Consider the following 60,948-nt stretch of genomic DNA (forward strand, 5'->3'; position numbering starts at 1 on the left):
GGGTCTTTTAGGGCTGTGAAGACTCTGGTTGTGGAAATGCTTCAAGATGCCAAGTCGAGTGTTTATCCAAATCTCTTACAATGCTAGAAACTTATCTCTAGAGCATGAAGAACATGTCTTCTACAAGACGTGGTACGTACAATCCTGAGTCCTGGTTGAATCCAGAATCAAAGCGTTCCTGCCGCTGAGTCACTAAGAAGTAGCTGTTACATTGTATCATCCTGTTCATCCCTAGCGGGTGTACCATTCTTCTGAGATGTTCTTGAATTGTCTGTGTAGGGTTCGTCAGCAAATTGCAACTGCAGAAACATTGGTAGTTGACGTTATCTGCAAGCTTAGCAATCAGATGGTTGTTGATTTGCTCCTCTTGTGCCTGGCTTCCATGTTTTTCCTGTTGATTCCACAATCAAAGCATTCTAGGGTATGAGCGATTCTGAATACTGCGAGCTGCATCTTAGTGGGAATCATCCCTTTCTAATTTTCTTTTTGATTTGGGAAGGCATACAGATAGAGCTGCAGAAATCCTCGTCGCTCGGGGAAAAAAATGGCAACCAAAACAATCCGCTGGGTCTGACCAAAACAGTCTGTTGTGAAAATAATGATTAATGCAAAGATCATGTGAAAGTTTGTAAGAGAAAAGGTGAGAATGCTGATGTGTGTTTCTTCACTTGTTTCCTCTCGTGGGATAATTTGTATGACCATTAAAATTGAGATATTTCACAGAAATGATCATGAGAAACTAATGGAGTTGAAAAGAAAAAATTAATACTAGGAGATGCTACAAACTAGCATTGCGCACAGGTGTGATGCCAGGCCAAATGTGGTATCTTTAAATGCAGTCTCATATTTTTTTTTACCGTGTTTAATTTTTAAAATGTGTTTTATTTAGAAATATATTAAAATAATATTTTTTAAAATTAATTCAAAGTAAAAAAAATAAAATAAAAATTAATTTTTTTTATAATGCTTTTAAAACACAAAAATAAATACGCTCTGATTACTTTATATCTTTGTGGTTTTTTCTATGTTTGGAGTCTATTTGGTATTGTGGTAGCGGTTGTTTTTCAAAGTGCTTTTTGCTTGGAAATGCATTGAAATATTTAAAAAAAAAACTTTATTTTTAATATCAGCATATTAAAACGATTTAAAAATACACAATAAAAAATTAATACGAAGCATGGATTTTTTTTCTTTCAAAAACACTTTCCAAACATAAAAATAAACAAATTGTTAATTGAATGAATTAGATTTGGAATGGAACAAGTTTGTCTACTAATCACATAGATGCACCAAAATTTACCCCTTTTCAAGTAAAATATTAAAAGAAAAACTAAAAGTTTACTGTTTATTACTAAATAAAATTACTCTTTTACTCTTGAGTTAAAAAAACTTAAGCCTTAAAGCTGGGGGTTTGTTGGTCTTTTCCACTGGCCCATTAGTCATTAAAAGATTGTTTGGAGGTGTATGCATCTTTATATATATATATATATATATATATATATATATATATATATTAAAAATACTATTTTACTCTAAAATCAATAAAATTTATAACTGTTGATCAAGGGCTTTCTTGACTTTTTACAAACTTCTTAACAGTAAAAATACTTATTTGCTTCCATGATCAAAAAATTATTGAGTTGCTAGGTAGGGGTGTTTACAGTTTTTCTATGATCCATGTATAGTGAAAACAAATTTTTAACCTTAGAAAAGATAAAAAAATAAGCTTTTTCTTTGGGGGTATTTTGGTATTTTCACATGACTATTTGTGTAAGTAATAGGTTCATGTGGGCGCTTTGGTATTTTCACATTTTCTTTTCAATTTTTATTCAGAAATTTATTGACACGTGTTCCAAATGAGTCATCGAGTGGGTGACGTCTGTGCTATTCAGGTGGCGTGTATGATGCCATTCGATGGTCAAAATCTAGTAATTCACCGTCTCACTGGATGTGCAACCATCTCTTCTTCCACATGGTGTGGCGCGTGTAGGCTTGTGGTGGTCAGATTGTCGCTAATAGTCATTTTTTTCTTTTCTTTTTGGCTCTCTTCTAACAGCTAAAGTACATCATTGTCCTCTTTGTTATTTGATTTCAATTTCAATCACCATTCAATTTAAATTCTTATTTCGTTCTTATTTCTTTTATAGAAGTTTTTTTTTAATTTAGTCCTTCAATTACAATTTCTCATATGTTTTGTTTTTCATTTTAGTCCCTTTTTTAATTTCTTATTTCATTCTTATTCTTTTTTAGTTTTGAGTTCTCATTCTTTTAATTTCTTATTTCATTCTTATTCTTTTTTAGTTTCAGTCCTCATTCTTTTAATTACTTATTTCATTCTTATTCGTTTTATAGATGTCTTTTTTTTCGATTTAGTCCTACTTTTTATTTCTTATTTTTTTTCTCGACTCTTTTGTCAAGGTTTTTATAGTTTTTAATTTTATCATTCAAATCAAATTTATGAGTTTTTTTTCAATAGTAATAATATTTATTTTAATTTAGTTTCTTTTCTTTTGATTCTTTATTTGTTTCATTTGCCCTTTTGTAAGAGTTTTTATAATTTTTAATTTTATCCTTCAAATCAAGTTTATGATTTTTTTTATTTCAATAATAATAATAATAATAATAATAATAATAATAGTTTTAGTTTCATTTTTAGTTTTAGTTTTAGTTTTAGTTTTTAATTTTATCATTCAAATCAACTTTATGATTTTTTTTAATAGTAATAATATTTATTTCAATTGGGTCCTTTTTCTTTATATATTTTTTTATTTGTTTCCTTTGCCTTTTTGTCAGAGTTTATATAGTTTTTAATTTTATCCTTCAAAACAAGTTTATGATTTTTATTTATTTATTTCAATAATAATAATAATAATAATAATAATAGTGATGGTAATAATACTAATAATGGTAATTGTAGTAATAATAATAGTAATAGTAATAATGATAATGATACTAAGAATATTATTAATAATGATATTACTAATAATGATGATAATGCTAGTAATAGTGGTAATAATAATAATTTATAATGATAGTAATAATTGTGATACTGGTAATAATTATGATAATAATAATAATAACATTGCTAATAGTTTATTATGATGGTTGTAGTGGTTATGATATCAATAATTATAGTAATATTAATAATAATGATATTAGTGGTAGTAATAATAATAATAATAATAATAGTAATAGTAATAGTTGTTATGGCGGTGGTGATAATAATTATAACAATAATATTAACAATAATAATAAGATGATGATAATAATGATAGTAATCATGATAATAATACTAATATTAATGATGATATTACTTATGGGTAATAGTAGCAACAATAATAACTATAATAATAATAACAATAGTGGTAACAATAATAATAACCATGAGAATAATAATAGTGATAATAATAATAGTGATAATTTATTATTTAATATTAAATTTATTTAAAATTGAGTTTTATTTTTTTATTTATTGTATTTTTGATTTAATATTCCGAGTTACTGATTTAAAAAGTTAAAATGGCTTGATAAACAATCATTGAAAACTCATGCTAAGTAAAAATCTAAAATAAAAAATTTAATTCTCTTATATAATCTATTGAAAATTCATGCTAACTAAAAATTCAAAATAAAAAGTTTAAGATTTATTTAAGATTTTTTTTTTTTTATCGGAGCTAATATTTTATTAAAAAAAATCCACGTTTCGACAGCTTTCTGATGCTGCTCACAACATGATTACTACAGCCATTGGCCCATTGCACAAGACTTAAAGTACTACTTTGGTGTTTGGGAAATTTACATGAAAAGGCATCTTATACAGTTGAAACAAAGAACAAAACGAAAACGCACTCTCAAACGAAACCGAAGCTTCATCCACACTAGACACCGCCAGGCCACGCCAAGCCACCTTATTTGACAAGTTTCGACCATATCCAATGCTTCTCCTGTTTGCATATGGTTTCAGGCATGGGAATTAGAGAAGAGAAGGAATCTCTTTGCACTGCTTTTTTCCAGGAAAACAGAAATTTGGAACCAGACATCATTCTTGAAATACGAGAATTGGGAGAGACAATTTCAACAAAAGGCATGGGTGGAACCAGACATTCATGATCGTACTTTGGTTAGAATGGTGGTGGTAATAAACGAAGAGAAAGATTGCTTTTCTCATTTTTCCTTTTATACATTACAGCATCAAGAACAACAAACAAGCCCAGCAGAGACTACTACATTTTTCTATCTTCTCCTAACAAACTCTAGCCACCACCTCCTCCTTGTCATGATCTCCCCCCCCCCCCAAAAAAAAAAAAAAAAAAAAACAAAAACAAGATCCCGAAAATTTGAATAGAAAAAAAAAAATGCCACTGCTGCTAAAACGAATGCCACACATGCTATTCTGAATCGCTTTCCATGCTCCCCATGGCCTTCAAACCTCTTGGTCTCTGCTTTATACGAAAAAGAAGAAGAAAAAGATGAGCAATTCTGCAAGAGAGTTCAAACAAGGAGAGATGGGGATCATTCAGATCTAGAAAAAAGAAGAGCAATTCAATACCTTCTTGGAACTCTTCTTCTCTCTAACTTCATACCTCTCTTGGCACATATCAGTCAACCATGCCCCAGGGCTTACCAGCTGCCACCACCCACCAAAATCCAAAAACAAATAAGAAATCAAAAACCCACCACCATTCAGCAGCAAGAAATAGAAAAGATGAACACCTCAAACAAACCAAAATCAAGATAACCAAACCCAGAAGCCCTTATTTGAAGAAATAAACCCTAGAGATTAAGAGAGCAAAAATTATCATCAGAAGACTTACAAGTAAACTTCTTTGTATAATCTTGGCTCTCTTTTTTGGCCTTTGAGGTAGCTTACACCCCTTCATAGCCATAAAATCTTCCTCTTTTTCTTTGCTTGACAAAGTAGTATATAGTTTAGGCCAAACGTGGGCTTTATCATCTCCATTGTTACCATCCATTGAGACCTTGCCATTCTCATCCAGACCCACTGACCCCCTTGTAGTGTAATAACGATCCTCCTTCTCCGGCGATGATGATTTCCTGTTCTCAGCCACACTGGACCTAAGTACTGCTGCTTCAGAATTCCTGCATCCAACCATATCAACAAAATCAAGAAGGTCAGACCTTCATCATTCACTTTTCAAGCCATAGGTTACTGTTTATTTGGGAATTGGGATCTAAGCAAACAAATACATAAATTTCATCATCCATTTTTTTTTAAAAAAAAATATTTTTGGTTTCTTGTATTTGCTCATCAACCAAAATGGAGATAAGAAGAAACAATCCAACATTTTTTCTTTTACAATTCAGAATTTTCCTTTTGGTAAATTAGAAAAAGGAAAATTAGGATACAAAGACGACATGAGTCATACTGAATGAAATCCAAATTTTATCTTTAACTTTCTCAGCCACCAAACACAAAACAAGAAGCAATCTTCCAACCTCATTTTCTCGGTTGGGACTTTTTAATTCTCTGTTTGGTTGCTGAGAGAATACAAGAAAAACAAAAGTCAGAAAAACTCCTCTAAAAAAGGAAAAAAAGAAAGAGCTAAAAATACCGGGCCAGAAACTTGAAGAACTGGCCTGTTAAGAACACGGAGAAAATCTAACCTTGTGATACGATTAGATTGAAGAAGAGATGTGTCTTTCTCTGTAGTAGCAGAAGAGACCACAAATCTATCAATCCGAGAAGTGATTTTTCTGCGAAAAACACCATCAGATCTCCGTGAAATGATTTGAGGGTCTCTAACTCTAACACATCTAAGCCTCTTTTTATTTCCCCACTGCAAGAAAAACTCGGGCTCTAAACTTTTACAAGAAGCTCTCTGGTTTCTTTCTTCCTTCTCCATATCTGTTACAGAAAACAAGAAACAAAGACCATCCCAGAAGTTAGAACCATATAAAGCCCGAAACTTTGAGTACAACAAAAATAACCCAGATATGAAAATCGGCTGAATTTCAAAACTTTGATGTATAAAATGAGAGAATCAAGTTTACCCAGAAGAGGAAACTTATAGAAATGGCAGAATTGGCTTATTAGAAGCTAAGAGAAAACTGAATTTTGAGAGTGCTCATCAGGGATTTGCTTAATAAAGCATATATGAAGTTGTGTGGTCCAGCTTCAAGATCTAAGAGTGTATAAACAGAAATCAAAAGGAAATCTTTCATAAAACCATTCAAAAAAGACTGACTTGTTAAAAACACCAGATTGAGAGAAGGATAGAAGATGGAGGAGAAAGGACAAGAAGAAGATAATCATCTTACCAATAGATAATTGCATGAGAACTGAAACTCCTTTAAAGCAAATACTATACAATAGTGTTTGCTCTCTTTATAAAGAAAGAAAGAAGCAAGGTTTCTCAAAAACAAAACAAGAGAAATCCAAAATCTCTCTCTATCTCTATGAGAGAACCACAAGCAGGCAAATTACCTTTGCTCCTTTGTGTTTGTGTTCTCTCTCTCTCTCTCTCTCTCTCTCTCTCTCTCTCTGTTTTGCTCTCTCTCTCAAACTAAGCGACTCTTCTTTGAGGGGGGGTGTCTCCTTTCTCCCCGAGTGTGTGTATTTATCTCCCTCTGCCTGTGATTGAAATAACTGAAGATTGATTCTCGAGCGTTGATTGAAAATGTACGGTTTGATGATGGTATTGGCAGACTCTGGGTTCAATCTCAAGGCCCAATGAAATACTAACTTCCTTTGAAATCTAGTTTTTGTTGGGCTTGATGGGGGTTAAGACTTTATGAACCTGGTTTACGAAATTTAGGGTTCTCATGCCATCCCTAAGTCCGCCAATTTTGTAAATTTTAATTTTGTACTTGAAGAGGGAAGTTTGATGAGCCTTGCAAGCACAACTTTAATGGAAACATGATGAAATGAAAACTATGGCACTCAATCCTATCTAGAAGCATGTGATACAAAATGAAATGTGAATCCATTTATCCAAAATAAATGAAATAAAGAGATGCACCAATTATATATATATATATATATATATATATATATATATATATATATATATATATATATTGGTTTTAATTGAACTTAAATCTTCTTTTTTTAATACTTCAGATTAATTTTATAAATCAAATTTAAACTACTTCTGTGTAGATTTTTTTATATAGATTAATGTACCCACAAGTGTACTTAATTGGACAACTTTACACTCAAATCAAGTGTTAGAAAATAACTAATCATTTATATCCTTTTTCTTATAGGAGAATTTAAATTTTCATCTATTTTTTTTTATTGGAGAACTTACATCTAAGTTGGAGAAAAAATCAAACTTATATCTTCTTCTTCAAAATTAAAAAAATATTTATCGTCGGTAATTTTGTTGGTATTTCAACAATTCATGGTAATATATATTGTGTTGTTTTTTTGTTTCTTTTATTGTATTGTTAATGAAGTTGATAAAAAATTAGACTTAGATTGGGCTTTCTAAAAATGATGCACTAGACTTTAGAGAGAGAAAATTTTGAGCTAGGCTTGTCGCTCTTGAATGCTTGCAAAACAAGTTCTTTATCAGATATAAGATCCTTCAATGCTTAAGTTAGTAAAACTAAAGTAGAAAATCTATGTGTAACAAAGAGAACAAAGATTATGTATTGTGATTGTTGTGTGTGGTTTTGTATCATGGCATCCATGTTATTACCTAGTGATCTTTGATATTTAAAACTTTTGAATAATATATGATAGGGTTGCAAACCTATAGTGAGAATAGGGTGGCAAACCAATTATCGAAGTAGGGTTAGGGTTGCAAACCTATTACAAGGAACAAAGTTGTATATTCTCCATGAAATTATAATGTCAAGTTGTTTACTTTATTATTAATCACTCTATGCAAATATTCTGAAAAATAAACAGTGAAAATAGGTGCCTATAATATTTATTGCAATGGAAAGTGTTGCAACGAGAAATAAAGTGGTTCCTGCACCAAAGAGTAGGATGACACACATCAAGGAGTAGGGTGGCTCTATAACTACAAGAAAAGTGGTTTCTGCTCTGTCATAAATTTCTTGTGTGCCCATGGAGAATATGGTAATTTCTTATTTCCTCTCCTTTTCTTTCTTGTTTCCCCTCAAGCTCGATTGGCCTAAAAGGGTTGGATTCATTCAGGCTCACGTTTTCTCCCCTTCTCCCTTCTTCCTTTCGAGCTCGATTGGGTCAAGGGAATTGAGCTAAGTTAGGCCTCACTTTCTCTCCTCTCCTCTCATCTTCCCTTTGAATCAATTGGGATGAAGGGTTTGGTTGGGCTACTATAAGCTTTGATCGGGCTTAGTTCAAAACTGAGGTTGAGAGTTATTGAAGAATCAATGACTAAATTAAAAATAAAGGAGAAAAAGTGTTTGGCACGTGTAGTGTTTAAAGGAGGATGCCATCTTCTAATGATGCATGAAGCGTGGTTCGAGCTCCAATGAAGGTCTTTCTTAATGTTGTTTAAATCACCTTGGCAAGATCTTCTTATTGGTGTGGCATTGTAATATCCTCCATAATTATATACGAGCATTTCATATATTCTCATGAGTATTACATTTGTTTGGGATGAATAAAAAAAAAATCTTAAATTTTAGGATTCTATTGAAATTTCAGCAGTCTTCCTTATATCAGGAGATTCCAAGTTATTGATTAAAAGCTTTTATACTTCAATATTCAGACAACTTACATTTCATTCAATGTCTAATCATCCTAAACTCATCACAACTCAACATATCTCATTTTCACATTACAAAATGGTTCAACATACACATAAAATTATGTATAAAATTATATTCAGATCTTAGAATTTCTTTTAAGGTAATACAACCATACACCAATGATCTAATGCACAAAAAAAACTAATATGGAATTGTAAGATTTACATAAAAGAAGGAATTAAACAACAAAAATTTCAAAGCATAATCATTTACTACATAAGCCAATACATTACAAAGAGGCATCTATTACATGGTGATTTACAATTATCAAAAAGTTATCATAATTATCTATCATTTGACTCATGGTTGTGAGGTATCTGTAAATAATTTATAAATAAAAAAGAATATTACATCATGTAAATAATTAAACAAACAAATCAATGAAATAATGCATTTAAGTTGTAACTCAACATTATCTGCACTTTCTATTTAATACTCAATAGAATCCATTCATTCTTATGCCCTTTGCTAGACATTATTTCCACATCCAAAAATTTAATTTCATTGCCTATTTTCAGTATTAACCTTATTTTTTAGAAACAAATTCTTTTGCCTATTACCAGACATTAATCTCATTACTAAGAATCTTAATTTCATCGCTCATTACTGGTCATTAGTTTCATTAACAAGAAACTAATCTCATCACCCTTTACCGGGTATTATTCCCATTTTCGGGAATCTTAATTTCATCACACATTACTGGGCATTAATTCTGATATCGAGAAACTAATCTCATCACCCTTTACTAGGTATTATTCTTATTACCAGGAATCTTAATTTCATTGCCCCATTACCAGGCATTAGTTTCGTTATTGAGAACTAATTCCTTCACCTTTTACTGAGTATTATTTTCATTATTAGGAATCTTAATTCTTTGAATCAAGCCACAGTTCAAAACACAATATATCATTGCATTTCCAAAACTATTACAAGAATTTAAATAAAGGGAGAAGATAAGGTGCATAACACCTACTTGTTTTTTTAGATAATCCAACTCTTTTTGGCTAAGATCCTGCTCCGTTAACCCCCTCCGATCACTAATACCTCTAAGCACTAAAAGTTTTCACTTTAATTTCAACAATTTCTTTACTTTCTCAAACCATTTCATCATTCATTACACCAATTAACAATCAATTTTCATTTCCCTCAAATTTTATCCAAGAACCCTAAATTCCAATTCGTAAGAATTCAATCAAATTAAAGTATTAATCTATAAGAAATTTATGAAAATGTGTTAGAACACCTTACCAAGCAATAATTTTAAGCTTCAACACTCCCCGGATCAAAATCTCTAACCCTTCCTCTATTTTTTTTTTCTTCTTCTTCTTCTAGCCTCTTATTTTCTCTTTTGATCTCTTTTTAAATAGGGGTTTAATGTGTTTCTTTCTCTCAAAGCACTCTCTTTTTACTCCTAACTACACTCTCTAGCCTTTAGAGGTGTAAGAATAAAAGAAAAATGAAAGATGGTCTCTTTCTCCTAATACAACCCCCGTTAGTTTTATAAAGATCGTAGTAAAAATAGTTTGATCATTTTAAGAAACGATCTGACCAGTTCATCAAATCAGTCTAGCCATTTCTCAAAATGGTTGGACCGTTTTTGCTATTGAAAAATTTACACCTCCATCCCTCTTTCTTCCCGTGTCTAGCCCTCAGTTGGCCATTTACAAGCACCCTCGATTGAGATTTATGATGTTTAGTTGGACCCTATTTAACGGCCTTAGTTGGGCTTTTTTTGGGGTCAGCAAGGCCTTAGTTGGGCGTTTTATTTTTCTTTTCTTTTCCCTTTTATCCTTTCTCTTTCCCTTTTTTTCCACTTTAGGGTTCGATCGGTTAGGCCTAACCCTCTTTCTTCTTTTTTTCTTATCCATTTTTTTTTAGGTTAGGCCGAGCTTGAATCTTCACCATTGCTTCTTCTCTTTCTTCCTTCTTCTTAGAGTCTAGTTGAGCCAACCTTGGAATCAATTGGGTCTAGCCCTTGTCCCATACTTCTTCTTCATCTCCTTTTTTTTTCCATAGTTAGGTTGGGTTTGACCCTTCTCCTTTTCTCCTAAGATTCAGTTGGTCCTGACTCTTATCCCTTTTCCCCTAGGGTTCAATTAGTCCTGACCCTTCTCCCTTTCTTCTAGGGATCAATTGGGCTTACACCATCAATTGCTAATTTGGCAACTACATAAATGTTATAGCAAAATTGTGATTTAAATAGCGTTTAACTCATAAAAATCATAGTTATTAACAAGTACCAACAACCCTTAAGTTTTCTTGCCATTCACCGTACAATACAGGACAAGATAAACTCGTTGACAATTCTTGCTTTCTCCATTATATATTAAAAGCACCCCAACACCATATTCTCATCTCATTAGCCACCATTGCAAAACTCTCTCCTCCTCCTTTCTTTTCTCAATTTTTCTCCTCTTTCATCTTTTAATTCTTATCATCCTTCTTTCCACTTCTCATTCATTTGATGTTTGCTTGATAACAAGCATCTTGGGACTAAATGGGCTCTTATCTCATCATCTCCACCGATGAATGGAAACTCACAAATTAAACTTTTCTTTTTTAAATGTCTGTTGACATAAAAGTTAAAACAATCTCTTTCTTCTCCGATGGTGCATTTTGTCAATGAAATTGAATGTGCAAAGCTATGGGATTCTTGATTTGAAGTTTTTCATTTACATAATGTTGTTTCCTTTTTTAAATATGAAATAGAAAATTGGTGGCAAACCCTCTCTTTTAAAAGGATTTTATGATATTTTTTTATGGTAATTCATGTAAATTATTATTAGAAATCAAACAATTAAATTTACTACAACTCAGTTTTTAAACAATTAATCAAACCTTAAAAAGTTGTTATGAATTTTTACAATAATCGAATAGAATTGAAAGTACATACAAGTTGTAATTTTGTACTTTAACCATGTTCTTGTCTTTTCTAGATTTCGTACATGATCCTCCATTATCAGTTCTAATTAGCATATTAAAATTACTATTTCTTTTTCCTGGAAAAATTACTGGCATTTTTATACTCTAGTTTTATGCCATGCCCAGGTGCCCATACTAGCAGTAGCTGAGGGAAATTGAAAAGAATCTGCAACAATATCCAACATTATTCTTTTGTTGTTGCTGTTGTAATTGTAACTGAGGGCAAGCAAAGAAGCAACTGTTGTAGACTCTCTCTAATCAATCTGTTTTTATCACCTTAACCCGGAGATCTCTAAGCTTGCTTCCCAGCACTCGAGCAAGCTCTCTCCATGGAAAGATGGCTCGTATTTCATATATCTGAACTCGACATCTCCTGAGGGACACCAAGAACAGTTGAACATAGAATAAGAAATAGTTAATTTTAATGGTTCATCCTGTAAAAGACGACACAGTGTTCCCTTTTTTTCATTGAATTTTCTGCTTGGATGTGTCCATGCATGTCGTGTTCATTACTGTCATGTATAGAAATTTCAAGTTCCAAAAATGATTCTTTAAACTCTTTTCTTTTTCGCAAACGAAATTATTGCTCAGGATTTGCATGCTTTTGCCCTGAACATGTTTCACGTTTTCTTGCCATTGACAGTCAATCCTGAGTTAGTAGTTACCAGCTAGCTACAAGACGGTAGTATATTCTATTTGTGGTTAACCTGTCTCCATATCTAAAGTACATGTACTGTGGCTTTGTGGGTACAAAAATCGAATCTAACTACTTTAAAAATCACTACCTAATTTCTTTACTTTTATATATATATAATTCATTCAAGGTTTCAGGGAATTTTGCAGATTCAAGGATATGCTTAGCTAGTCGTCCTCAAGCAAAGCACTTTTGAATTTTTGCACAAAAATAATGATTGCTGGTTGAAAAAATTGACTTTCAATCATTAGAAATTAGGTATTTTTAAGAAAAAATTAGCGTAATAAATTAAAAATATTAGTGGAATATTGCATTTGATAAAAAAAAAAAAATTACAATTTGCACATGTCACAATTAAAAAACATGATATTTATACCTTGTTATTTAGAATAGCAACATCCAATAAAAATATTAAATAGAAGGAGAGAGGAAAGAGAAAAATAAAGAAAGAAAATGATAAATCTCGGTGAGACACTAAATCTTTGATTATAACATTACCGGTACCATTAGAAAGATTTTTTACGAGATGAATCCAACAATACTAAGAAATGTTATCAATGGTGATCCAAGTAAGTCACACTTGTCGACCAAAAATAATTGGTGACTCATTTGTCTTTGATGACAAGTGTGATCCACTCGAGTCACTGTTAGTGACCACTTGTGGTGTCGTTGGATTCATTCCGTAAAATCTTTTTGATAGTACCAGTAGTATCATAATCAGAGATTTAGTGTACTTTTGGGGTTTTTTTCTTTATTTTTTCCTTATTTTCTCTCTCTCATCTCTTCGACCTATTTAATAATTTTTATTGAAGGTAAATATCTTATTTTTCAATCACGACATGTACAAATTGTACTATTTCACAACTTCTTTTTTCTTGTGTTGACATGCTTTTATGTGCTTGATTTATTTGTATTTGCTTGCTTTGCATATTCAATGTATCATGGAATATTCAAACATTAAATTTCAGCTTGATTTTATTAAATATATTTTAAGTTATTGTTACACAACAAAATTAAAAAAAAAAATCAGAGCTATTTTTTTCAAAGGTACAAAAAAATCAACTTCATCCCTCAAATTGCAACTCATACATATTTGGTCCATGTTGAAGTTTTTTATGTTTTGATTTGAAACTTTATTTTTTTCATGTTTTGATTGTTGAATTTGACATATGAGAGAGAAAGTGTTCGAACAACTACATTTTTTTTTAAAAAAAGGTTAACCTTTGTGTTAATGGGTTTGCTTAGAGAAAGGAGTTCAATTGAGATGGATTCGGTTTGATTTTGGGCATTTGAGTTGAATAAAGGATATTTCATGGTTGCAAATATGTTTATTGAGATTTTAACATTTTATTTGTGTTGGATTCTTTTAAGTTAAAATTATCTTTAGTCTTAACTCTTAACTAGTTAGAACTGTTTTAAATTTTAAAATTATATTTGTCCATGATTGATGCATTATGAAATGTTTTATTTCATAATTAAATTGTCTTATTTAATAAAAAAATATTTGCATTCAAAATGTTATCTACTAAAATTGATAATGTGCTCAAGTTTAAAAATATGTACAAATTTTATTTATATGGTCTGTGATCTTAGAAGACATGGGCATTGACTCAAATGGTTCAGTTTGGGAAAAAAAAATCCAACCAAACTATTTCTTTTCCAAAATTTTAAATTGAACCAAATTGAATGAAAGAAATCAATTGATCAATTTGGTTGGGTTTGGTTTTATATTTGTTAAAATTAAATACGTCCAATTTGATCAATGAGCCTTTAGTTGAGTTATTTTAGATAGACTTTGAATCAATGGGTAATTGCTTCAATTCGACTTTACTTAGTTTTTATACTTGTTTTTCATTGATTTTTATTATGTATACTCAATTTTGTTTTTAGTTTGATTTGGTTCGACTTGGGCTGGTTTTCATTTCTAAAACCTAGAACTGAAATTTAACTTGATCAATTTTTTTAAAACTTTTCCAACCAAAATTATCCAATACATTTTAAAACCATTAATTTTAAACTGGTTTATATGGATATTCTAGATAACTCAATTAATTTGGTCATCCTAGATATTAGATGATTAGCTATGCTAGTCTAGGAATTAACTATATCCATCTTTTTTGGTGGCTTTAATTATATGAAATGTAAAATTTTCTCTAAGTTTTTAATCTTAACATGTGATATACTTTGTGGTACTCTACTTTTAAATAATTAAATCTTATAAGTTACAACTTAGTTCCACAAAAATTCTTTCTCTCCCTCTTTTAATAATTTATTTCTCTCAATCCCTTTCAAAAAAAAAATTGAGAAGAAAAGGAAAAATAACACAAACTTTCTTTACGTTGATGGACTTTGAATCTCACCAACACAACTTATCAGACAATTTAATTGTGCTTAAGTAAAATATTAGAAAACCTAAAAAAATAATACAGATTAAAAATTTCAAGAATAACTCTCTATTTAACTTTGCATATCCAACTCTTAATTCATTCATTTTATTAATCAATAAGAAAATCCATCAACAATTTACAAATTTAATTTCAAATCTTGGTTTTCATAATATATACCAAAATAAAATGCTAAGCTAATCAAAATCAATTGTTTAAAAAGTTTTATACCTAATTTTAATTCATTGTTGGTTATTCATTCTTGCTATGATATATAAATCAAATCAATACACTAATACCATTTTTGCATCAATACAGAGACTTTGTTGAAACTAAAAAGGGTGGAAAGCCTCATTATAAAACTTTGGTTTGACAGGTTGATCATGGACTCGGTCAACCTAAAACATAGATCGGTCCAGATTGAAAACAAAATACAATAAAATAAAAAATGACTCAACCTAACCCAGTAAAAAATACATATTAACTCATGACCTAATCAACTCAAGATAAAACCCAACCCTCAACAAGTTGGAAATGAAGGGGTTAAGCTAAAGATGAAGAGGAAGGGGTTAAGGTAGAGATAGAGAGAAAAAGGCTATTAAGAGAGAGAGAGAGAGAGAGAGAGAGAGAGATAGTTTCTGAATAGTATGCATTATTTTTAAATATTTAATAATATGATGGCTGCTTTAATGAAATTAAATTTTAACTTATAGGACTTGAATGGTAATAATTGAAGTGTTGTAATTTTTATTTTTAACTGGTTAAAAAAGGATAAGTACAATTTTAATTCACAAAATCTAACTCATGATACAATCTACATGTTAGAAAAAAGAAAACCCTGAATAAAACCCATCGTGGTCTTTAATGCATTACTTCATTCTCAATTTCATCCCAATTATTTAATTTCATTTATTTCATTCCTAAGTGTCACACATTTCTCAATTCAATCCTTTTTTTTTTTAAATCATCATACTTTTTTAATGGAAAATGTCAAATTCTATTTAAAAAATATTTCTTTATTGCATAAAATAATAAAAATTACTAACAACCATGGATGAAAGCAATTAAAAGAGGATTTTTTTTTATATAGTTTTTAGGTCCAATCTATAAAAAAAAAATAGCTTTGTATCAATTGAAAATTGATGGATAGGTTGAGGACTAATTTGAGGTTTTTAATGATAAAAAAATAAAAATAAAAAAGATGAAATATATGGTCTATCTTAGGCTATTTGCACAAAAAACTTAATTTTTTTTATGTAATAACATAGTTGCAAATTCCCAAATATTTATCACGTATGAACAAGCAGTCGATTAGTTTATTTGACATCGCCAAATGATTGATTGGTTCATGTAGAATACTAGATTTTTCAGTTTTAATCCTAGTGATTTCTTAAAAAAAATTTATCAGTCTTTTTATATGATGTAAAGTGAAATGTGTTCATTTATTTTAATTTGTCCTATCAAATATGATATAAAAATTTACATTTAAGCATTAAAATAAACATTTAAAAACTAAGTTTTCATTTGCTTTGTATCTTAGACTTGTTGATTGATTTCTTCATTCGGTACCTCATTTTTGTTAATGTGATCTTCATATAAACTTGTTTAAACTTAATCTTATCCAAGCATATCGTTAGTCATTTCTATTTAGTTGTTATCATTAGCTTCTCAAATTGTCGCCACCTTTCTTTCCCAAGTCTTTGACAAGGACCTAAAAGTTTTGCTCACAATATCGGCATTAGTATAAGTACTACCAAGAACATCCAAACTATTAGTGATTGTTGTCATTCTAGTAATCATACTAGTTATGTATTCATTTTGAAGCATTTTGAATAACTCATATTGATGTACAAGCATATCAATTTTGGATTCTTTAACTTGATTAGTACCTTCATGAGTTACTTCTAAAACATGTCATATATTCCTAGTATTTTTCCAATATGATGTTCTTAAACTCACTTCTACTCAAGACACAATACAAAATGTTCATAGCTTTAACATCCATAGAAAAAAACTTTTTATCAACATTGGCATACTTACTCCTAACCTTAGGAATTATGACACCATTTTTTATTTTGGAAAGGTTATGAGGTCCATTTTCTATAGATAGTCATAAATTATAATCAATGGATTGAAAGTATATTATTATCCTAACTTTCCAATAGGAATAATCACTTCCTTTAAAGAAAGGTGGCCTAAAGGTTAATGATCCTTCATTTTGAACATTAAAACTAGTGGTTGTCATTCAACTCAAGTCCAAGAAAACTTATATAAATAAGTATTAGACTTTAATACCAATTTTTGATCTAGAATTAAGGCAACAATAACACCTAAGGGAAGGTGGAATAGATGTTCCACTAATAATAACAAATATTGCAATTAACTTGATTAAACACAACAAATACAATTAACCAACAATATAATTAAAGTGCTTAATTTAAAGAATATAGGGATAGAAATTACAAACTCGATTTTTAATATCATTTGACAAGCCTGCATCCGCACATCAAGTACCAAATCAGTCTTGAGTATTGTATTCTTTATTAATCCAAGCCAAAGATTACAATGTCCTTGACGAATCCTTACCACACCCTTTTTTACCACTTGAAAAAATATCCTCTTCAAGATTTTTTTACCTTGGTGATGTACTTTGCCAATGACCAAGAGTTTTTCCCTTAAACTCTTAAAGAATTACAATTATTTTAAATGTAGCAACACTCTCTCAAAGAGTAGGTAATACAATTGAAGCTTATATCTCTTTAGCTCCCTCAATATTACTTAAAAGGTATGAAAGTGTTTAAGTGTAGTGAGTGTAAGATTTTTTACTCTTATGAAAGAATATGAAAGTTTTAATGCACAAATACAAGTATGATATAAGATTGATGATTTGAAGTTGTTTTTTTCTCTTGAAATAGCTTGCATATGATATATATATATATATATATATATATATATATATATATATATATATATATATTATTCTTCAATTAGACAAGCTCTCTCTCTCTCTGCAACTAAAATGGTCGATCAGTTTAGAGTGGTCAAGCTAATTGGTCAACCAGTTCTTATGAATTCTCAGGTCGACCAGTTTATTTGGTATTACCAAATGGTTGACAAGTTCATGTAAAATATCAAATTTATCAATTTTAATTATAGTGATTTCTTAAAACCATTTTATCAATCCTTTTTAAATGCATGCAAAGTGATGTATGTGCATTCATTTTAATTTGTTTTATCAAGTATGATATAAAAATTTACATTTGAGCACTAAAATGAACACTTAAAAACTAAGTTTTCACTTGTTTTGTATCTTGGACTTGCTAATTGAATTTTTTATTCAGTACCTCATGCTTCTTGATGTGATCTTCATATAAACTTGTTTAAATTTAATATCATCTAAACATATCATTAGTCTATTTCTATTTATTGTTACCATCACAATATATAATATTAATAAGTGACCCAAAGATCTACAAAATCAGTCATCAATGACATGTTTAGCTCTCTCCTAACTAACCTAAAGGACCATCAGATTGCGATGCTCTTCTACCCATTTGACTAGAATTCAGGATAGATAAAGGATTTGATTGACTACTAATTTTAAGTTTTTTCATGTACAATCCACTTTGGACAAAAGAATCAATCATTGTCTTAAAACTAATATCATATGCAATTGATACAAGATAATAATGATGTTCCCCAACTTTACACCTCTATATGATATCAACTTCAATATCATTATAATTTCACTCAAGTTTATGACATATAACTTGTTTAATATCCAATTCCGGTCAATTTGCCTAACAAATCAATTGAAATCCTCAATCTTGACAACTTAGCCGACAAATCAATACAAAGCATAATTGATCAAAATTCAACTTAATTTATGTTATTTTCATACCTATTTGAATGAAATCAACCATAATTGCATAAATTCATAGCTAATTAGCACAAATCAAAATCTCCAATTTTGGCAACTTAGCTGATAAATCAATACAAAGCATAATCGATCAAAATTCAACTTAATTCATATTATTTTCATGCTCAATTGTATGAAATCGAATCTAATTACATAAATTCATAGCTAATTTAACACAATTCAATAAAAAAATCACCAATTTCAGCAACTTACCTAAAAAATCAACACAAAACATAATTGATCACAATTCAACCTAATTCATGTTATTTTCATGCTAAATTGATGAAATCAACCATAATTGCATAAACTCATGCCCAATTTAGCACAATTCAATCAAACTCTAATTTCAAACAAACTTAATTTTCAAACTAAACCCTAATTTTAAGTGACACAAATTAAACATAATTTAACTTTTAAATACACCAAATTAAAATAAATATAGGTTATTTACCTTGCTTTTTTCAATCGTGGAGTGGTGGCAGTGTTGTGGGCGGCGTTCTTATGCTAAACACTATGAATGAAGGCTTGGAGATAAGAAGAGTGATTTTTGGTTTCGTAGAGAGAGACGCTGTAAACAACGGGTTCTTAGAAAGGTGGGTTGCAATTGTGGGGAGAGAAGAAAAAAGATAGGTTAAATTGCATCACTTGTCACGATTTGGAACCGTGACATCATAAGTTGTCATATTTTAGAATCACGATATTTAGTACATGTCGCAATTCAGAATCGTGACAACCATAAATGTCATAATTTTGAAATGTGAAAAATATAAAATGTGTTATTTCGCCAATTGTTTTCAAATTATGATATTTTGTCAAATTTTTTAATTTATTGTGTTTTTTTAAAAAAAATTCTCCGAATGAAAGTAAGTTGTTGCAATTTTGAATCATGATATCTATTAAATGTCATAATTTTAAAATGTGACATGTGTAAACTTTGTTATTTTGCCAATTCTTTTTTAAACAATATTATTCTGTCAAAAAATTTAATTTAATATGCTATTTTTTTATAAAAAAATACTCTGACTAGAAGAATAGGACTTCGTATAGGCAAATCCCAATCAAGGTTGTCAATTATATCCCGTTCCACCCAGAATAACTTATATATCTCGTTCTAATTTAAAAAACAAAACAATCCAAAACAAATTTTTTCTTGCTCAAAATCTTGGTCTCTTCTAGATTTCTTAACCAAATTTCGGTCAAAACATTTTGGTTGTTTTGTTCTGGCCAAAAATATATTTTTTTGCTTTTTTTTAGAAAAAAAATGCATGTTTTTTTCCCTTAATTTCATCATTCGATAGTTGAATTATTAGAGATTGGACTTTATAATTTATTATGGCTTGCTTTTTTTACGATTGTGTCAGTCTCATGATCTTTGTCACGAGTTTGACAAGTTAACTGAGTTGGCTTTTTTGTCTATTTTTTTAAATAATTTTTTTTTTCAGTTTCAGCATTCAATATTTTTAATATTTGGTTGATTATAAATTAAGATTTGTCATTTATTTTAGTTTGTTTTCTATAAAATTATCTTAGTCTTATTACTTGGGTCACAAGTTTTATAAGCTAACCCGAGTAGACTTCGGTTGTTATATTTTGTTCTTTCATTAGATTTATTTTTTCTTCTAATTTCATCATTCAACAATTGGTTTATTGAGAATTGAGCTTTATAATTATATTTCTTTTAGTTGTCCAAGTTGTCTTTAAACTTGTCGAGTCGATCGAGTCACATTAAATCTTATCCCACACGATGTAAATTTTTTTGAAATATGAATTGGATTTAAATTTAAATTATATTTATTAAATTAATATTTTAAATTATATATATTTAAAAAGCACTTCCATACTAAAGTGCTTTCAAATCAAAATATACCATTCCAATTAAAAAAAATAAAATATCAATAGCAAAAGATTTAACAACCTTAATCCCAGATCGCCTACTGCACTCATTTCCATCAAATCATATAATCCAGAAATTTTAACACTGTAAAATCGTGTACTTTAATTATATATATAAAAAAAACAGATAAAAATATCCAGTACCACAGAACATGAATAAGAACCACAGAACATGTCCTTATTGGAATTCAAGATTTTCAGTTAAAGAATTTAAGAAAAAAAATAGAAATGCCAATTTGTTTTTTTTCTGAAAAAGGAGAGAGAAGGCATAGTTAAACATTAGGTTATGTTTGCACCTGCTTTTATATTTGAGATGCAAAAAAATGTAGTTAGGGGTTTCATCAAATTATATTTTATATTGTGGGGTTTATCAAAAAATTTAGTTTAAAATAGTGTAAAGTAGTTGTTACATATTTTTTTATTGAGTTTTATAAAATTATATTTCTTTTTGTGTTTTAAAAGTATTTTTTTTAAAATTTAATTTTTTTATTTTTTTCTTTACTTTAAATTATTATTTTTTTATTTTCAGATTATTTTAATGCGCTAATATTAAAAATAATTTTTTAAAAATAAAATAAATTATTTTAATACAATTAAAATGTATCAAAACACTTTTAAAAAGCAACAACAATCAAATATTTTATACATATTTTTTATCCTATATAAACTACAATCATAATTTTTACAAAAACTCTATAGATCTAACCAACTACATTAACGTTCTTCCTTAAAATTTATTTTTTAAAAACTACGATTATAAAAAGAGTTGGCGCCGCCCTCAAAACATGGCCACAAAATCGTTCGCACAGCTGTATGGCACACCACAAAGCTCGGTTCCAACTTTGTGCAATAAAAAAATGACTTTTGTCTCAAAAGGTAACCATTTGCATGTGCTCGCCATCAACAGTCCTTCAGGCCAGCCTGCACCCTGCAGGTAACACCCACTCTTGTCTCCTCGCCAACAACTACATAAAGCATTAACCTGCCAGCCCTAATCGTGTCATCCCACTAGCCGTTGTCTGAGCTCTCGGTGTTGCTCGCCTCCTTGCCATTCTTTCTTTTTGCGCCTCCCCTCCACACATTGGTTTTCTCATAATTTATTTATCACAATGGAGGCGTTGAAGATGAGAGTATTTTTGGCTATCATGGTTGTGCTTATGGCCCTTTCAGCAGTCCAGGATGTAGCAGCAGCAGATGCCCCTGCTCCTAGCCCTACCTCTGATGCCACTACTTTTGTACCAGCTGCTTTTGCTTCTCTTGTTGCTCTTGCATTTGGGCTCCTTTTCTGAATGTAAGATTATGCATTATTTATCGTTTTTTTTTCTCTCTTTTGGCATGGTTTATGCTCATTTATTTGTTTGAAGCCCTTTCGTCCCAAACAGTACAGGGATTTGTTTGCATGGATGAGAATTGAGGGACAAAGGGGGATGGAGTGTTTTACTTGGGATTTTCATTGTTCTTGATCTTTATGACGAATTGGTCAAAAAGATTCAGACTGTTGTAACCAATTATTATTTTGTATTATAATTGATGTGATTTATTTGTTTGTGGCTTCAATTATCTTTTCTTGTAACTACTGATGAATTCTTTTGTTATCTTTCATTATACGTAAGTATCATCTGCTTAGAATTGCATATAGATTTGCCTTTTCTAGTATCCGAATTCTAGATTCTTTATGTATAAGAAATTCAATCCCTTGAGAGCCATAGAGAATGGTTTCTTCTCCTTCGGGCTTACCTAAGAGAACGCTATACACTTGGAAAATAAAAGTAGTAAGAAACAGTTGCTGCAAGCTTTTTTTAAAAAAATATATATATATTAGATAAAAAAAATTTAATAGAAAACAATAGTAGATGTATCAAATTTAAAAAGAAAAATGATTAAAAAAATATAAAGAAAACATATTAATGTCTCGCGAAACCCACAACTAAGATTTAAAAGAAAAATTAAAAGGGTGTTCAAAATGGTTGGTGCCCTTTTGGTGAGAACTCACTGTCCTGCAAGCTAAATCCATGAATGTTGTGTGGCGTGGGGATTCATGCCTCAGGCCGCATTGTTGGGTTTAGATCAGTGCTTATGGTTTGCTTGCTGATTTGTTTAAGTTTATTGCTAGGGGCCGATGATGATATCAGTCACCAAATACCATCTTTCGGGACTGAAAGAGTCTTGTTGACATTCTGCAATTCTGAGGCCTTGTTACCTCTTCGTTCTTCTTAAGAAGAGCTTGGGTGGTGTTTTTGTCTTCCTGTTATGAATGTGTTGTTGTTTTGGCTGAGATTTCTTACCATGAAAGGCGCAGATTGAGGGTTAGCCTTTCCATTAATGATTGTTAGAAATGTATGGAAAAGGGATACTGTTTCTGGGAATAGGCATTTCACCTAGTTGCGATTTTGGGTAACACTGTAGATTTAAATTCGGAGAAGAACAGGTTTAACAACTTGGATTGGGATTGGGAATTATGCTATCCATGTGAGAAATATTGTGCAGCTGAACGCATGATTAACATAAACAAAACATCTGCTTCGGAAATCTAATTATGCATTAATAGCAATTTCAGAGACCTAACATGAGGGCATCTCCAATAGTATCTCAAGCAATTTGGCTTTATAATTGAATTTTGTCACTGTTCAACTTGAAACTCTGTTCGCGAGTCCATGGCTGGTTGTCTGAACATGAAAGAACAGTTGTCCTCCATCTGTATTTTCTTTGACAGCTCTCCTTTCTGTATTTACAAGAAGAAGGAAAACCCATTGCTATGTTCTTCAACCGTTGAGCGAGTGAAGATAAGAAGGTAAATTCAGAGGACAAACATGCAAAGCAGCTTACACCATGAGTTTCTCTAGATAAAGAAAAACATCCACCTCTCCTCTTCCTCTCGATTTTGCTCCTCCTCCCAAGCAAATCTATGTTTATTTTCACTGCCAAGTAAGGTGATTTGCGAGCGTTCTTCCTGTGTATGTTACAGTGTGGATTCTCATGCGGGCTTCTGTGTGCTCGACACTCTCGTATGATTGCAGCATTTTTCTTTATGATTGCTTATTCCTCTTTTTTTCACCTGAGCCGAACTATAAAAAGACACGAACGAGCTTGCACTTAAAAAAAATAAAAAATCAATACATTCAAAATGTTTTTTTTTATAAATATATCAAAATAATAAAATAATTTAAAAATAATATAATTTTAAGAAAAAATATAAAATTTAAATAAATAATATTTTAACCATAATACTAAACAAGCCCCAACAACACGTCTTTCAAAACAACTAGTAAACATTGAGGGTTTGGTAACAAAGCTACGTGGACCTTGTCCCAGCTTAAACGTTAACATGACAGCTCATTGACTTGGAATATTGTTTTGAAATGAAAGAAATTCATTTTAAATCCATATTTTTTATATTTTAATTAAAAAAAAACTGACTCCACAAACCAAAAAATCAAGATGGTGGCGCTGCCCATGTGAATATAATTATATTTTATGGTGGGGTCAATATTGTACTTGCACAACCTTTTTCCTTGTTTTTCTCCCTCCTTTTTCTTACAAGATAAGTGTTTTTTTTGTTTTTGTTTTTTTAATTTAATTTTTTTAAAATTAATAATTTTAAATTATTTTAATACATTAATATCAAAAATTATTTTTAAAAATAAAAAAAATCATACACCGAGTCAGAATCTTGTTGTCTGACAGGATTGGTCCACTTGTCTCCATCTTATCTCTTGGAGGAAATTGGGTATGAGAGAGAAAGATGTTTCATCGAACAGACCAGCTGTGATCAATAATTGTATTTGACGTGGAAAAAAAAAAATAAAAAATCAAGAAATGAACATTCCAGCATGTGCTGAAAATATCTATCTGCTAATTTTCAGAATTAAGAATTTTGGAAAAAAGGTTTTTCTATCATTGTGAAGGTTTTTCTCATAGTTATCCCACTTGACACGATAGGTTGACTTCGAATCCCGGTAACATAGAGTAGTCTTCATTACAACCTGGTAAAGATTTTATTTTTAAATTGTTTTTTTTTCTAACGAACCAAAAAATAAATTTACGAATACGTAGCTTGATATATATCTGTGTATTTACAAAAAAAAAAAAAAAAATTATGTTTTTCAATGCAAAATAAAAAATCTTTTTAATTATTTTAATTTAAAAGGAGAAGATATAATGTTGGATAAAAAATTTTTAAACTAATATTTAAAATTTTATTATTTACAACATGTATAACAAATATTTCATAGTTTTAAAACCTGACCTGGTCTGATGGGTCGACCCAAAACTCGACTGACCCGAGGCTGAAACCGAGCCGAGTTTAAAAAAATAAGAGAAGTCAAAAACTCGGCTGATTCGGCGGGTTGACCCAGTGACTCGGTTGACCCCGCAAGACCCGATTAAAAACCTGGTTGGAACCCGTTGACTATTTATTTTTTTTAACCAAAACATCGTTTTCATTTATAAAAAAAATTTAATAGTGACCCGGGTGACCTGGTGACCCGGGCAAAACCCGTGACCTGGATCGGGTTTAAAAACTCTTGAACATAGTATAAATTGTTTCTTAATTTTTTCAAATAAAATATCTAAATCTCAGATATTTTTTATCTAATATTAAAATGATTACGGTAATCTATGTAACTCAAAACTTGATTCTTTGATCAGGTCAATCTAAACGCCGGGTTTAATATCTATAGGTATTTGTGCAAGCAAACCAACGTTCCAAACTAGCAAAGCAGTGTCAATGTTCCTCCTCACTAGTACATGGTACCCAGCAAATGTTCCAGAAACGCCTTCACATCACTGATATTCCTAGTGACCCCCCCCCCCCCCCCCCCCAAGCACGACTAATCTCAGCTGAAGCATTTAGGGCCTCAAGTTGGTCATGACTCAATAAATCTCTTTTGTTTGGATTGTTGTGCTGTTCAATCAGTCATTCTTCTGTTTTCTTTTCACGCCCGCCCTAAGAATATCATCTTAAAGACTCGAGAGCTCGTAATCAGGCGCAATCTAAGCTTAATCCATCGTGGCCACTTAGCCCGCAGATGCAGTCTATAATGAAGCTACTAGCCATTGAGGGATAAGAGCTCTCTGACAGCAGAAGCCAACTAACTGATAGCAATAAGACAAGACATTGCAGCTAACACTAATAGATTATCAAAATTTTGATGTCATAATTAGCTGACATGCCTCCACCACCTCCCTCTCAAGAATCATATAAGAAAAGGGAAACCCATGTATGCAACAAGACTCAACCTTTACTTTGTCAAAGTATAGTGGTGGATGGAAGATCATATCGCATACTGGGTCTTGCTTGTATAATAATGCATAGCTCTGGTTTACTTTATTGCTTAATGCGTTCATCGTTGGTTAAGCATTGCTAGACCAGCACAGAATTACTTGGTTCATGAATCCCAATACAAACTTTTAGCTAGTGCTGTGACGCGCACATATAAGATACCAACGTCGAACAAGTGGCTCCTACACAGAAAAACCAAGGAATCTCCGATACAGACAGGATTCACAGGAACCTGCTATCTACACGAACATCACATATATTTTTATGTACAAAAAGATGGAGACAGCCCTATATAAGAACCTTGTAAACTAGCGTGGCAGATCCACCACCACAATTGACGCTAGGGAACAACTGGGATTTTTTTTGTAGGCATTTTTGCTTCAAAGACCATTGTAGTAGCCGCCATAGGTAATGTGAGCTCTAGCGATAGGAACTCCTCTGGCTGCTGAAATTGCTTCATTCAATTTTGTTGCATGGTGAACCACTTGCTTAATCCTCTGTGACAACAGTTTGTGATTCATTAGCTTTTAAGCAGTGTTCATGAATGTGAAAGTGATCTTGGTAGCAGATTAAGTAATCACATTTTTTTCCTAATAAGAGTCCTTTAAATCCAAATCCCTTCTTTTCAAAACTATATTGCAGAGGAAATTTTTTTTTGATCATGCTGCATTTCATTAATTATTTTCAAAATGTGTTCAAGATACAAATGATTAGCAAGAAACATAGAAATGATCATGCTGCTTGTCATTACTTGATCTTCAGTTTATATGATCTAAAATATTTACTTAATGGAAAACAAGGAGAAATCAAATCAGATTAAGCATTCCACAAAATCATACGGAAATCAAACTAATCATAGGATCCATGGATAATAGTCATATGATTGATTAATTAGAAATAGGAAGAGTGACAAATTAAAAAGAAAAAGAAAAAATCCAAACCTTGTCGTCAGTGTAAATCTGGAAGCTCAGCTTTTGGTTCTGTTGTTGCTGCTTGTTTCTTTGCTGATTTCCAAAAATGAAAATACAGATGGTAGCAGCTGCAACACCAAAAGTGCAAATAGCGCCAATCCCAGTTAAGCTCAACTTCCATAAATTCAAGCCACTGCTATTCTCCTCCCAGTTCACCTCCTTTTTTGTACTATTTTCGTTTTCAGTGCTCTTGATCCTTGGAGAACTAATCTTGGTGGTCTCCAGGACCTGATCACCTGTATACCCCTGATGATCACTTTTGTCTTCAAAGTTAAAAGTAGAACCAGCATCAATTTGAGGGGGTGCGAAACCACCCTTGGTGTTTGAGGACTTTGGAGAGTCCAATTTCATGTCGACAAATTCATTTTCCTTCATTTTCTTGAAGAAAACTTGAGAAACTGAGTCTTGATCAGCTTCTTTGACTTCTGGCATGGTCACAGAGGGAACCACAGCGCTTAGGTCGATAGGTACCATGGAGACCACATCTTTTTTGGAGATTACATGATCTTCTGGGACATCCTTGCTAGTTTTTGTTGGTGGCTCCAACTGAATATGAACTGGAACAAGTTGATTAGGAACCACCCTTGAATGTTTTGGTGGAGAAGACGGGCACATGAAGTAGTTCATGTCGAACATGGCTTTGGGATTAGGACTACCACTACGTTTGCTTGCCCCAAAAGTCTTCTTCTCACCATCTTCATGGTAATCAATGAACCCATCATGGGGTAGAAGCTCCCACTCTTCAAGATCCATCTCATAGATGGAAAGTTGTTCTCTTGGAAGTAGAAATGGATCAAAAGGAAGGGCTAGAGTGCTCTAATATATAAGGGCAATTAAGTACGCTCTTATGGTGGAAAATTTGGGGGGGGGGGGGGGGGGGTCCAATTATTTGATCAAGCTAGGACGGTAGGCAGTCATGGAGTGATGCGTGGAATCTTCATGATGTGTAATACCACCGCTCCACGGTCTCCTCTTGCTGTAAAGTCTGAGTTTGCTCTATGAAGGCTAATCCTTCCCAAAGGTGACCAATTGTATGGTGGTCCATTAGGGCCCACGTCGGAGAATAGAATGCCTTGCCTGATAGGCTTCCTGGATATTTCTTTTCAATCTTATATTGGTTTGTTAAATAATCTAATCTACCAAGTTTGATTACTATATTGTCACTTAATTTGGATAAAATTTGGGCAGCTGTAAGAGTTAAGATATGGTCACACAGACGTTCCTCTTGGGGCCTATGAACATTTCTAGAGAGAGAGAGAGATGGAGAAAGATGGGATGGTTTTTGTTAGAGATTCCTTCATGGCCATGGCAGGGAAAGATGGAAAAAAAGAAAGAAGAGTGCCGTCGGTTGCTTGTAGAAGTTTGCTTGGAATGAAAGCGATAGGGTAGGTTTTTGAAGAGAAAAGGGTGAAGTTGAAAGTGAAAGCTTCCATACAACTGTCCATAGGCTGGTGGTTTCTTTAATTAATCTTTATTAGCCTTTTGTGTCAAAGTTATCTAAAGTTTTGCAATTTTGATGGTCGTAGAGTGGACACATTTGCCTGAATTTCACATGATTGTAGGGTCAGATATGTGTTTATCTTGGGGTGGGGTAGTTTTTGCGGTTATTTTTGAAAAAATATATTTTAAAAAAATTATAAATTATAGTTTTTTTAGAATTTTTTAGTATTATCTAGGTAAAACTATGGTTTCTGATGATTGATCAAAAACTTTCAAAATTATTATTGGGACACAATGTAATTTCAATCTCATTTTATCATTCTAACAAACAGATCTATAATCAAATTAGAAAGGTAGTTGATTAAAATAAACCTTGAAAATAATACTTATGATTCTAGTGTAAAGCGGAAAAGCTGTCGGTGGCAACGATTATGGCTATCAAAATGATTGAATTTTATGGTAAATAGTTCCATATAATGAGAAAGTTTCAATTAAGGGTTTTTTATTTTTTACCTTGAAAATACCTAGAAAAATAGATCTGAGTTCGATAAGATTTTTTATTTTTAGTTGATTTATTTATCTTAAAATGGTTTTTTGTGTTTTTGGAGATCATAAATTGATATACTTTCTATGAGGTTATTCTGATCTTATGTACCAGGTTATAAGTTTGGCAAGTTAACTCAAGTTAAATATTTTTGTTATTTTTCAATTTCATTATTTAACATTGAGTTGATAGGGGATTGAGTTTCATAATTTATTTTGATTTATTTTATATGGGATTATCATGGTTTCATAATCTAGGTCGATGATTTAGTAGCTTAACCTGGGTTGGCCCGAATCAATTCAATATATTTTTGTTTCAATATTATTTTTTTTAAAAAAATGTTGTTTTCAGTTTTTGTGAGTCATATTATGGTTTTACCGGTCATCCGAATTATCCTTAGACTCATTAAGCCGAACAGATCACATCGAGTCAATTTCTACATAATTTATTTTTTTTACTCGAAAAATGTTAGCAATTTCCAGATTTTTTTTTTGTATGTTCAATAAAAACTTAATATGACTCATAACATAACACGAGCCAACTATATAATATATTGCTAAATGGTATATAATTTAACTATTCTTTATCTAACAAGGATACTTATCAACTGTAGATCCTTATACATCTAACAAGTTCGTTTTGGAACCGGCAAACCTTTTGCAATCAGTGTTGAACATTAGTAAGATACTTGAAAATACTTTTCTTGGGCTCTTATATTGTAATATAGTTTCTTTTTATATATCAACTAACAATATGATTCTAATTCGAAAGATTATACTTTAATTATATTTCTTTATAAAATCTGACGAATTCCTGGGGAAAAAAAAGGTGGCAACATGATTTTATTTATTTAGGATAAAAATAAGATTTAAATCCTTGAACATCATAGCTCATATTATTATAGTGTGGAATTAACCATGGTTGCAAATTTAAATATTTAAAGCAACGCTTGATTTTGCATTTTGAAATTACATTTGAGAGCGTTTTAAAAATATATATACCTTAAAATATATTAAATTAATTTTTTTTGATAAATACTTCAAAAAAAAACAAACTTCATAATAATAAACAAATACGTGGATAAAGCCCTGAGAGGTGTAGCTCAACTGGTCAGATCCTGAGTTTGTTCTCTAGAGGTCATCAGTTCGAGTCTTATAAATCTCAGGCTACTGGAGACTTACATGGTTGTTAACTTCAGAATCCGTGAAATGAGTTAAGGTGTACGTAAACTGATCCGGACACATACTTTATTAGAAAAAAAAAACGTGGACAAAAACTAGTGTGCATTTCCTGAATGGGCTGAACCTTTCCACTCTTGGCTTATTGGAGAAGGAAAACTTGCCTACGTATTAAATAAAATATTTGACTCACCATGGATGTATACATGGCTTGCAAGCAAAACCATAAATAATAAAAAGGAGAATTTCATTATATAAATGGTTTTGAACAGTGCCACATACGTTCTTGGAAATGGAAAAAACAAATCTTGGGAGTAAATGAAAATTAAATGCGAAGTTGATGCCCAAAAAGAGATTCAATAAAGACGCCTGTAGGACGGCCCACCTAAGAAAATCACTCCATTGGAAGCGTTCACAGGCTGCAATTTTATAGAAATAGATTGTAAAATTATAAAATTATAATTATTTTTTTAAAATTAATTATATATTGACAGATCCTCTATATTTTCATAACTTGAATTTTAACTTTTATTTTCTTAATTTTTTGAAAAAATCCAAAAAAAATAATCCAAAACCATTCTTAATTTGCTACGGCTAAGTATCTCAAAAATAAAATATATTTGGATATTTTAGCATATTAAAAAATCATAAAAATATTCTTTTGTTTTTACATGCATTCTTGAATTTAGTAATTAGTTCATTAAAGTCATGAGAACTTGGTATACATTTTAAAAATATCAAAAAAATTATTTTATTTTTTTAATATAAAAAATTATAAACTTATACGTAAGATACATTCCAAGTATAAAAAAATATAAAAAATATATTTTGACTTTAAAACAACTAGATTTGACCCATAAAGATCACTCTATTGGGGTGAACCAAATTTAAATATTAAAACACCACCAATTAGAAAACACAACAATACCTTAGTTTATATCAGACAAACAAACAATGCAGCTTACCTTAGATAAGGTGTATTAGGAGTGATGCGTCCTCCTCATACATATTCAGTCTCTTTATTCAGACTCTAAGACAAGTTAGGGTTCCTAGTGACCAAAATACTAGGTGACAACTTCATCCCCTTTTTATTGATAAGAAACAAGAATTTATTATTCTTTCCTCCATCACCAGAGATCCCGACCCAGGAGGACGATCACCACGACGCCGCACACGTGCGATCTAGATAATGAAAGTTTAGAAAGCATTGTGTGTTACGTTTCCTGAAACACATACACACAACGGAAAATGTAAATTTAATTTTTTTTAAAGAGTCTCAAAGATCCAATTAGACAGATCTAGAGTTGTTCAGAGTTTATACGAAGATTACCTGAAGATCATATTTTTTTTTGGCTTTGAATATTTGCTTAAAGGCTGGGTTGTCGCAAACCACAAGTTGTCCAAGTGTTCGGTATCTAACGGTAAACCATACAAACCATCAATTAGAAATATGCTAAACCCTTTTAGAAGAGAGATATTATTATACCTTAGATTGCTAGCTCTTTTCTTTTATATTTTAGGTGTTTTACGTACGATATTTTTCTCATCCTTTTCATCACATAAAATGAAAGATATAACATTTTATTTATAGAAAAATCTAAAAACCCTATAAATGGTAAAATATCAATTTTCCCCTTAAATAATATAATATGCATTATTTTAAGCTAATTCTATAAACTTATTCAATCAAGTCCTTACTTGATTGTTTTTAGGTCTAGAATTGTAATCTCCTAAATTAATTACTTTATAGTCCTCAATTTCTAAAATTTATTTATAGTTAAGTCACACTTGATTAATCATATCATTTTAATTTCTGACCAATGGTTCTTATGTGGGTTACTCATTAGGTTCCCTAAGAAGTTGACCTAAATATAAATCACAATCCTAAATAAAATAGAATTAAATAAATTAAACAAATTAATTTATTATCAATTCAACAATTGATTGATTTATATTTGAAGATTAAATATAATGTCTAGCAACTTGTTATGATCCCTCCTAAATATTAGGAAAGTCTTAAGTGGTTTGACTTAATCTTTCAGTGATCAATTTATCAGTGTAATTATTATCCCTTCATTAACAATGTTTCGATTTAGACATCATAGCATAAAATGTGTCTACTCTGTCAAATCATGTTTGTTCTCAACACCATAGTCATTGACTCTTTGAATGAGATTTGAAACCCTTTTCAAATATTCTTCCATCTTGTGTAAGGATTTACAATCAATACTATTTGAGAACAAATAAAATATATTTTTTAATTCACATAGGGTGATGAATCATGTCTTGATTATTTAAATACCTTCGTATAGTAGAGGAGTTTAAGAGTCAACAACGATAATCTCGATTTTACATGATTTCGACTGAGTTTACTGATTTTGCACGAATCAAGTTTGATTTTACTGGTTTCGAGTTCTTAGTTCGAGTTTTCATATTAGATACATATTAATTTACAAAATCATATAATTTTATGAGTTAACACGTGATTTTAACAACAGTAGTTGAAAGGCAGCAAAATACAGTGCAAACACACTTGTTCTTCAAAAAAAACAAAATTGCTAAAAGTAACGAATATTTCTAAACTAATCTACAAGTTCAATCGATAATAATTTTTATTTTCAAATGATTTTGAGAGTGAACCCTCATTTTAATTTAATGAATTCAAATAAATATATTGAATTAAAGGAGGGGTATAATGAGAGGAGAAAAAACGTCTAAATCTTCGTTAGGTCGTGATATCACAATCACATCATCGAAATAACAATAAGAAAGCATACCAATGACAACTTTGACATCAAAATCTCCCTCCCTCTCACTTCGAATAATTATCCAATTACAAAGAAGATAAACACTTCCTCCAAATGTAGCATTGGCTAAAAAAGTCCAGCCAGCCGCATGACATAATTGATGCCAAAGCAGAGGTTCTTCGCCAGTAAAGGCAAAGCACAATCATTGGGAAAGACGCATCATGAGCGTTAAGACTTGCATTGCTGAGGTTCAACGGAACAATGTACTTTAAAGTATCTTTCTTCCTTGGGTTTGATCTTTCGGTCTAATCACAAACCTATATAGTCTTCTTCTCATTCGTATCTCTTGACATGAAGTTACCATTAGCGAGGCAAAGAGAAAGAGCACACAGTATACTTGCATTCATCTTGTCAAAATGTTCCTCCAAATGACAATAATATACAAAGGAAAAAAATTACAAAAGGAAAGCTGTTCTCAAATTTACATGCCTGATCGCTTCCTCCCAAAACTAGAACAAGCATCGATGGTTTCAGCTATCATTATCATCATCAACAACGCTAATAGTAGTAAAATTTTAACACGAGTGAGTGAGAGAAAACATGATCCCAGAACATTAAAACTATTTGTAATACACTAGTTAACAGTAAGCCTTTCCTACCTTGATTTATGTCCCAAGGGAAACCAGGATATGCCTCAGGATTGTGACCTAGCTGACGCAGAAGATTCACCCAAAGAAACAGAAGCCAGTGAAGACGCCCAAACCCGGAAATTTTTTGCTCGTTCATGGAAATTTCTGGTCTTGAATAATCTCAGCTTAGTCCAAATCCTCCTAACATCGACCATGTGAAGGATACGCCCAAATAATTGGCTTGTCTCGCCAAATATTTCCAAGTTGAAATGTGGCACATAACAGACATAGAAAGCCTTGATATGTGATAACGCTTTTGGATATACATACAGCAGCAGCACCCTGAAACAGAGAAACAATGTAGCCAGTACCAAGTAGGGTTCACTTTTTATTATATCCTCCAAGGATGGCCTGTTCCATGGCTGCATAATAGATTGTTCACGTCCCTCTGTGCTAGTAGAGTCGTCATCATCTTTGGCAAAATGTTGAACTGGTTCGAGTCCTGAATCACAGATGGCTAGGTTAGAAACAGGATATATAAATTGATGACTCAACTATTGTATGTTGCTGGAAATCAGGGCACTAGTTAACCCTTGGACAATTTCTAATGTGCTGCAAGGTTGACCATTGACTACAATTTAATAAAGCACTCCGTGCGTGAATCTTACAACATTAAGTCCATAAGATCAATGCATATTAAATGGTGGAAGCAAAGAAGGGAAGTGAGCTCAGCAAGAATATACGAACACATTTACCTGTTGTTTTTCTATAAAACTGAGCAAGAGATTGAAGGTTCTTTGGCCCCCTATACTGCACCTTTGATGTCTGGTTGACTATTAATATTGAAGGCAGGCTGTGGATTCCATATCTTGAAAATATACTGCAAAAAAAGACATGGCATTGATATCACTAGACAAAATACAGGAGGCCAAAGATGGTTGGTATTGGAGAGAGACCTCCAACAAGAAATCAATAAAAAGTTCAATGAGTATCAAGTGATGACAATAAAAAAGAACCAAGTTTTAACTAGGCTTTGAGGAACTAATCGTAAGCCACTACAAGCATATCATTCACAAAGATAAGAGGTGTCTCACCTTGGGTGAGCTGAAGATTGTTCAAGAGCCAAATGTTTGATTTGAGGGAACATGGAACTAAGCATGTCAAATTTAAGAAGCATACTGCGTGAGAAAGGACACCATGAAGCATAAAACAGTACAGAAGTATAAGCATTCCTCTGTTTTGAAGTCAAGGCTCTGTCCAGGAATTTCCCATCCACCTATTGACAAAAGTATGTAGTTCAGCACTACAAACTAATACAAAGCTTGAATTATAGGAATCAATCAAATACAGACCAGACCATATACTGATTATCCTAGTAATATCTGAGAAATGAAAGCATAAAATATGCAGTCCAAAAGCCAGAAAACTGGACTAGATCATAAAGCATGACGCCAAAAACATTACATGCAAGTCTAGATCATGCCATGACTTTTATAACAAGTTACACGAACAAGAAGGCAGAGCAGGGAAAAATTACGAAATGGAATTTATAAACTCTTTTGAATTGCATATACATAAAAAATGAGCAACAAGATCTTGGGGACAGTCAAAATTTTATTTTGAAGAAATGTTAAACGAAAATAACCTAAGAGCTAAGCATACAATTAGCACAATGCCTCAAGTAAACCACTCATCTTCAATAAACAACCAACCAAATTTTTAACCTTGTTTTGAATTCCCATGAATTCACACAAAACGAATAGTTTTGGATTTATTTTAACCAAATTTAAGGTTTTGGAATTAAACTGCAAATGAATTGCATTGCAACTCAAATTAAGTGAGGTTAAAAAATAAACATAAGTGTCTACTCATGATTTGCCAATGAACGGTGAGTTTTACCTTACTTTTAATTGCCCACAATTTTTTTTTAAAAAAAAACAAACACCCATAATTTTAATCAATTCAAATTCAATCTATTCATGAATATATTTCAAACAAACTGTTAAATAATCATAATAAATAGGTGAACTACATGATCCATTTGTGTGGTCCTCTCAAAGAGAACTATGCAGTCAATCATGTCCACTGATAATTGACAGTATGCTGTGAGACTGTGACTGTCCTGATCCATAACCAATGTGAACTCCACTGAGAACCTAGGACCTATGACAAACTTATGACTCATCAACTGGCTTAAGCACCACAGAGATACAACTAATTTTAATGTCTCCCATAGCAGAGCTCTGTGCTGCAAATGAACTTAAACTTCTGAAGTGTCCTAAGAATTTATGACTTTGATTTACTTCCATTAATTTAGTCCAAAAGATAAGGAATCACAATTTCCTTTTCATTCCTCAAATATGAATTTACACTTGATGTGTCATAAGAACATATGACCCTGTTTTGCTCTTCCTTTTTTTTGTCAGTCAGTCATCCTCTTGCCATGCCTTAACTCATTCTCTATTTTATCCCTTTTTTTCCTCAGTCAGTCATCCTCTTGCCATGCCTTAACTTGTTCTCTATTTTATCCTCAGGGCCTCAAATACACCACATAACTCTCTTCTTTCTCTTTTCTCTCCCTCACAAACCTTTTTTTATGGAGGGACCATATCTGATTCAAATACAAGGCAGGGTTTTTTTCCCTCATATTTAGAAGTACAAGATGGTCCAGCTCAGCTATTAAGGAATGATTATGGAAAGGCTGAGGCACCCCAACATCAACCATAATTGTTCAACAATCTACTCAAGTATGTTTCAATTGATTAGAAGCGAGTACCGGTCACATACAGCCACCTCCTCAACATAAAACTTATTTATAAATTTCAAGGTTTTATCAGGCCAAAACCAATAAATAAGGTGGAAAGCAAATACTGACATGCAAAGTTTGCATGTCAGTGCAACAACTGTGCAAGCTTATGCAAATGAGTTATTATTGTCAGACTGAGTTTTATCCCACTAACTCGATCTAGCAAAATAAATGCTAGGTTGCATGCAAACACAACAGCTGTTCTAGGTTAACTGACTGAGTAATTTTCACACAAGAGTTTTTATCCCAATACCTCAAACTAGCCAAACTGAGGCATTAGGCTTTTCATCAATAGTTTTCAAGTGACTACATGATCTTAGGGAAAGTACAAAAACAAAACAACAATGGAAATATCAAAAGACAAAAGAAGAATAATTCTTCTCTTCCTCAAGCAACCAGTGCTGTTCAGCTTCCCTTCTCCCATCTACTTCAACAGGACTGACTATTATGGATGTGTTTGTTTGGGGTGTAGGATACCGCAGCAGTATAAACATTCAAGTTCAAGATTTAGAACAATGAATAGAACCGGTCAACCATCAATTACGAGCAATTTACACAAGATAGAAAAATAACTTGAACTTATCACATGCCTCTTGTCCACTTGCAAGAAATTTGGCTGATACATAAAATCCGTTTCGCTATGATAATTTCTCCATTTCTCCATTGTTATTAGATTGCTCATACAAAATGTAGTATGCAGTCATGCTACTAAACAAATGCTATATCAAATAATAGTGACACATTTACATTCATCCTCACCCCTCTCTCAACACTCATGGAAAGAGAGAGAGAGTGGAAATGGATAAAAATAATATTAAGGTGTTTCTACAAGAAAAAAAAATACACCATATCAAGCAAACCACAAAAAGAATGATTTTGATTTCGCTCAAAATGATAACTTTATTTTCCCAGAGGGGTTCCAAATGGATAGGTCCTCCTAGGCCTATAGAACAAGATCTGATAGATAAATACATAGCTAAGGCACGAGTCAAAGTGAATATTGATATGTGGAGATGATGGAACTAGCTCCAGGAGAGAAGTAGACCCTCCCCCTTGTAAGTTCATTCTTTTACCTCACTGTTTCAAACAGAGACAAGCAGCAGTACAAAAACTTATCAGGAAGAACTAGCTAGGTTCATGTTTACATGAAATAGAATCTTAAGGCAAAAGGATCTAAGAAAATCCTAAACTAGAAAAAAGGTGGCAACTTGGGATAAGGTTTTAACTGCTGACAATCTATAAAAGAACGGAACAACGTTGTCTAGGATTACCCCTCCAACTGAAAAACACATTTGCTCCACAACACAATCAAAAATTAAAAAACACGAGTAGCCTCAGCCTCCATACAATTAATACTTGATAGTTCCCTTGGTCCATAAGTAACAATTAAATTCAAACCACTACTGCCAAGTCTTCCAAAAAAAAAATGAGTTGAATTCAAACCTTCTAGAAAAGAAAAGAAAAGGCAAAACATTCAAAGTCTAAATTCTAATTCATATTTCTTCAGTGTGAAAAATTCCGCTGCAACACAAAAAAGAAATAAAAGTGATAAAAAACAAAGTCAACCCATTAATATTTACTATTCCAATTCACAAATTTTGCCAAAAAATCTAAACCTTACATTTCATCTACAATTAATCAACAAGCCCTAGCAACTAAAACCGCAAAAACATAAAAACCCATCAGCAGAATAGATCAAACACAAAAATAGAACAACAAGAAACAGCATGAAATAACAAATCAAATCAAATCAAAACATCAAGAACCCATTAATCCACAGCCAAAAACAAAGTAGCCCAGATGACAATATCACAAAATCAACAAATAACCACCAATCTAAGAAGATAAAATACATCACAAATCACAAACTTAAAAATAAAAATAACTAAAAATAGCACAAAAAAACAAACAGAGAGAAACGTACCTGAAGAGGAGGATTTGGAGGGATCGAAACAGGACATTGAGATTGAATATGGTGAAGAGACAAAGCTGATTCGTTAGGACAATCAGACAACGCTGATGCCGTCAAAACCCCAATATAGAGCAAGAAGAGAGCAGAAAGCAGAGACATTGAAGAGGTTGGAAAATGAAAAATAAAACAAAACCAAGGTCCAAATTGAAAACCCAGAAAAAGAAAGAGAGAAAGGGAAAAAAATATCAGTACATCTATGATTTTGATTTACCAAAAAAAAAAAAGATAAAACAGAGGAAGAAGTGAGCGCTTTGTGGTTCTTAATTAGGATTCGGTTTATAATTAAGGTAAGATGACAAAGTACTATTTTTTTTTCTTAGCAAGTACCACTTATAAACAAGATCATATATAAATAATAGGGAGAGATGGCAGGGTTTAGCTTAGAATTTGAGAAGAGTTGATGTCAGGTTTTTGGGTATCAATGGAGGGGAGGGGAGGGGGGGGGGGGAGATGATTTTGCGCTTATTATAGTAATGTTATCAAGCTCATATTTATTTCTGTGGTTGGCAAGGCTTTTTCCAACTTCCTTCCTTTCTTTTTTTAGGTTACTTCCAATTTTATTTATTTATTTTTTGTTGGTAAGGATTCTTTTATCAAAGAAAGAATTTTTGCCTTTTTTTTTAATTCATTTTTTGGGTTAGAATCTAGATTTAATTGCCTTTTCATAAATATATAATTCATTTATTAAGTTTTGAGCTCTTTATTATTTTAATCATGATTTTATCTACAAATATTATATTAATGTGTCGTTTGTGGTGTTAAAAAACGGTGAGAATAACATTTCTTAATATATAAATTTTACATTAAAAAAAATAGTACATTATCAATGCAATATTAGGGTCAAACCTTTATCAAGCCTAACTTAACAACTTCAAGTTTTTACGCATATTTATGAATCCAATAAATTCAGTCTCTAAAATTAAGCCCTAAACCTATTTAATTAAATATATATAATGCAATTATGCATTCTATCCAGTTTTATATTGTCAGTTTTATACCATCAAATATCATTCTCAATTTAATATTTAAATCAGGCTCGAATTTTACCAAAAACTTTCAATTTATTATTTTACATTGAATTACAATTTCAGGTTAATTAGAATTTTAAAAGGTATTGCGATACAAATCAGAAGATGTAATACGGATTTTTTTATTTATTAACTTTTGCCTTGTGAATTTTCTATTTGGAAATGATTCTTTTCCTAATAATGCAAGAAATATTTAACAACTAATTTTAGGACTTTTCCTAGTTTTATAAAGATCTTTAATGAGCAACAACATAGTTTTCAAGTGTGATAATAATTTTTTTAATATTCTAAAATTCCTTTTCTTACAAGAATTCTTGAGCTGATTTTTTTATTGCGTAATTTTATACTAATAAACATAAGTTTTTATTCAACTATTTGATCAGATCGAAATTTTATCAGATATTTTTAGAGGTCTTGTTTTATATTAGATAAAGTTTCAGATCAATCTGACATTTATAATGCGGTTCGAATCACTCTTAGGTTAATTCATTAAATAAAAACTAGAAATATCCATGTATATGAGCCCAAAAGGATAATTTTAAAATTCATTACTCTTAGGCTTCATTTGGTAATGAGTTTCGAATTATTTTTTAAAATGTTTTTCAAACTGTATTTTTACTTGAAAATATATTATATTAAATTTTAGGTTTTTTTATCAAAAATATAAAAACAAATTGAAAAAAATATTATTTTAATATATTTTAATTAAAAAATATTTGTATAAAAACACACATTTAATAATTTTCAACCATATATCTAATATATCTAGTAAGTAAAAGAATAGAGGTGGCAAAGGGAGGAGACACTTATTGAAAAAACAATTAACCAACCTTATTATAATAAATAGAAGAAGGATTGAGAAAAAAAACCCATTAATTATTTAAAATTAATGAAACTCATAGTTCACCATTTATCTTATTAAAAAAAGCTAAAAATAAAAAAAAAATCTCACAAAAAATAAATAATAGTAATAGTAGGTGCATGAAGCCACGTACATGAAGCATTAATAGCCCTAATGCATGAATGTTGACATATAGCCTAAATAATAAATAAAGAAAATGAAAGATATCATGAAAGAAGAAAGCAATATTAAAAATAAATTTTAAAAAATAACCAGAAAGATACCACACATTGTCTTCATCATTGACAAAGAAGCCAAAGAATGCCAAGCTCTTGAACTCAAATCCGGTTTGCATCCTTTCAAGCATAGTTTTAAAATCCAGATTGGGTAGCCAGGTTAACTCGGGATTCAACTGATCCGGAACTAGAACCGAGTCAGGTTTAAAAAAAATAAGGGAAGTTAAGAACCCGGATGACCCGGCAAGACTCGGTTGTAATCCATTAACTAATTTTTTTAAATCAAAACGATATCATTTGGATTTTAAAAAAAATTAGAGTAGATCTAATCAAAACCCAGTGATCAAGACAAAACCCATGACCCGGGATTATCACCGGCCAGGTTTAAAAACTCTACGTGACAACTCATCATAAAGAAACAAGTGGTTGAGAAGGTGGGTGCTAGGATTACTTGAAATTTTGCTTCTGCAAAAGGGAGAGCGAGAAATTGAACGCATAGTTAACCACAAAGCCGTCGTTGCTTTCCTCCGTGAGAGGCATGGATCCCCATGCTGGCATCATATACCACATAACAAAAAAAGAAACACAGAAAAAAGCTCCTCGGAGATCATATTGTGTCCAGGGAAAGCTTTCCAAGCCATTATGATATATTGACAAATTGCATATTCGAAGATATTACATAGACTTTGTTATTAGGAGATTACAGTTTCGAACAAGTATATTGGATCACCCTTCAAAACTTACAATGACATCCTTCTTTTAGTTGTTTCTGTCTTTACCGAAAGAACATCTTGCATGAAGAAATCCATCAACTAAGTATCAAACCTAAACAGATGATTTGAGCCCAATGATGCCTGCCAAAATAATGTAACAAATGTCAGGCTTCTGTATATAAGCAAAAGGATTTTAATTGAAAAATAAGTAGTATGTGACACCCACTCCATTCCATCTCATGACTAAAAGTTCTTGCTCGAAAGCATAAAAAAATTCATAAGAGTAGGGAATATTACCACATCCAACCCTTGCACCTGCATTCCCAGTTGTCTTGCTAAGATCATGTCCACCTGCCCATTATTTTGGAATTTGAAAAAAAAAAATGCTTCAGTACAGATAATGAAACGAGCATCTACATGAATTTTTTCTATTCCCGGACAGATAATAAAACAGGCATCTATATGAAAATTGTTTGATTCCCAAATAAGTAAATGATCAAAAGAAATGTTGGAGATATAGACTTTCAGTGAACAAACACTGATCAGAAATGTGATTCCAGTTTACAGCATTGCATCCCAACCTCTTCAAGAGTTTTGTTGTGCAATACTCTCCAAATAGTCCCATTCAACAAAGAGGTAACAGATTTCCTGTGTTGTAACCTCCAAAAATTTAGTTGCTCTTCTACTAAGAAAAGCCAATTTAGTTGATGTTAAACACCAAAAAATCATATACCACAAATCTCTAGGCGCTCAGAAATGTCCCAGTAACGGTAAGCTTCTCCATCCTCTTATCACATGCAGAACATGTGAATAAAAATTTTCTTCCACTATTTGACTAGATGAAATGCCTGTTTTGGGAACACGCATCCGGACTTGTTTAACTGTGAATTTCAAAATTTTCTTCAGAAAATCTAGACTCTAGAGCATGTACAAAATTTTTTCCCCGAGCCCTGGTTAAGTGGGGAGTAATAGTGGATGGATCTTTTACATATCACACTTTTTCACCTTTTTTCTACATTCTAAATTCCTTATAAAACTTCTCACCACACAATCACAGATATTAGTTTCATTCTGCTCCATGCAAGAATTCTGATGGGGAAAGGTCAGGCCAAGGAACAACAACAACAACCAAGCCTCAATTTCAAACTAGCTCGGGTCGGAGAGGTCAGGTCAAGATGATCATTCTTGTATAAGAATTTGAGATAAATTTAGCTTAATGCAAACAGCACTTGGACCATGATGCCTATGTTTCATATGTGGAAAGACAGTTGAGGGCACTGACTGTTGATAATATGTACATGTTAAACCGAACTTCATAGAATATTCATTCGGTGCACACCCTTGCTCATCCTCCAAAACACAAACATGTGAATTCAAAAAGTTTAAGACAGCAACGAGCAGCAACAGGAAATCAATAGGCTTCCTAATCCAATAAACTCAGGCAGAGATTGATGCACGAGATAAAATATAAAAGTGAAGCAAGTTTGAATCAGGGGATATAAGCGAGTCCATATCAGCTTAATAACTTAAGGGCACTCAAGTTGCAGACTAAAGTTAAGCGCATATATAAGCATACCAGATACGAATTTTACAAGGAGCAGCCTGAAACTTACAGAATGATTGCTAGAATGCAGGAGCTCACGTAACATTAAAATTTTGGCAAACTGATTACAAGTATGAGGGTGATGCTTATAAACAATCAGGCCACCCCATAAATAATCTCTATGACCATAACAAAAATAAAAATTTCATACCTACTTCATAAGAAAAAAAATAGCCACTGTTTTCCAACACATACCTAGTTTTCTGCGAAGCTAGTGATAGTATCTGAGGTAACATGCAAATATTTTGCAGCCAAATCTAGAAGCCTTTACCTTTTCCAAGATCATCAGGATCAGCATGCACAACAACAGCCCTCCCCAATATGGAATGCATCCCACTCAGTGGTATCTAGAAGTTGAAACCAAGAGAGAGAAGTTCAATAATTGAAGCTAGATTCACCGAGTAAAAAACTTTTATGAAACAAAAGATCTGAAGAAATCAAGGGCAGCTGTGCAACCCTGCACAAAACCATTAGACTGAGATTCTCATGGCATTTGATAATTCTAAAATTGTCAAGATCACAAGATCATGTAACATGAGCCAAAACCAAAACTAGCATTGAATTATCAGAAAAACTTAAAGTTAATCCAGAGGAACAGAGTAATAAAGCACAAAACCATTCCAAATCAAAAGAGACTATCATTAATCCAATCACTATAGGTATCCGTAAATACCTGAAAGTCTGTGATCGAAACTTCTGCAACACCTGCAACATGAAAAAATTAAGCTAAACCAGTCCCTGGTTCTCCAACTTACCAAATTCATATAGGAAAAAAGAAACAGCGCATACCATCTGAGCCTGCAATGATGTTCCCCAAATCTCCAGCATGACGTTCATTATCACATGGAGCTCCATGGTCCTTCTTTAATGGATTGAAATGAGGTCCTAACATTAAGTAAGATCATTAGTAAATTTATAACCATGAATGAAAACTGCTGCAATCCAAAGTAAAAGCCACATACATAAAAGATAAGAACTTCGTGAGCCTAAATATCACAACAAAGTTGCAGAGTTAAATTTCAAAATCAAATTTGAAAAGAAGTGCCAACAGTAACAACAAGAACATAATCTTGCAGTCGACAGAAGATAAGCATCACGAGCCTAAAATCAGCACCTACTGCTCTAATTTTAAAATCCCAGTTCAAATTCAACAAGATAGTAACAAATAGTCATGCATATGAATACCGCAGCCAACCCGTAAAAAAGAATTGCAAGAAACAGTACATTTTACCCTCTGAAGCGACAACACACACATGTATAAAGAGAGAGTATACCAGTGGAATTGCAGCCATTGGTGGTATCACCAAGAGCATGAATATGAAACCCATGAAGGCCTGGTGATAAGCCAGCTATCCTCCCTGTCACATGTGTTGCCCCTGTAGATATACATACATACATTCATGTTTCACGCAGATACAATCAAGAAAAAAACCATGCTTTCTTTTCTTAGCAAGATAGAAAAAGAGAGAGACCGTTTGGTTCTTGAATGAAATGAAGAGAGCCTCTAACATTAGAGTCTCCGGTGATGAGAGCCACCGCTTTCACAGACCCTGTTGCCATTTTATCTTTGCTGCTGCTCTCTCTCAGGTTTTTAAAATAAAAATATCATCCAAGGCACCTATTATTATTATTAACTCAAAAACTAAATGCGTGGGGTGAATAATATACAGCCGATACTATTCATACTCTTGACAATGTGGAAGTCACTATTTATTTGTTGACAATTCATTTTCATTTTTAAAATTTTATTTTAGACCATTTGTTCTTAATCCAAGGCCAATTATTTTTGTTTTCTTAACAACTGTGGAAGTGGAAAAATAAAGACTAGAATGAAAAAAATATCAAAAATAAATGATGTGGCTGAAATTTTAAGAAATATATATTTTGGTCCTTTAACTTCAAAAATAAAACAAATTATACGATTTGTTTCGGTGCCTCAATTCTTTTCAAATTCAATTTTGACATAAAAATTTATTTTTATTATTTTTGATCTCTGGTTAAAAGAGAAGAGAGAGAAAGAGATCGCCAGATTCTGACACTAAAGAGAGAAAAATATTGTTGACAACGATTTAAACCCCCAAAACGATCAATGTTTGAGTTAAATGGTTCCATTTGATGACAAGAATTTATTTTAGGTTTTTTTTTTTACCTTTAAAGTTCAGGAAAAAATGGATCTGAGTTAGATTTGATTTTTTGTTTCAAGTTGATTTTTGTTGGTGGGATGATTTTTTTGTTTTTGCAAGCCATGGATATGTTTATCATAGTTCGTAAGGTGTTTTTTGTCAAAAATAGGTTGAAAAACGAGTTTTGGATAAAAAAACCTTAAGCTTTGATTTTCCGACCACCATAGTGGTCACTATTTAGGCAAATCAAACGACACATTGTTTGATTTTATTTTCACAAAAATTTGGGGCGGCTGCAACCAAAAAAATATAAGGGCCCAAACGCGTCGGCCCTAACAAAATAGGTCAGGTGGGTTGGCTTATCGGGCCTAGTAGCACCTAATCTTTACTCTCTTTTTTCTAAATTATTATTTCTAATTCTTTTTTAAAATTAATGATTTTTTTATATGGTTCTATTCTCTAATTTTTTTATATTTAAATTAATACTTCTTCTTTCTTTCATTTTGTTTAGAGAGTTTCTTTTAAATGATAATTATTTGTTTTGTTATACATTTAAATTTTAAAGAGTTTTTCTTATTCATCTATAATTTTTTTTTTATCTTTTGTATAGATGAAATTTATTTTTGAAAATAAAAAAAATATTTTCAGATAATATTTCTAATAAGTGCAGCCTTACATAGTATTTTTCCTCTTTTATTTTATTCAATCAAATTAATTTGTATCTCTATTTCTATTATCGTTTGTTTAAATAAAAAAATTATTTTAATAAATAAATTTAGCAAACACAACTGGATAAATATTCTGGTTTGTGAGAAAATACTGAAGGATAAAATCTCAACCTGACTCTTTGATTAATATTTATCCAACCCGCAAAACCCGTGACTTGAATTAGTGACTCCACTTAATTGATTTATTTTTTTTATTGATAAATTGAATAAAATCCCCAAAAAAAACAACAAATACTGAAGAATAAAATCCCAACCTGACTCTTTAATTAATATTTAGTCAAGACTTGAATTATAAACTCCACTTAATCAATTTAATTTTTTTTATTAATAATATTGAATAAAAATCCCAAACAAACATAGGCGATATTGTTTGTGTTTGTTTTAAATCAACTAGCGCACCTAGCAAGACTCAAATCCACGAACTTATAGGTATCCCACGTGCTTCAACCAATTAAGCTACATCACTTTATTCTAAAATGCTTAAAATACTAATTTTTTTGTTAGATGGGAAAAAATATGATGCGTCCAAGTATCAAACCCACAACTTCACATTAGTTCCATGCGTTAATCACTAAGTTACGACACAAAGCTTGTGACCAAATGATTAAAAAAGTTGTATTAACTTGTTTTGCTGATCATATGAACAACAATAAAATTAATGTTCAACTTCTTAGTTAATTATGATTATTAGTTTCAAAAAACAATTATAGAGAATTTATTCATTCATTTTTTCTTGGATTTTATACCTCCTTAATTAAAAATAGTAGTAGATAATTTTTAAGCCTATCTGCAAGGAAAAAATAGGGTATTTGTAATATATGTATACTAGATTTATGGCTCGTGCTTTGTTGCGAGCACACAAAAATTTTCTCAATGTAAAAACAAAAATGTTAAGGAAAGAAAATCAGAGACCCGGGTAATTGTGAAAATCTCCAACCCAAAATTGATGAATCAGGGTTAAATAAGAAGATTTGCAATTAGAGAAATGATAATTAAGAAGAAAAATTGTTATAAATTGGGGTAAAGACTCTTACTAATTCAACTTAAATTTCATATGAAATAAAGTAACAAAATCAATATGCAAAATGTTAATTGGTGATAAATCGCATAAACTTTCTAATTGGGTAAAATAATTATTTTAAATGGAGAAGAATTTTTGTAAATTAGGGTGAAAACATTTTGAAAAATAGAAGGGAATTCAAAAAAAAAATTAATGTATGCTTTTACACGCAAATAATGCTAACCATTGGTATAAGCCCCATATATAATTGTGTAGTTTTTAATTGAAAAGGGAGAAAATATGAGGGTTTATGAATAGTGATGAAAGTCCTTGATGAATTAGTTTGAAAATCTTGATGGTTTAAGTAAATAAAATAATATGCAAATTCATTTTTGGGGTAAAATTATCTATTGTTCAATTTTATGATATCAAACATAACTCTCAATCCGACTGTTAAATCGAGATAAAATTATATGAGGAGACTCCTTATATATTGTTCTATCTTGGGTTAAAACTTCAGGTTAATGATAGTTTAGGATGACCTTGCAAAAATGACTATAGTCAGATATACATACAGAAGAAATAACTTATAGACTCATTAATGATATTGTCATAAATAAGTTAAAAATCCCTCTCCTAGTTATTGTAACACTTGCCAACCATTAAAGGAAGAGAAGAGCTCCATTTCTCTTATTTTTAAAATATTAGGGATTTCTTTCAAAAGTGTGAGTCTAGAAAGTGATATGAGTGATTTCTAGTAGAGAAAAACAGGTACAAGGTCAAGATTTAGAAAAGAAAAAATATGTTTAGAAGTTGAGAGAGAGAAAGAGAGAGAGAGAGAGACAGAGAGAGTTGTTTAATGGTGGATGATAAATTGGGGGCAAATTGTGTTGGAACTTCTTAAATTGAGTTCATTCATGTAAGGTAAGGTAATTTGTATGGTTAATTTTATTTGTTTTTGTTGATTTTATGTTTGGAGGATGAAAACCCTAAAATTTCAATTCTAGGGTTCATGTAAATTTTTTAGGGAAATTTTTGTTTTGATTAATTATTGGTTGTTTGTATGTGAATTGTAAGAACGACAACAAATTAAAGAACAAATTGAATTAAAAACCATGAATTTTGAATTTGTTGATGGTTGACCATGTGAAATAAATTTAGGGGATTTAAGAACTTGTGTTGTTGTATAAAATTATTTTGTTATTTGAGTTGTGAAAGGTTAATTAATAATACTACAGTGAATTTTGGTTAATATTTGGAAAACATGTATGCGACCTAATTGAATGAAGGAATAAGAAGGTGAGAACCTTGTTTTAATTTCTTGATATTGAGTGGTTAAATTCAAAGAGGAGGCCTAAGGATTTTAATTTAGGTGGAATTGTGGTTGTATAATAATAATAATAATAATAATAATAATAATAATAATAATAATTGCATATGTGCGGTATTACGACGATCATTCTCCCGGATCAAGATGTTTGTGGTGATGGGGGAAAGAACAAGAAATTCTTGTTTCGTATTAGTAAAAAAGAGATGGAGTCGCCATTTAGTATTGCGGTCACTTGGAACCCTAACTAGTCTTAGAGTCTGGATAAGGGGATTGATTGTGTATAGAGAAGACGTATCATCCCTAGTACACCTTACGTAAGGTAAACTACATTGTTTGTTTGTCTGATATAATCTAAGCTATTATTATCTTTTTTAGTCGTTGGTTTATCTAAGGTTTAAGAATAGTCCTCATCGGTAAGAATGGTTTGGAATTTTTTTTTTTATCATGGTTAACAATAAAATACTAAACATCTCTTGATTTTAGAACAACAAAGATATGAAGAAAATGCACATTTCATTAAAAGATGGGATGTGATCCCAACAAACATGAAAAACTAAACAAGGAAAGCAAAGTTCTATAAAAAAAAATGATTGACAATGCAACACCATTTTTAGATAAGCTTTTCCAACAATATTTGAGTCTTTCCAGCATTTTCAATCACTTGTTATGTTGAGGATGGTTTGGTGAAAATGTAGTAGGTATCATTATCCTTCACAAACTCAACTTGTTTATTGGTCACAAGCTTTCGGACTTGATACTTGAAATTCTTGAAATTTTTGATTGAGTGGTCAGGGATCCCATCATGATATCCACATTTCTCATTTGGATTGTATCTCTAAGAGAATGATGGTTTTATGGGATCTAATGGAGTTATGGTAATATGTCCAATGTTTAAAAGATCTTGGTAAATATCTTTGAGTTGTAAATGTATGTTAATCTTTAATAGTGATGTTTGAGCAGCCGATGACACAATGAAATCCGATCAGACAAGATTCCTAATTTGAGAGCCATTTCCTAACTCATATTCCATCATGACTTTAGAGTTAATGGCTGGACCTTTGATTTTTGCCACTTTTATAGCTTATTCATTCCTTAAGCCACAATCACTAGGTTAGTAAAATGCTGGGCTGCACTCGTAATCAAGAACTTAAAGTAGGGTGTCTTAAAAGTGTTGGTAAACAAGTTGGTCATCTCCTTTTATAGCAGTGGAGGATCCACCTAAGTAGCTACTCTAAACCACCTTTGGGCGTATTCCCAGATATATTCTCTATCACTCATTTCCATATCTTGTAGGCTAGATTTGTCTGGAGCGATGTCTATACTGAACTTGTATTGTTTGACAGAAGTGGCAACCAAATCTTTCCACCTTTTAGTCTTAAAATTGTCAAGCTTTATACTAAGGCCATCTTGGAAAAAATAGATAAGTAGTTTCTCATTGTGGATAACTTAAGCCATTGTATTGTAGTAAGCCTTTAGGTGAGTCAGTGGGCATTGCATTTCAGTGTATTCAGCAAATTCAGGCGCTTGAAAGTCTTTTGAAACTGCAACATTTAACACTAAACACATTTTAGCTGCTTTCACTAGGTTATATAGATTAGACTCTTCAATCATCTTCATTTTTTCATCCAATTCTGCCTATTTTTTGTAAGCCTTTTCTATAAGATTCTTTTATAGAGCTTTTTCTCTAGTTAAACCTACCACAGGAGGTAGCCTTATGGGGTAAATAGGTGGGAAGCATAACAGCTGGATATGAGGGTTATTGTTGTTTGAGGAATTAGAGCTTCCACAAACCTTATTCTTAATGCTTACTTAAGTAGGCTTGTTAGCCTTTCCATGTCTCCCTTAAAGCTCTCTATTTCCTTCTGATGTTCAGATTCCAAGCATGCACGCTCTTTGTTCTTCTTTAGCTTCTTTTTGGATCTTGTGTTAAAAATTCACTTTAAAAGGGGACCTATATTTCATTAATCTGATGATGACAATTAAAACTAAAAATATGTTTGCATATGAATGCTTATGCATGCTTATGAGAATGTATATTGGGTATAGATTAGCCCTTCCGAGCGAATCAAACATCTGAAAGCAAAAAAGGTCTAAAAAAATGAATATGAATAGGTTTTCTACATGGTCTAAAAAAAGATCTTAGATTTGTCTAGTGATAGTCTTTGTAAAGATAGTATAGGGACGTTGCGAGGATTGGTTAAGGTATGTATGTCCATCATTACTAAGCAAGCACTTAAATATGAGTTGAGTTTTCATGACTCTAAACCCTGACCCATAGTTATTGTTGGATAATATCGGGGCAAACCAATATTTTTGTTATGTTTATTTACATAACATAGTTAATTAATACATGTTGTCGTCATAATTTTATAGAGGTTCGATAGAAGTCATGGATGATCGTTCATGGATGTATCGGGACTCACCCCAAGGATTGCGGGGGATGGATTATTGTAATGGGGTTCAGGGTTTTATTAATTTCGCAACATCTATCCCGAGAAATTTTACTGATGGCGGTATTAAGTGTCCATGCAGGAAGTGTAAAATAAAAAGTTTCTGCATCAAGATGTTGTAACGATGCATCTTCTAACCAAAGGGTTCATGGAGGATTACCTGTGTTGGTATGTACACGGAGAACTATTTGTTCCTAATGAGAGCATGGTAGAAAGGTGGTTGGGTCAACTTTTAGTGCTAGCAACATGCATGAAGTTGGAAATGACAGCAGTAATCATTACAGGAATATGGTTATGGATGCAATGAGAATGAGTGAAGGTAATGTCAGTAAATGTCCAATCGTAAAAGAAGAATCTAATGCAGATGCAGTAAGGTTTTTTAACCTGTTGAAAGATTATGACAAACCATTATGAGATGGCTGCACGAACCACAATAAATTATCGACCATAGCTCAAGTATTTACCATCAAATCAGATCACGGGTTGAGTGAAGGGGCTATAACTTCTTGTTGTTGCCATTATTGTTCAGGGGAAATGCTGATGTTTTGGGTAGGGTGTGGCCGTCGTGGTGGTGTTTTGGGCAGCATAGAAAAAAAGGTGTTTAGGGTCTTCAATGGTTGTTCCCAGGAACTAAACCCCATGCAAGAAATTTTTGGAAGGAAAAATCCAATCAAATCTCTAGGCAATATAAGAGAAAAGGATGAGGTTGGTGGCTAAGGTTTTTTTTGGTTTTTTTTTTTTAAATTTCACGATAAAATTTTAATATTTAATAAAAAACTTTTTAGTTATTAATTAAAATATAATAATAATCCTATTTAATTTTTTGATGATTTATTTTTACGCGCCAGCTCGAAGATGAATGTGTCATAAACTTCAAGATTCAAAAGAACAGAGATAAAGTGGCCTTACTGTTCCACAATCAACATTTGATTTGGTGCCTAAAGTTAGAAATGAAAGTCTTGCTTACTTTTGAAGACCCAGTGAACTTTGGGCCACATGCCGTCGAAGATCGGGGGTTAAAAATCCAAAAGCTATACTCTCTGAGCTGGGTAGCTAGAGGGTCTTCTCATAAGAACATGCACCACCAACTCCCGTGATTCATGAACAAACATTGCTCCACAATTAAGACGCAGTTCAATGGGTGGTTGTCTTGATGGTCACGGGCAGAAAACTTGTTGGTTCTTTATCTCTTACCGTATTGCAGAGTCTCTGCTGCATCATGGCAAAGGACTGGTTTCGAAGCAGCAATGTTGACAGAGGACACAGGGCAGGAGCACAGAAATATATTCTATCTGGCCCCAAAAGTCTTGTTTCTGCTTCAACATATCTTTTCTCCCCTGAACCTTCCATTTATTTGTGTGTAAATGAAAGATATTTTGTAAATTTTCTTCGTACGTTTTGTGTTATCGTCCTCATCGAGCACAAAAAAATGAAAGATTGAAAATGGATTGTTTGAACGTAGTCAAATGAATAAAAAAAGAAGCAAAACCACCTCAAATGTCTCTTCACTGCTCAATTTAGATCTAAAAAAAGCAAGCCAACTCATCCGTCCAGACAACCAGAATCTTTAAACAGAGTCCATCAGTTTCCTCTTAAGAGTTTAACTAAATATTAACTTTATAAAAACTAATTTTTGACAAGGACGTGGGCCATGGTAACCGACAACAGCCGAGCAAGCCCAAAAAACCAGCACCATAGAGCTGGCGCCAAGCGGCGGACCCCATTTGGCGCCACATAAGTGGCAGTTAACAATAAAACAGCAACCACGAATTGATAAATTAACTAACTTTACCTTTATAACATTCATAAGAGGAGAAATCTCTTCTTTCTCTCTAATTTACATCTCCATTGTTGCATAGAAACTCTCTGAGCTTCTTGGAGAGATAAATATATTGCTTAAAGAGAGAGAGAGAGAGAGAGAGAGGAAGAAATCAATTATGAGGGAGATAATAAGCATACATATTGGACAAGCAGGGATTCAGGTTGGGAATTCTTGTTGGGAACTTTATTGTCTTGAACATGGAATACAGCCTGATGGAACGATGCCTAGGTAATTTCATGCATTTTTCTTTTGGTGAAATATTTAATGTTTGTGGATCATTAGTTGTTTTAATTGATCAATGGGATCCTCGTGTCTTTGAATGTTTGTTTGTGATCAGTTTCTATGTATTTAGTGATTTGTGTTATTTATATCAAGGTAATCATCATTGATTTTGTTGACTTTGATGGATCGGAATGGTTTCTGTGTTGGGATTTTTCTCTTGTCATGTTTTGGTGATTTTGCCTTCAAAATTAGAGATATTTTTGTTTTCATCTTATCTTTCCATGGTTGAATTAGACAAAAGGAATTGATAAGATATTTGATGTTTTTGTGGGGGTAAAAAATGTTAGGCTGTTAATTATGTATTTGAATTCCATTTTGAAAGGCCTCATTTCAACCATTTGTGGATGGTTAATCTCTAGGTTGAAGGATTATGCCATTCTGTCTGTGCAAAGTTTTGTTGTCAGATTTTGATTTTTTTGTTTTTGCCTTAAATGGAATTCTGTTTGTGGATGATGCCCCCCTCATAATCTTGAACGAGAACGACTGGATCTTGCTTTTCCTTGCTGGAAATTGTTGATTTTGATTTACTATTTCTGGAGGATGCTCTATTCTACTGTTTTCATTCATCTACTTTCGAATCTGATTTGGCTGTTCTATATCCTGTTGCAGTGACACCTCAATCGGAGCGGAACATGATTCTTTTAATACCTTCTTCAGCGAAACTGGTTCAGGAAAGCATGTGCCGAGAGCTATATTTGTTGATCTCGAACCCTCTGTCATTGATGAAGTCAGAAGTGGGACTTACAGACAGCTTTTTCACCCTGAACAACTTATTTCTGGCAAGGAAGACGCTGCTAATAACTTTGCCAGGGGACATTATACAGGTAAAAGAAGCATTTGCAATGCTCAGTTAAAATGTTGATTTTGTTCTTATTGTCGACGTTGAATATTTTGCTGCATTGGTGTTCTAATACTGCAGTGGGAAGGGAAATTGTTGATCTATGCCTGGACCGCGTGAGGAAATTGGCAGACAATTGCACTGGTTTGCAAGGGTTTTTGGTATTTAGTGCTGTTGGTGGTGGCACTGGTTCTGGTTTGGGCTCGCTGCTTTTGGAACGATTGTCTGTGGATTATGGAAAGAAGTCAAAACTTGGCTTCACCATCTATCCTTCTCCTCAGGTATGCACTTCAAAGAATTATCGAGAAATTATAGCATCTTTTTGTGCTAAATGTAAACTTCCAAACAATTACAGGAAATACATCTTTTTGGGTGTCAATGTTTACGTTAAAATCTTTTCCCTGTGGTTCCTTTTGTTGAAGCCTGTAACAGAAAAAATATGGTCATTTCTATTATGGTATTGTGGTAAATTCTTTCTATGTTTGACCTGTTGTTAAAAAACTCTGATGGAAGATTTTTCATAATAATGCAGGTTTCTACTGCTGTCGTGGAACCTTACAACAGTGTTCTCTCCACTCACTCTCTCCTTGAACACACAGATGTTGCTGTGCTTTTGGACAATGAAGCTATTTATGACATCTGCAGGAGATCTTTAGACATTGAAAGACCAACATACACCAATTTGAACCGTTTGATTTCCCAAATTATCTCATCTTTGACAACTTCCTTGAGGTTTGATGGGGCCATTAATGTGGACATCACAGAGTTTCAAACTAATCTCGTTCCATATCCTCGCATCCATTTCATGCTTTCATCTTATGCTCCAGTAATCTCAGCTGCCAAGGCTTACCATGAGCAGATTTCAGTTCCTGAGATCACAAGTGCTGTGTTTGAACCCTCAAGTATGATGGCTAAATGTGATCCAAGGCATGGAAAATACATGGCTTGCTGTCTCATGTATCGTGGAGATGTTGTACCAAAGGATGTTAATTCTGCCGTTTCCACCATTAAGACAAAGAGGACAGTTCAATTTGTTGACTGGTGAGTTGATTTCCATCTGTTTGATTTATGAGAATTAATTCTGATCAATTCTTGCTCTAGTATGTTGTTTTCATCTTGTGTATTGGAAGTTGAATTGTTTCTCTCAAAATCTATCATTTCAGACACAAACACACTGTCTTAAATGGGCATTCAAAAGATTTGGACATAATTCAAGAAACTGATGAAATGCTCATTTCAGATTTTTAAGATCCTAAATGCCACTCTTGCATTATCTCGTTTTGAAGTTTTTGCTCTTAAAGCAATGCAAAAATATTATTGAACTGTTAACATTCAAGAAAACAGCATATGGATTTTTGTTTGTAGACATCAAACATGGTTCTATCATATTCCTATTTTGCTGTTTGTATTAACAGTTCCAATACAATGGTCGCTGAAACACACAAGAGAACTCCTCTGCTTTTAACTTGACAAGTTAAGACCATTACCATAATAAATATACAACAGATCAAGATGACACAAACCTTAATTTCAAGCATTGGTGGGTTGCGGTTATTCTGTGATCTATTTGGGAAATCTGGAACTTTGATACTGGACAAAAGGATCGGAGTTCCCCGTAGCTGAAATGAATGGCCATTGAAATTAGTCTGGAAATGTGTAGAGGATTTTGAACGAGGTTAAACATTTGCTTTGTTTATCATTTGTTTTTCTTTCTTGGAATCTGATTGTTCGATTTATGGATACTTCAGGTGCCCAACTGGTTTCAAGTGCGGTATAAACTACCAACCACCAACAGTGGTACCTGGAGGTGATCTTGCTAAAGTGCAGCGTGCAGTTTGCATGATAAGCAACAACACAGCAGTAGCTGAGGTCTTCTCCAGAATTGACCACAAGTTTGATCTCATGTACTCTAAGCGAGCATTTGTCCACTGGTATGTGGGCGAAGGCATGGAGGAAGGTGAATTCTCAGAAGCTCGTGAAGATCTTGCTGCCCTTGAGAAAGACTACGAGGAAGTCGGAGCAGAAGGTGGTGATGACGAGGGTGAGGACGAAGATTACTGAGATAATATTTTGTGAGGAAACAGCAGTTGTATGTGTATCTCTTATCATTCATGTGCGTTTGTCTAGAGGTGTACTATCATCATTATTTCCATGTCAGTGATCTGTGAATTGTCTGATCTGTGAATTGTCTGTCCATTATGTGTTGTTTCTTTTCTTGTTGATTGTTTGCACTATCTCAAAAAATGTATCGTTCTCATTTTTTGAAATGAAACATATGCTATCTATAAAGCCACCTGCTATTGATTTATACACTGAGTTCATCTTCCACTCGAAGATCTTAATTGGTGGGCATAGGCAACATGATTTAACTAGAAGCTCTATTGAGAATATTTAATTGCGTATCTAAAAATTTTGGCTTACATAAAAATTAAAACAAAATCACAGCATTATGGCATTACCACCAGAGACTGCCATCACATCTTAGAGGCAGCTATTGGTTATGAGAATTTAGTTGCTTGTAAGAACTAAGAAATGCTACACGGAGAATTTGCTAATGATGAAGATGAAAGGGAAATCTCACACAGAACTGGATAAAACTATGCACATTTCTTTGATTTTGTATGTGTCTCTACTGCATGTAAGAAATGCTGGAGTTATACAACAAATCTCTGGTGCTGAAGTACTAGCATGCCGGAGGAATGGCCCTGTTGTTGAACTTCTCGATACATTTAAATACTTCCCTTTTCCTTTTTGTAGCAGCATGTGTACTTTATACAGTTCTATCTATCACGTAAAATACATATATTTTTTTTATTAACGTGGGGATCTGAGCCAGCTTGCGTACCTCGACTCGACTAATCCCACGAGTCCTGAAGTTAACGATCATGTAAGCCTCCAGTAACTATCATATTAGTAACCACTGAGCTCGAACCTAAATAAAAAAAAATTGTGCTCTTCATGTCTGGCTTGGCTTGACCTTTGTAAATTGGTTATGGAATTTGACCATCAAATGGTGAAAAGTTCACTAGCTGAATCCAATCCGTTAGACCAGACATATAATCTGCTATGTTACCTGAACAAAGAATATATTTGTACTCTCTGAGTCTCAGTTCATATGATATAGCTTCACAGTTGATGGAAAGCGGATACCTAACCTCCCTACAGCTTTCGGAAGTAGTGTCTTGAGCCATTTTGAGATAGCAAATCCAATTTCATGATTGCCGGGTGGTAGAAGATGAGTTTTTCAATTTTGGTTCAGTTGGATATGTAGAAAGGAGCTATATAAATTCTTATACACAACTTGTTCTGTAAAATAGGGTTTCAAAAAAACTAAATTATTTAAGTGCAATAGGGATGCATCATTTGGAATTTGAAAGTGGTAGGAATTTCCCTATACCAGATATCTTAATCCTATGTTCCTAGCAAGCTGGACTCACCTTTGATAAGAATCTACTGCCGAATTGTCTAATTAAAATGTTTTTAAACATGGTTTGAACTTCTCCAAGTAACTGTAGTGCAGACACTTCTTCTGGAGCATACCTTAGTGGGGGGCAACTTTTTTAAGTCAAAAATACCTCAGAAAGGTCAACATGTGAATATATAAAAGACATGGATGTGATGTTAAATTAGACAATAGCCCTTTATTTCACAGAATCACAGCTTCTTTGAAGCATCTCTGTAAACATCAAAGATCATTGGGATGCTTCAAAGGGACTAGCAAGTTCATAAATAGCATGGATCAAGGTGGTTCAGATTTATGTAAAAATATGGCATGCCTGCTGGAGCGAAATAATCATAACTTTGCTGAGAAGTAAAAACTTACTAATGACATGATCAAAGATTTCAGTATACAGATAAAGTGGACGATAGCCTGAGTAGCCAAGGATTACATATTGGAAGACACTGCAACTCTTTTTGGATAGTTGTTGGCTGTAGGGCCCCAGAGCTTTTGTCTGAGCTGTTAAGAGGTTGAAACATGCTTTTCAATGACTACAGACATTGATGACATCTGTATCTACTCCAATGAAAAAGAGAGGTTACCATGGGGAACAAAAGGTATAATTTAATCGCCATGATTGCTTCGACTTGGTATTCATCGACGATTTTTTTACCTTCTCCATGTAATTTGCTGTTAACATTTTAAAAAACAAGATTTCGACCTCATCTCTAGCTGGTATGTTGTCACTGTAACTTCACAAGCAAGGGTAAAGTGAAACCAGAAACTAGGGGAAGAAAGGAAAGGAAAGGAGAAGAGGGAGATTCTATGCTCGTTAGAATCACAAGTTCTGCAGGGTGATTATTATAGTGGTGGAAGATCCCATAAAGCTTCAATAGGATCATGGATAGTTTCCATGTACTCTTGCACCCCATTCATTGCATATAGAGATGCTGATATCTGTCTCTCCACCTTCATCTTATCAAATTCTGAGAATTCCAAGTCACTTGTCCCGGGTGATACCACACTTTTTGGAAAATCCAACACTTCCTGGGAAAATGCAAACCCATCGAACACAGGTCCAAAACCCCATGAAAGATCAGACTGAGAAGTAACCCACTTGAATTCCTCAATCAAATTGCTCAAATCTGGTTTATATGCATCATCAAACAGGATATCGGTTTCATGAACCGAGCTGGAATTGGAGTAACTATCAGTACTCATGCCACAACTACTAATGCTGCTGCAGCTGCTGCAGCAGCTAGTAGTGATAGCGCTTGTGGTAATGATGGTACTAGTTGGTGGGGTAGAGACTTCAGCAGTTTCTTCTTCACTCTGCTGCTGTTTGTCTCTCCTTTTGTTGTTGAGGAGGTTTCGAATCCGGGAAGCAAGAGGAGAATCCAAGGATACACGAGTAATGAAGTTGGTTCGAGTGTTTGATCCACGAAGCAGGCAAGCAGCTTCATCGTAAGCTCGAGCAGCTTCTTCAGCTGTCTCAAAGGTTCCTAGCCACATCCTTATATTTTGTGTTGTATATTTGATCTCAGCTACCCATCTACCAGAAGGTCTTTGCCTAACACCAACGAACTTATTACTGCTGCTAGGCCTACTTATCCCCTTAAACTTGCTTGTTTTGCTAACTGGCATGCTTGCTTTTCTACGCTTCTTTTCTTGCTGGAAATGAATTTCCATTGGGAAACTGCACAAGAAAGAAGATTGGACTAAGACGTTGGATTGGAGAGAAATGTTGATTTGAGCTGAAGAAGAGAGAGTTGTTCTACTTGTCCAAAGGAGGTGGAGAGCCCTGTCTGCATGTCCCTGTCTTGTTCTCAGTGGAGCTACTTATACGATTGAAGCTTGAAAAGATGCCATGGATTATTTACGAGCAAGATGGTGCCCTTTTCAAGGTCTTTAGAGCTGTTTTTAATATATTATCTCAAGGTTTTGTGCTATGGTTTGAGGGTTTAGTCCTTTGTCTGCTATCTCCATGACCTGGTCAAAGTGCAAGGAGGGGGTCATGCAGTCTAGAATAGCGCCACTTGGAGGCACCAGAATGGTCCTCTAGATGAGCCTGTAAACTAATGCTTAAATCATGGCTTGAGAAGAGGGGCATAAACCTAGTCATGCTCTCGGCAGCCATTGAATATGCTTATCGTGCACGCTGCTTTGGTTCTAGCCTACTTTCCCTTGCATCACAGAAATTGTTTTAAAATAGCAAAGCTAATTAAAAATATTAAATGAATAGCACAATTAAATAAAGAATTGGCTGAATTAAATCTTTGGGAGGCAATAGGGTCCATTCTGGTTAATTTTTTTTTTTTATATTGTTTGATTTATTTTATCGAAATCTTTCCAATATCACTAGTGTTGTCATAATCTGAAATTTAATGTGATTCTAGAATTATTTTTTTCTTTCTCTCTCCTCTTCTACTCTCCTTGCATCATATTTTTTTTTAATATCAAAGTGAATTAAAAATATTTACATAATATCACAATTAAATAAATAATTGGCTAAATTAAATCTTGAAGAGGTAAGTACGGTCTACTTTGATCACTGTTAATAACTTTTCTCGACATTATTAGATTTATCTCTTCAAGATTTTTTCGAAAGCACTAGTATTGTTGTAATCATAAATTTTATATGTTTTCGATATTTTTTTCTCTCTTTTCTCTCCTGTTTTTTTCTCTCAAGGAAATCATTATATATTATAATGTTTTGTAATTATGTACAAACTGTATTGTTTTATCAAATTTTTTTTAATTATATTAATTGACTAATATTTTTTTAAAACTATGCTAAAAGTCAAAAATAGACAAAAACACAATCCTTTACATTATAAAATTCATAGATTCTTAGTTGTTTTTTTAACAATTTATGATCATGAACATATTCTATTCATTATTATAGGTTAAGACTCGACAATTTAGTATTGATGATTATCTAAGGATGATGTATACACTGATCATCTTCTCAAAAAAGGTTTAATCTTGCAGTGATCAAGAAAAAAGAAAACCACAGATAATGATCGTCATCATGATATATATGTTGCCACTTTTCTATAGAAATTTATTTATGCTGTTGGCTCCCTCGTAGATAACACTGTCGTCGTGCATGCAAAGATCAGCACTTGTATGCTAAAATGTCGACTGTCGACTGATCAGCACTCTTGGGAAGTTGGGGCTGCTGCTTTTGCTTGGCAAAATCCTATGAATGATGCCAAGAATCCAGCTCATCCTTCTCTACCACTCCACCTTCACAATACAACAAATATACTAAAAGAAATGGGAGATTTCATGTGACCACATACACATTTCAGGAGTGACGTATATAATCTTGGCAAGAAAAAATAATCGCTTTTGATTCAAGGCTGTTTTTATCTTTCTACGTAGTTTATTTGTCGTTACTAATTTGTTTGGAGGTGTTTTTGTCAATTCGTTTTTTAATACACAGTAAAATAATCAAAATACTCCTAAAAAAAAACTAATATTGCTAGACAATAGTGTTTTGGTATTTTTACTTTTTAATTGTACAATACAATTACATAATTGTTCTTGGGGTAAAAAAAAGAGGCCGTGTAAATAGGGGTATTGACGTCTTTTCCTTAAGGGTTTTTTTTTTTGTAATTACTCGGGTTGGTCAAGGGTGATGAAGTAATTTAACATTTAATTAATATTTTATATTCAAAAAGTTGTTGTCGCGTGCTGTACATGCGCCAATGCGTGAGAAGCGCCACACATTTTAATTAAGCAGTGCAAAAGACGCCTCCCGGTGGTGGAAAATTATTTTCCTCCGTCTCATTTTGTGCTCCATCGTGTACTCTTCCTTTATGGCCACCGCGTGTCATCTAAAGGTGGCCGATTTATCATTGGTAACCCCTTTTCTTTTGTTTTACCCTTTATTTATCTCTCTTGCATGGAGAGATGCACTATAGTCCCTATTTTTATTGTCTTTTTAGATTCAGTCCTTTTAGTTTTGATTGTTTATTTTTGCCCTTTTTCCTTTTGTTAAAGTTTTATGATTTTCAATTTAATCATTCAATTCTAATTTCTATATATAATATTTTTCGGTTTGGTCCTTCTACTTTTGATTTCTTATTCTGTTCTTTTTCCCTTTTGTCAAAATTTTTATGCTTTCAATTTTATCCTTCAAGTCAATTTTATGATTTTTATTTTTTTATAATAATAAAAATTTCAATTCGGTCATTCTTCTTTTGATTTCTTGGTTTTTTTTTTCTTGATCTTTTTGTCACAATTTTTATGATTTTCAATTTTATCCTTCAAATCAAATTTATTATATTTTTTTCCCAACAAGAATAATAATCATAGTTTTTAAACCCGGGTAAAAAAAAAACGATGGCTACTGAAAGGGCCACTGTTACTCCACCTATGATAATCAAGTTGATTAAATCAACAAAACATCACATGTCATTAA

The 60,948-nt window shown here is 32.5% G+C and overlaps 7 protein-coding genes, 1 long non-coding RNA gene and 1 other non-coding gene across 13 annotated transcripts; 3 read left to right on the forward strand and 6 right to left on the reverse strand.

Annotated features, from left to right (window-relative positions):
* Window positions 1-4,133: 4,133 nt before the first annotated feature.
* LOC7469883 (uncharacterized) lies at window positions 4,134-6,559 on the reverse strand. 4 transcript variants are annotated; one of them, XM_024590896.2, is made up of 6 exons: window positions 6,280-6,559; window positions 6,013-6,143; window positions 5,626-5,866; window positions 4,815-5,100; window positions 4,550-4,627; window positions 4,134-4,442 (listed from the first exon to the last, which is right to left on the reverse strand). In XM_024590896.2, the coding sequence occupies exons 3-6, from the start codon at window positions 5,862-5,864 to the stop codon at window positions 4,389-4,391; spliced, it is 657 nt and encodes a 218-aa protein (XP_024446664.1). In that variant the 5' UTR covers window positions 5,865-5,866; window positions 6,013-6,143; window positions 6,280-6,559; the 3' UTR covers window positions 4,134-4,388. The 4 variants fall into 4 exon arrangements, with proteins under 4 accessions (XP_024446664.1, XP_006371162.1, XP_002325840.2 ...); XM_006371100.3 differs by lacking the exon at window positions 6,013-6,143; XM_002325804.4 differs by lacking the exon at window positions 6,013-6,143 and having other exon boundaries at window positions 4,134-4,439; window positions 6,280-6,558.
* A 14,751-nt stretch (window positions 6,560-21,310) lies between these two features.
* On the forward strand, window positions 21,311-23,475 carry LOC7491041 (arabinogalactan protein 13). The gene is made up of 2 exons (XM_052449301.1): window positions 21,311-21,809; window positions 22,632-23,475. The coding sequence occupies exon 1, from the start codon at window positions 21,628-21,630 to the stop codon at window positions 21,805-21,807; it is 180 nt and encodes a 59-aa protein (XP_052305261.1). The 5' UTR covers window positions 21,311-21,627; the 3' UTR covers window positions 21,808-21,809; window positions 22,632-23,475.
* On the forward strand, window positions 22,632-22,712 carry LOC112325375 (small nucleolar RNA SNORD96 family). Its single transcript, XR_002979431.2, has one exon. It is a non-coding gene; the product is annotated as a small nucleolar RNA SNORD96 family (small nucleolar RNA).
* LOC112325215 (uncharacterized) lies at window positions 23,037-24,565 on the reverse strand. The gene is made up of 2 exons (XR_002979294.2): window positions 23,345-24,565; window positions 23,037-23,240 (listed from the first exon to the last, which is right to left on the reverse strand). It is a non-coding gene; the product is annotated as an uncharacterized LOC112325215 (long non-coding RNA).
* A 1,249-nt stretch (window positions 24,566-25,814) lies between these two features.
* Window positions 25,815-28,120, reverse strand: LOC7469884 (uncharacterized). Its single transcript, XM_006371102.3, has 2 exons — window positions 26,741-28,120; window positions 25,815-26,296 (listed from the first exon to the last, which is right to left on the reverse strand). Exons 1-2 carry the CDS (start codon window positions 27,521-27,523, stop codon window positions 26,180-26,182), a joined length of 900 nt encoding a protein of 299 aa, XP_006371164.1. The 5' UTR covers window positions 27,524-28,120; the 3' UTR covers window positions 25,815-26,179.
* Window positions 28,121-33,059: 4,939 nt separating this feature from the next.
* On the reverse strand, window positions 33,060-38,542 carry LOC7491042 (5'-adenylylsulfate reductase-like 5). Its single transcript, XM_002325806.4, has 4 exons — window positions 38,039-38,542; window positions 34,403-34,584; window positions 34,064-34,188; window positions 33,060-33,810 (listed from the first exon to the last, which is right to left on the reverse strand). Exons 1-4 carry the CDS (start codon window positions 38,183-38,185, stop codon window positions 33,374-33,376), a joined length of 891 nt encoding a protein of 296 aa, XP_002325842.1. The 5' UTR covers window positions 38,186-38,542; the 3' UTR covers window positions 33,060-33,373.
* Window positions 38,543-40,803: 2,261 nt separating this feature from the next.
* LOC7491043 (superoxide dismutase [Cu-Zn] 2) lies at window positions 40,804-44,145 on the reverse strand. Of its 2 annotated transcripts, none has more exons than XR_002979275.2 (7): window positions 43,980-44,145; window positions 43,782-43,883; window positions 43,297-43,392; window positions 43,181-43,212; window positions 42,703-42,854; window positions 41,202-41,255; window positions 40,804-41,045 (listed from the first exon to the last, which is right to left on the reverse strand). XR_002979275.2 is itself a non-coding variant. In XM_002325807.4 (7 exons), exons 1-7 carry the CDS (start codon window positions 44,065-44,067, stop codon window positions 41,017-41,019), a joined length of 477 nt encoding a protein of 158 aa, XP_002325843.1. In that variant the 5' UTR covers window positions 44,068-44,145; the 3' UTR covers window positions 40,804-41,016. The 2 variants fall into 2 exon arrangements, 1 of the variants encoding a protein (XP_002325843.1); XM_002325807.4 differs by having other exon boundaries at window positions 42,779-42,854.
* Window positions 44,146-51,815: 7,670 nt separating this feature from the next.
* Window positions 51,816-55,388, forward strand: LOC7491044 (tubulin alpha-5 chain). The gene is made up of 5 exons (XM_002325386.4): window positions 51,816-52,188; window positions 52,852-53,066; window positions 53,162-53,361; window positions 53,613-54,121; window positions 54,829-55,388. Exons 1-5 carry the CDS (start codon window positions 52,076-52,078, stop codon window positions 55,139-55,141), a joined length of 1,350 nt encoding a protein of 449 aa, XP_002325422.1. The 5' UTR covers window positions 51,816-52,075; the 3' UTR covers window positions 55,142-55,388.
* Window positions 55,389-56,860: 1,472 nt separating this feature from the next.
* LOC7469885 (ethylene-responsive transcription factor ERN1) lies at window positions 56,861-58,448 on the reverse strand. The gene has a single exon (XM_002325808.4). The coding sequence runs from the start codon at window positions 58,206-58,208 to the stop codon at window positions 57,381-57,383; it is 828 nt and encodes a 275-aa protein (XP_002325844.2). The 5' UTR covers window positions 58,209-58,448; the 3' UTR covers window positions 56,861-57,380.
* Window positions 58,449-60,948: the final 2,500 nt, after the last annotated feature.

Source organism: Populus trichocarpa, chromosome 19 (assembly GCF_000002775.5).
Source record: "Populus trichocarpa isolate Nisqually-1 chromosome 19, P.trichocarpa_v4.1, whole genome shotgun sequence".
NCBI classification, from domain to species: Eukaryota; Viridiplantae; Streptophyta; class Magnoliopsida; order Malpighiales; family Salicaceae; genus Populus; species Populus trichocarpa.

Coding starts and splice junctions, on each gene's coding strand:
- LOC7469883 (XM_006371100.3), bottom strand. Junction 5,101..5,625: donor CAATCTAATCGTATCACAAG/GTTAGATTTTCT, acceptor GGTTGGATGCAG/GAATTCTGAAGCAGCAGTAC. Junction 4,443..4,549: donor AGAAGAAGAGTTCCAAGAAG/GTATTGAATTGC, acceptor TTTCGTATAAAG/CAGAGACCAAGAGGTTTGAA.
- LOC7491041 (XM_052449301.1), top strand. CDS start 21,628: ATGGAGGCGTTGAAGATGAGAGTATTTTTGGCTATCATGGTTGTGCTT.
- LOC7469884 (XM_006371102.3), bottom strand. CDS start 27,523: ATGGATCTTGAAGAGTGGGAGCTTCTACCCCATGATGGGTTCATTGAT. Junction 26,297..26,740: donor AGATTTACACTGACGACAAG/GTTTGGATTTTT, acceptor CTGTTGTCACAG/AGGATTAAGCAAGTGGTTCA.
- LOC7491042 (XM_002325806.4), bottom strand. CDS start 38,185: ATGTCTCTGCTTTCTGCTCTCTTCTTGCTCTATATTGGGGTTTTGACG. Junction 34,189..34,402: donor CAATCTTCAGCTCACCCAAG/GTGAGACACCTC, acceptor CTTTTTTTGCAG/TATATTTTCAAGATATGGAA. Junction 33,811..34,063: donor GTTTTATAGAAAAACAACAG/GTAAATGTGTTC, acceptor TCTGTGATTCAG/GACTCGAACCAGTTCAACAT.
- LOC7491043 (XM_002325807.4), bottom strand. CDS start 44,067: ATGGCAACAGGGTCTGTGAAAGCGGTGGCTCTCATCACCGGAGACTCT. Junction 43,393..43,781: donor CAATGGCTGCAATTCCACTG/GTATACTCTCTC, acceptor ACTTAATGTTAG/GACCTCATTTCAATCCATTA. Junction 41,256..42,778: donor TCCTGATGATCTTGGAAAAG/GTAAAGGCTTCT, acceptor AATAATGGGCAG/GTGGACATGATCTTAGCAAG.
- LOC7491044 (XM_002325386.4), top strand. CDS start 52,076: ATGAGGGAGATAATAAGCATACATATTGGACAAGCAGGGATTCAGGTT. Junction 52,189..52,851: donor CCTGATGGAACGATGCCTAG/GTAATTTCATGC, acceptor ATCCTGTTGCAG/TGACACCTCAATCGGAGCGG. Junction 54,122..54,828: donor ACAGTTCAATTTGTTGACTG/GTGAGTTGATTT, acceptor TGGATACTTCAG/GTGCCCAACTGGTTTCAAGT.
- LOC7469885 (XM_002325808.4), bottom strand. CDS start 58,208: ATGGAAATTCATTTCCAGCAAGAAAAGAAGCGTAGAAAAGCAAGCATG.